Here is a 72,089-nt window from a genome sequence, read left to right as displayed (position 1 = left end):
AAAAATCCGAAAGAGAAATTAAGGAATCAATCCCATTCACCATTGCAACAAAAAGAATTAAATATCTAGGAATAACTTACCTAAGGAGACAAAAGAACTGTACACAGAAAATCATAAGACACTGATGAAAGAAATCAAAGATGGCATAAACAAACAAACAGATATTCCATGTTCCTGTGTAGGAAGAATCAATATTGTGAAAATGACTATATTACCAAATGCAATCTACAGATTCAATGCAATCCCTATCAAATTACCAATGGCATTTTTCACAGAACTAGAACAAAAATTTCACAATTCATATGGAAATACAAAAGACCCTGAATAGCCAAAGCAGTCTTGAGAAAGAAGAATGGAGCTGGAGGAATCAACCTCCTGGCTTCAGGTTATACTACAAAGCTACAGTCATCAAGACAGTACGGTACTGGCACAAAAACAGAAATATACACCAATGGAACAAGATAGAAAGCCCAGAAATAAACCCATGAACCTATGGGTACCTTAATTTTGACAAAGGATACAAGAATATACAATGGTGCATAGACAGCCTCTTCAATAAATGGTGCTGGGAAAACTGGACAACTACATATAAAAGAATGAAATTAGAACACTTCCTAATACCATACACAAAGATAAACTCAAAATGGATTAAAGATCTAAATGTGAGACCAGAAAGTATAAAACTCTTAGAGGAAAACATAGGCAGAACACTCGATGACATAAATCAAAGCAAGATCTTCTATGACCCACCTCCTGGAGTAATGGAAATAGAAACAAAAGTAAGTGAGTGGAACCTGATTAAACCTAAAATCTTTTGCACAGCAAAGGAAACTATAAGCAAGGTGAAAAGACAACTCTTGGAATGGGAGAAAATAATAGCAAATGAAACAACTGACTAAAGGTTAATTTCCAAAATATGCAAGCAGCTCATACAACTCAGTACCAGGAAAATAAACAACTCATTCAAAGAGTAGGAAAAAGACCTAAACAGACATTTCTCTGAAGAAGACATACAGATGGCTAACAAACACATGAAAAGATGCTCAGCATCACTCATTATTAGAGAAATGCAAATCAAAAACACAATGAGATATCACTTCACACTGGTCCGAATGGCCATCATCAAAAAGTCGACAAACAATAAATGCTGGAGAGGGTGTGGAGAAAAGGGAATGCTCTTGCTCTGTTGGTGGGAATGTAAATTGATACAGCCACTATAGGAGATGGTATGCTGCTGCTGCTGCTAAGTCGCTTCAGTCATGTCCGAAGATGGTATGGAGATTCCTTAAAAAACTAGGAATAAAACCACCATATGACCCAGCAATCCCACTCCTAGGCATGTACCCTGAGGAAACCAGGGTTGAAACAGACACATGTATCCCCATTGTTCATTGCAGCACTATTTACAATAGCTAGAACATGGAAACCTATTGACAGATGAATGGATAAAGAAGTTGTGGTACATATACAGAATGGAATATTCAGTTCAGTTCAGTTCAGTCGCTCAGTCATGTCCGACTCTTTGCGACCCCATGAATCACAGCACGCCAGGCCTCCCTGTCCATCACCAACTCCTGGAGTTTACCCAAACTCATGTCCATAGAGTCGGTGATGCCATCCAGCCATCTCATCCTCTGTCGTCCCCTTCTCCTCCTGCTCCCAATCCCTCCCAGCATCAAAGTCTTTTCCAATGAGTCATCTCTTCACATGAGGTGGCCAAAATACTGGAGTTTCAGCTTCAGCATCATTCCTTCCACTGAACACCCAGGACTGATCTCCTTTAGGATGGACTGATTGGATCTTGCAGTTCAAGGGACACTCGAGTCTTCTCCAACACCACAATTCAAAAGCATCAATTCTTCGGCACTCAGCTTTCTTCACAGTCCAACTCTCACATCCATACATGACCACTGGAAAAACCATAGCCTTGACTAGATGGACCTTTGTTGGCAAAGTAATGTCTCTGCTTTTCAATATGCTATCTAGGTTGGTCAAGGAGTAAGTATCTTTTAATTTCCTGACGGCAATCACCATCTGCAGTGATTTTGGAGCCCAGAAAAATAAAGTCTGATACTGTTTCCACTGTTTCCCCATCTATTTCCCATGAAGTGATGGGACTGGATGCCATGATCTTCGTTTTCTGAATGTTGAGCTTTAAGCCAACTTTTTCACTCTCCTCTTTCATTTTCCTCAAGAGGCTTTTTAATTCCTCTTCACTTTCTGCCTAAGGGTGGTGTCATCTGCATATCTGAGGTTATTGATATTTCTCCTGGTGAATATTACTCAGCCATAAAAGGAATGCATGTGAGTCAGTTTTGATGAGGTGGATGAACCTAGAATGTATTACACAGAGTGGAATGAGTCAGAAAGAGAAAGAAAAATATCATATTCTAATGCACATATACAGAATCTAGAAAAATGGTTCTGAAGAATTTATCTACAGGGCAATAATGGAGAAACAGACAGATTATAGACTTATGGACATGGGGTGAGGGGAGGAGAATGTGAGATGTATCAAAAGAATAACATGGAAACTTGTATTGCCATATGTAAAATAGATAGCCAACAGGAATTTGCTGTATGGCTCCGGAAACTCAAACAGGTGCCCTGTATCAACCTAGAAGGGTGGGATGGGGAGGGAGATGGGAGGGAGGTTCAAAAGGGAGGGAATATATGTATACTATGGTTGAGGTTTGACAGAAAACAACGTTCTGTAAAGCAATTATCCTTCATGTTGAGGTTTGACAGAAAACAACGAAATTCTGTAAAGCAATTATCCTTCATTAAAAAAATAAATTAAAAAAATAGACACACTGTATAAAGGGCAAGCAAGAAAAGCTTCTGCACTTTATGCAAACATTAGGAAGCTTTATTATACTAGAGTAGTAATTTTATTGTAATTACTGCTATCTTGTTTAATGGTTTTGTGTCTTCTTTTTTTGAGTATGCTTCTAAAATTATTTAGGGCTCTGTATGATTTGGTTAATTTTAACTTTAGTTAAATGGGGGAAAATTGCATGAATGGATAATATCTAGTGAAATATTTAGTAAACCTGACTGTCCTCACTGGAGACTTTATTAAAAGTTTGGTTCTTAGAGACTGGGAATTGGATAAGTTCCATAGCTGCAAATGAATTTTGCTTCATTTGTAGGTAATGCACAGTGGACATTATTAGGAAACAGGGATTTCCAGTAAAGATATGACAGAATAAGAAAAGAGTTTGTACTGAGGTAGCCCTTTGGGCCAGAGACATCATTAGTAAGGAGGGCTGAATCTATCTTTCAAGAATCACAATTTCATTACATGAAACAAAGAGCCCTAGAAAATCTCCGGCAGTCTGAGAATCAATCCTTCCATTAAAAAACAAAACAAAACAAGAATCTAGTCTCAGGCGACTCACTCTAGGGCTCTGTCCCCAGATAGTATACATCAGAGGTTTACTTCATAAGGGATCTCTACACTCTTCAGCTTTAAAATGGAAATAACTTCTCTAGTGAAGGACCTTGAATTCCTAAGGGCTTGAATGCCTCCTTTCATCATCAAACCACAGTAGCCAACAAATATTTCTTGCCGTTCTCTTCTAAAATGTTGTGAGGACTTCCAACTACAAAAGCACTCAGTAACAAAAACAATGGCTGTTCTTATTGAGAGCTTAAGCCTTTTATACATATGATTTAGTACCACCAACAAAACCTCAAGACAAAGTTTCACCTTCAGTGAAACATAAATGATTTTCAATGAATGTAATTTCTTTATCCAAGAGGATCTTCAGTATTTTCTAGTCTGGAGCTTAAAAAAAAATAGCATCTTTAAATTGTGTTGTTTTGGAACCCTATATCAGAATTTAATTTATATTGATATAAATATCAGTATTTGGATATATCTATATAATTGATGGAGAACGCAATGGCACCCCACTCCAACACTTTTGCTTGGAAAATCCCATGGACGGAGGAGCCTGGTAGGCTGCAGTCCATGGGGTCACTAAGAGTCGGGCACGACTGAGCGACTTCACTTTCACTTTTCACTTTCATGCATTGGAGAAGGAAATGGCAACCCACTCCAGTATTCTTGCCTGGAGAATCCCAAGGACAGAGGAGCCTAGTGGGCTGCCGTCTATGGGGTCGCACAGAGTTGGAGACGACTGAAGTGACTTAGCAGCAGCAGCATATAATTGATATATATAAACATCAATTATTACTTATGTAAATATAAATATCAATGGGGCTTCCCAGGTGGTGTTAGTGGTAAAGAACCTGCCTGCCTATGCAGGAGTCATAAAAGATGCTGGTATGGCAAAAACCATGGCAATATTGTAAAGTAATTAGTCTCCAATTAAAATAAATAAACTATTCAAAAGAAAAAAAAGATGCTGGTTATAAAGAAGGCTGAGTGCCAAAGAACTGATGCTTTTGAATTGTGGTGCTGGAGAAGACTTTTGAAAGTCCTTTGGACAGCAAGGAGATCAAGTCAATCAATCCTAAAGGAAATGAACCCTGAATAGTCATTGGAAGGACTGATGCTGAAACTGAAGCTCCAATACTTGGGTCACCTGATGCAAAGTGCTGACTCCTTGGAAAAGACTCTGATACTAGGAAAGATTGAAGGCCTGAGGAGAAGGGGACGACAGAGTAGGAAGTGGTTAGATGGCATCACCGACTCAAGGGACATGAGCTTGAGCAAATTCTGGGAGATAGTGAAAGACAGGGAAGCCTGACGTGCTGCAGTCCACGGGGTTACAAAGAGTCACACATGACTTAGTGACTCAACAACAACAAAATATCAGTGATTGATGCTATCACTTATATTGATATATGTTGAGTTGCTAAGTTGTGTCCAACTCTTGTGACCCCATGGACTGTAGCCTACCAGGTTCCTCTGTTCATAGAATTTCCCAGGCAAGAATACTGACGAGGGTTGCTATTTCCTTCTCCAGGGGATGTTCCCCACCCAGGGATCAAACCCGCCTTTACTCACTGCAGGCAGATTCTTTACGCTGAGCAAACCTACATTTATTGCATTGCAGGCAGATTCTTTATGCTGAGCCATCAGGGAAAACATAGTGGTATAAATATCAGGTAATTTATATTTATAATTTTGATGATTAATATATCAGTCAAGCTTAAGTTGAAAGAAAGAAAAAAAATTGCCATTTGGTACTTCTTTCTGGAAAACTATACTTTTTTTCTTCTGGTTTTTGATTTTACTTTGCTCCCTATTAGTACAAATGGATTCTCCTTGACTTCCTTCCCTCAATTAACAGGGACCTTTCAGCCCTCAGAATCTGAGCTCAGCATTGGAGCTTGATGTATTTTTAAGAATTAAAATACATGCTGTAGTCCACGGGGTTGAAAAAAGTCAGACATCACTGGGCAACTGAACAACAACAACAACAACAACAACATGTAATACAGTATAAAATCTTATGTGAATAGTCCAATGAAGTTTTACATATTTGTATACCCATGTAATGTAATTACCACTGAGATCAACCTTGGTGTTATTCCATTTCTCCTAACTGAGTGACATGAACGCTGGAATCCCTTCTCCAGCACTTTCCCTCATTTAGTGTCTTCTGTCACACTTTTCTGTTTCTCTTGTTTCCATCTCTGTATATATCTATTGCTGCCCACTTCCCCATCTTCTCCACACCTCTCTTAGAACAGCTCTCTCTAGGGTTCTGTACTCCCCTTGGTTCTCCCACCTAGTCTCACTCTCACTTGTGTAAGTGTTTGTGCATATTCCTGGGCTCTTTAACTTGGCTCTCAACCTCATCACTCATTATTCTAATTTCTGCTGGCAGCTCTGAAAGGGCCCAGAATCAAATCCTTCCGGGGAGGGTGAAGTGGGATGACTGTAACTGGCTCCTTCAGGGCCTCTGTATTTGGGAGAAAGAGAGTGATTCTTTTAGTGACTGAACTGCACGCTAACTCCATCACATTGACTAAATCTGGTTTTCAAACTGAAGGGCAAGTGTTGAATCAAGTTAACCAGATATGTCACTTTGACACTGGCATAAAAATAGTAAGAGAAGATATACAGATGACACCACCCTTATGGCAGAAAGTGAAGAGGAATTAAAAAGCCTCTTGATGAAAGTGAAAGAGGAGAGTGAAAAAGTTGACTTAAAGCTCAACATTCAGAAAATGAAGATCATGGTATCTGGTCCCATCACTTCATGGGAAATAGATGGGGAAACAGTGGAAACAGTGTCAGACTTTATTTTGCGGGGCTCCAAAATCACTGCAGGTGGTGACTACAGCCATGAAATTAAAAGACGCTTACTCCTTGGAAGGAAAGTTATGACCAACCTAGATAGCATATTGAAAAGCAGAGACATTACTTTGCCAACAAAGGTCCATCTAAGTCAAGGCTTTGGTTTTTCCAGTAGTCATGTATGGATGTGAGAGTTGGACTGTGAAGAATGCTGAGTGCTGAAGAATTGATTCTTTTGAACTGTGGTGTTGGAGAAGACTCTTGAGAGTCCCTTGGACTGCAAGGAGATCCAACCAGTCCATTCTGAAGGAGATCAGCCCTGGGATTTCTTTGGAGGGAATGATGCTGAAGCTGAAACTCCAGTACTTTGGCCACCTCATGCGAAGAGTTGATTCATTGGAAAAGACCCTGATGCTGGGAGGGATTGGGGGCAGGAGGAGAAGGGGACGACAGAGGATGAGATGGCTGGATGACATCACTGACTCGATGGACGTGAGTGTGAGTGAACTCCGGGAGTTTGTGATGGACAGGGAGGGCTGGCGTGCTGTGCTTCATGGGGTTGCAAAGAGTCAGACAGGACTGATCGACTAAACTGAACTGAACTGAAGGTAACTTTATAGACAGAAAATATGACAGAATCCACCAGTGTTTATGAATTTACATTTATCAAAATGAAATGCTTTTATTATAAATCATTATAAAATGATTACTTTTATACATCCTTATGTATAGAAAAATGAAACAGACATAAAAATCAAATATGTATAAAGAGAAACAGATTTAAAAAACTATACATGAATCTTTGGTGGCTACCTAAAAGAACCCACTATCACTTGAATGTATATTCTTCCGGAACTATTTACCATATTCCTTTATGAAAGTGGAATCATGTTGGAAAGAGCGTTTTTAAAAATAATTTTATTTATTTATTTTTAGCTGTGCTGGGTCTTTGTTGCTGTGCAGGCTTTTCTCTAGTTGCGGTGAACCGGGGCTACTTTCTACTTCCGTGTGAGAGCTTCTCATTGCAGTGGCTTCTCTTGCTGTGGAGCTTGGGCTCTAGGCATCCGCTTCAGTAATTAGAGAACAGGCTCAGTGGTTGTGGAACGTGGCCTGTGGGATCTTCCCAGGCCAGGGATTGAACCTATGCCTCCTGCATTGGCAGGCGGATTCTTTACCACTGAGCCACCAGGGACGCCCCAGAAAGAGTGTCTTAAGTTTAAAAATATTAAAAGGAAATAAGTCTATATCAATAAGCAAAAATATACCTCAAAATTAAATGTCTGGGGTGAAAAATATCCGGGTGGCCCCTCGGACTCGTCTGTAAGCGGTCTGGCACACACAACCTATTTTACTGCTACTGCTGCTACTGCTAAGTCGCTTCAGTCGTGTCCGACTCTGTGCGACCCCAGAGATGGCAGCCCAATTTTAAGCACATCCCAATCTTCCCTGCAGCCTCCTCTAGTGCTCAAGGCAGAGCCACAGTGCGGCGGCCCCTCGCCCCTGGAGCCCCGCCAGGAGTGGGGAACTAAAGACTGTGCTCAGACCAATGCCTGTGGCTGTGCGACGGCCCAGGCCAGCATGGGGCAGTGAACTGCGCATGCGCAAGGGAACGATCTTCCAGGTGGTGGAAGGCCCCTGGCGAGCCGTGTCCGCTTCTGTCTGAGCATTAGACACGGCTTTCAGGTAGGCCAGAGTCGTTGGTCACAGGAACGTGAACACAATGGTCCACTGCATACCTTCAGGGCCAGTTTCTTCTGACAACAGTGGCATATCTAGAATTTATCTCGGGAGGCGGTTGCTCCCTGTTCCTCCAGCTTTTCCCCTGAAGAACCATCTCAGGCGCATTCATAAAGGTAAGTACCTTTTCTTTTTTTTTGCTTGCTTCTTGAGATGTATTTGGTATACAGCACTGTATAAATGTAAGCAGTATAATGCGATGATTTTATACAGATATCTGTTGTGAAGTGATTGAGACATAAGGTTAGTTATCTCCATTACCTCACATAATTACCCTTTTTTGGTGTTGATGTGAACTTTTAATATTTACTCCTTCAGGAAAATTTCAAGTATGTAAAACAGTATTGTTAACTATCGCAGTATAGTTATATTGTCATCTCATAACTGGCAGTTTGTTCCCTTTGACAGCGTTGTGCCGTTGTGCCATTTCCCCCATCCTTAGCCCCTGACAACCAGCATTCTATTCTCTATTTCTCCGAGTTTGACTTTTTCAGATTTAGCATGATAGTGCCTTCAAGGTCCATCCATATTGTTTCAAATGGCAAGATTACCCTCTTTTTTTTATGACTTTAATACCATTCCATTGTGTGTGCGTGTCTGTGTCGCATTTACTTTATTCATCCCAGAACGGATGCTTAGGTTGTTTTGTGTCTTGGCTATTGTGGATAAATAATGCTGCAGTGAACTTGAGGGAGCGGATCTCTCTTCAAGATAGTCATTTCAGTTTCTTTGACATATAAACAGAAATCAAATTACTGGATTATATGGTATTCTATTTTTAACTTTTTGAAGACCTTCATACTGCTTTTCGTAGTGGCTGTACCAATTTACATTCCCACCGATTGTACACAAGTGCTCCCTTTTCTCTCTACGCCCTTGGCAACACTTGTTATCGCTTGTCTCCCCAATGGCAGCTATTTTAACAGGTATGAGGTGATATCTCATTATGGTTTTGACTGGCATTTCCTAGATGATTAGTAGTGCTGAGCATTTTTTGTAAACCTTGTATGTCTTTTTTTGAAATTGTCTAGTAAGTTTTTCTGCCCATTTTTAATAGAATTATTATTACTGTTGAGTTGTATGACTTTCTTATATAATTGAATGTTTACTGCTTATCAGAAATATGTATTTTGTCCCATTCCTTAGGTTGATTTTCATTTTTTCCTCTGCTGTGCAGATTTTTAGTTTGATGTGGTCCCATTTATTTATTTTTGCTTTTGTTGACTTGGCTTTGAGTGTTGAGTCCAAAAAAATCATTGCCAGTATCAGGGTCAAGCAGCTTTCCCCACATGTTTTCCTGTAAGAGTTTTATGAATTTATATTTAAGTCGTAAATTCATGTTATTTTTTGTGAGTAGTGTAAGATCAGTGTTCAGCTTCATTCTCTTGTGTATGAATATCCAGTTTTCCCAACACTGTTTATAGACTTATCTTTTCCCCATTGTGCATTCTTGCTGCTTGTGTCAAAAATTAGTTGACCATATATGTATAGGTTTATTTCCAAGCTCTCTATTCTGTTCCGTTGGTCTATGTGCCTGTTTTTATGCCAGTACATAGTGATTTTTTCCTGCAGTTTTATTGAGTTATAATTGACATACTGCACTGTATGAGCTTAAGTGTACAGCATAATGATTTGACTTACATATATCATGAAGTGATCATCACAATACGTTTAGTGAAATTTATTGTCTCATATGGATACCAAATTAAACAACCAGAAAAACATTTTTTTCTTGTGATGAGGGCTCTTGGAATTTTAACAACTTTCATATGTAACATACAACTGTGTTAATTCTATTTATCAAGTTGTACATTATATCACTAGTACTTATTTATATTATAACTGAAAGTTTGTATCTTTGGACTGACTGACTTTGTCCACTCCCCCCTCCCCACACCCCTAGCTTTTGGTAACCACAAATCTGATCACTCTTTCTATGAATTTCCTTGTTTATTTGCTTTTGAAGTATAATTGACGTACCACACTATGTGAGTTCTTGGTATACAACATAGTGATTTGGTATTTCTATGCATTTCAAAATGATTACCACCTCATTTCCTAAGGTATGTAAGTCTAGTTACAATATATCACCATACAAAAATATTGGTTATTGACTATATTCTTCACAGTGTACATTGAGTACCTGTGACTCAGTTATTTTGCAACTGAAAGTTTGTTCTGCTTAACGCTCTTCACCTATTTCTTTCCTCCCTGATTCCTTTTCCCCTATAGCAACCAGCTGTTTGTTCTCTGTATCTGTAACTGTTTTGTTATTGTTGGTTGTTTATTTTGGTTTTTACATTCCACAGTTAGTGAAATCATACAATATTTGTTTTTCTCTGACTTATTTCACCTAGCATAATACCCTCTAGGTCCTTCCATGTTGTCACAAATGGTAGAATTTTCATTTTTTTATAGTTGAGTATTATTCCATTGGCTTCCCTGGTGGCTCAGAGGTAGAGAACCTGCCTGCCAATGAAGGAGATGTGAGTTCAATCCCTGGGTCAGGAAGATAACCTGGAGAAGGAAATGGCAACCCACTCCAGTATTCTTGCCTGGGAAATCCCATGGACAGAGGGGCCTGGTGGGCTACACTCCATGGGTTGCAAAAGAGTCAGACATGACTTAGTGAATAAACAACATTATTCTATTATACATGTACACCACATCTTTACCTGTTTATCTGTTGGTGGGCACTTAAGTTGCTTCATTTATTGGCTATTGTAAATAATACTGCAATCAACACAGGAGTGCATTTTAATGTTTTTCAAATCAATATCCAGGAGTGGAATTGCTGGATCACCTGGTAGTTCTGTCTTTACTTTTTTCAGGAATCTCCATTGTTTTCCATACTGGTTTTGCCAACTTACGTTCCCATCAACAGTGTACAGATGTTACGTTTTCTCCACATCCTTGTCAACATTTATTATTTGTTGTCTTTTGGATAAGTACCATTTTGACAAGAGTGAGATGATATTGTGGTTTTGATGTGCTTTTCCCTGGTAATTAGTTGATATTGAGCATCTTTTCTGTGCCTGTTTGTAATTTCTGTGTCTTTTTTTGAAGAATGTCTATTCTTACATTCAGCCCATTTTTATGCCCAAACGTAATCAGGTTGTTTATTTTTTTGAGGTTGAGTTGTATGAGTTCTTGTATATTTTGGACCTTAACCCCCAATCAAATATATTGTTTGCAGGTATATTCTTCCATTCTGTAGGTGGCCTTTGCATTTTGTTGATAGTTTCCTTTGCTGTGCAAAAGCTTTTTAATGTGATATATTTTAGTATGTTTAGTTTTGATTTTGTTTACATTGTTTGAGAAGACATATGCAAATAAATATTACAAAGACCAGTGTCAGGAGTGTACTGCTTATGTTTTCTTCTAGAAGTTTTATGGTTTCAGGTTTTACACATAAGTCTTTAATCCATTAAAATTTTTTTAAATTGAAGTATATTTGATTTACAATGTTGTGTAGTTTCAAGCATAAAGAAAAGTGAATCAGTTATTCTAAGTTACTCTGTTAATCAGTTATACATATATAGCCACTCCTTTTTTTAAGATTCTTTTCCCATATAGGCCATTACAGAGTACTGAATAGAGTCCTTTGGTGCTATCTAGCCAGTCCTCACTAGTTATCTGTTTCATATATAGTGGTGTGTATGTGTCAGTCCCAGTCACTCAATTGAGCCCTCCCTGCTTATCCTCTGGTAATCATAAGGTTTTTTTCTACATCTGTGACTCTACTTCTGTTTTGTAAGTAAGTTCATTTGTACCTTTTTTCCCCCTAGATTCCACATATAAGCAATATCATATGCTACTTGTCTGTGTCTGACTTACTTCGTTCAGCGTGACAATCTCTAGGTCCATCCATGTTGCTACAAATGGCATTATTTCATTCTTTTTTATGGTTAAGTAATATTCCATTGTATATATGTACCACATCTTTATTCATTCTTCTGTTGATGGACATTTAGGTTGCTTCCGTGGCCTATCTATTGTAAATAGTAATGCAGTGAACATTGGGGTGCATGTATCTTTTTGAATTTTGGTTTTCTCTGGGTATATGACCATGCTGGCTCAAATAGTAGTTCTATTTTTAGTGTTTTAAGGAACATTCATACTGTTCTCCATAGTGGCTGTACCAATTTTTATTGCCACTGACACGTAGGAGGGTTCCCTTTTCTCCACACCCTCTCCAGCATTTATCTGTAGATTTTTTTGATAATGGCCATTCTAACTGGTGTGGGGGTGATTCTTCATTGTAGTTTTATTTTGCATTTATCTAGCAGTTATTTTGTTGAGCATTTTCTCATGTGCTTTTCAGCCATCTGTACGTCGTCTTTGGAGAAATGTCTGTTTAGGTCCTCCACCCATTTTTTGATTGTGTTTTTGTGTGTGTGTGTGACATAGAGCTGCCCAGGCTGTTTGTATATTTTTGAGGTTAATTCCTTGTTGGCTGCTTTATTTGCAAATATTTTCTCCCATTCTAGGGTTTTCTTTTTGATTTGTTTATGGTTTTCTTGCTGGGTAGAGTATCCTAGGTTGCAGATTGGATTATATCTTGATCACTCCCTTCTGGCCTACAGTTTCTTTCAAGAAATCAGCTGATAGCCACATGGGGGTTCCCTTGTAACTGACTCTATTTTTCTCTTGCTCCGTTTTGAATCCTCTCGTTATCTTTTGCTATTTTAATTATGATCACTCTTGGTGTGTGTTTGGGTTCATTTTGTTTGGGACCCTCTGTATTTCCTGTACCTGGATATCTGTTTCCTTCTTTAAGTTTGGGAAGTTTTCAGCCATAAATTTTTTTCAAATACATTTTGTATCCCTTTCTCTCTTTCTGGTCCTTCTGGGGCACCTGTTATGTGTAGGTTGGCAAGCTTTGTATTATCCCATAGATATCATACATTGCGTTCATTTTTTTCATTGGTCTTTCTGTCTACTGTTGTGATTGGGTGATTTCCATTTTTCTGTCTTATTGATCACTCATTCTTCTGTATTATTTAGTCTGCCATTCATTGCCTTTAACTCAGTTTTTATCTTGGCAATTGAGTTGTCTAATTTGACTGGTTCCTCTTTATAGTTCTGGTTTGTTGTTACAGTGATCTGTGTCTCTATTGATAGTATTTGCTAATCATTTTAGCTTTTTAATTATCTCCTTTCTGAAGTTGAAGTCTGGTAGACTGGGGAGTTCTTTCATTGTTCCTTCAGGTGATTTATTTTAATTGAGAGTATTTCCTCTGCTTTTTCTTTTTACTTAAATTTCTCTAACTCTATGAATTTAAGAGAAACATTTATTTGTTGTGGTCTCAATGGGCTCTTTTTGTGTGGGAGCATCCCTGTGTAGACTGTAAGAGTAATATTTTTGGTGTGAGGGTTTTTTGTATGGATGCCTGTCTCCTCTTTCCTCAGTGTGCACTGGCAATTGTCCCCTTGATAGGGAGTATGAGTGTTGTTTTGGTAATCAGAGCCTGCACTGTGTGTTGGGCAGGGCGTCCTCTTTGCTCCGTGGCGTTTATAGCCCTATCAAGGAGCAGAGTTTCTCTCTAGTTTTTGGAGTAGAAGACTCCAGATCTGATTGTAAGCTGTGGCGTGATGTTAGTGAGACTGTAGCGCTTTCACTATGAAAGAAGCTATTGAGGATTCCTCCCCAGGGCTTTCTGCCAGGAATGTGTGATTCTGCAATGCTGCCCATCACCCAGTATGTGTGCCAATGCAGTCTGCTGCTGCTTGCACCACCCCAAGACCCATCCTTGCTGTGTGAACAGTAATAGATGGCTGAGATGTTAGTACCACCTCTGGTATGTGCGTGCTCCCCAGCCCCCCTGCTGCTGGGCCTGTGCCCCACCATGAGCACACTGACAGTGGGCTTCTGTGGTGGACCCGTGCCAAACCCTTCATGTCCTGATAATGGGGCACCTGTGGTGGGCCTGGACATTGTCTTGTGCATGCCAAGCAAACTGTACCACACCACAGATCCTTCATGCCATCTCCATGAGGCCAAACTGAGTCCTTTCCCTGGGTCTGTCTGCTAAGATTCAATACCCAGCAGCTGTGTTCACTAGTAAGAGCAATCCTGGGCTGAGAAATGCAGTGACATGACAGCCATCAGCGCAGGTCCCTGTCTGCTCTGCCTGGCAGCAAGCCAGCACATGCATACTCCTCTACAGCAGAGTCCAGGCCACTCCAACTATCTGTCCTGGTGGACATCACAAATGGCAAAGGGGCTCCCAGGGTGAGGGAACCTGTCCTCTTTCACGGCTCCATCTCCAGAGGTACACGTCTCATCTTGATTCCTCTTTTGTTGTCTTTCATTCTACCCAGTTATGTATCTTTCTTGCAGCATTGGTTGTTAAGAGATCTTCTGCAAGATTTCAGTTGGTATTCTGTAAGAATTGTTCCACGTGTAGATGTATTTTTGATGTGTTTGTGAGGGAAGGTGAGCTCCAAGTCTTGTACTCCACTATCTGTTTCACTGCTAGATAGCTAGACCTCTCCTGTTGGCTTGAATTTCCACGAACACCTCCTCCTTTACAGGATAGTTCTTATTTATCTTATAACTGGAAATTTGTACTTTTTCAATTTTCTCGTACAATCCCCCATGCCCTCCTACAGACTCACTCACACACACACACATACACAAAAGCTCTGGTAATCACATATCTGATCTCTTTTTCTATGAGCGTTTGTTTTTGAAGTATAATTGACCTACAATGCTATTTCAGTTTCTGTTATGTAACATAGTAATTTGATATTTCTGTATAGAGTATATGTAAACTGAAGATCATGATAATTCTAGTTATAATATATCAGCATCCAATGATGTCACATATTTATTGACTATATTCACCACACTGTATATTTGACTGTGAGTCAATTATTTACAACTGAAAATTTGAATCTCTTAATTTTCCTTATGTGTTTTTCTCCTTACCTCAACACCTTCCCCTCTGGTCAGCACCTGTTTGTTTAATTTATAACTCTGTTTCTGTTTTGTTATGTATATTTGTTTTATTTTTTAAGTTCCATATTTATGTGAAGTCATACAGTATTTTCTTTCTCTCACTCATTTCATTTATCACAATGCCCTTGTGGCCCATCTGTGTTGTGACAAATGGCAAATTTTCGTTGTTTTTCTTTTTCTTTTCCTATTCTTATCTGTTTTATTCTTTTTAAAAATGGGGTATAGTTGGTATACAATATTGTCATTTTTTGCTGTTCAACAAAGTGAGTCAGCTGTATGTATGCACACGTCCCCTCCCTCTAGTACCTCCTTCCCACCTTCCCTTCATCCGATCCATCTGGGTCATCACAGAGCAATGAGCTGAGCTCCCTGCAATATCCCCCTAGTACGTTCCCCCTAGTTATCTGTTTTACACATGGCAGTGCACATGCATTGATGTCAATTTCCCAGTTCATCCCTCCCTCCCCCACCCCCGGTACACACATCCATTCCCTAGGTCTGAATCTTTGTTCCTGCCCTGCAAATAGGTTCATCTGTACCATTTTTCTAGATTCCACATACATGCATTAATATACAATATTTGTTTTTCTCTTTTTGATTTACTTCACTCTATATGACAGACTCTTGGTCTATCCATGTCTCTATTAATGACCCATTTCAGTTCCTTTTTATGGCTGAATAATATTCCATTGTATATATGTATCACATTTGTTTTATGTATTCATCTGTCATTGGACATTTAGGTTGCCTCCATGTCCTGGCTACTGTGAAGAGTGCTGCATTGTACATTGGGAGTACCCGTGTCTTTTTGAAATATGGCTTTCTCAGGGTATATGCCCAGTAGTAGATTTCTGGGTCATATAATAGTTTTAGGGTTTTTTTTTTTTTCTGAAAAATTTAGTTTATTGAAAGAATTTTTACAAAAAGAAGCCAACAGAACCGATCTAATTGTTTTGTGATATCTCAAATGTTCATCCTTTTTTCTTGGTCTTTGTATATAAAGATGCTACTTATTTAGCATGTTCTGTTCTTCATTTTCTCTCTTGTTCATGCCTTTGTTAATTTTTTAATTTGAGGGTAATTGCTTTTCAATTTGTACTGGTTTCTGCTGTACAGCAGTGTGAACGAATCATAATTATATATATATATCCCCTCCCTCTTGAGCCTCCCTCTTTGCCTCCATGATTTTTAGTTTTTAAAGGAAACTTCATACTGTTCTTCATAGTGGTTGTATCAATCTATATTTCCACCAACAGTGTAAGAGGTTTCCCTTTTCCCCATTATATATCTATTATCACACTTTCTTTTATCCATTCATCTATTGATGGGCAGTTAGATTGCTTTTGTATCTTATATAGGGGTGCACATATATTTCCTAATTTTTTTTGCATGCTTTGGATAAATCACACATGAATGAAATTACTGGATCAGTGGTAGATCTGTTTTTAATTTTTTGAGGAATCTTCATTCAGTTTTCTATAGTAGCAGCACCAATTTACTTTCTCTCCCTTCCTCCACATCTTCACCAATACTCATTCTTGTTATTTTTTGTATAATACTTATGACAGGTGTGGGCTTCCCTCATAGCTCACTTGGTAAAGAATCCACCTGCAATGCAGGAGACCCCAGTTCAATTGCTGGGTCAGGAAGATCCACTGGAGAAGGGATAAGCTACCACTCCAGTATTCTTGGGCTTCCCTTGTGGCTCAGATGTAAAGAATCTGCCTGCAGTGTAGGAGACCTGGGTTCCAACTCTGGGTTGGGAGATCCCCTGAAGGAAAAGGCTACCCACTCCAGTGTTCTGGCCTGGAGAATTCCATGGCCTGTATAGTCCATGGGGTCACAAAGAGTTGGACATGATTGAACAACTTTCACTTCACTATGACAGATATAAAGTGATATCTCATTGTGGATTTGATTTGCATTTCCCTGATTAGCCATGTTGAACACCTTGTCATGTACATGTTGGCCACATATACGATTTTTTTGGGAAAATGTCTGTTCAGATATTCTTCCCATTTTAAAAATTTGCTTGTTTTTTGATACTGATTATATGAATTCTTTGTATATTTAGGATATTAATCATTTATCAGGTATGTTGTTTGCAGATATATTCTCCCATTCTGTAGATGGATATTCCATTATATTAATAATTGCCTTCACTGTGCAAAAACTTTTTAGTTTGATATAATCCCCTTTGTTTATTTTTGCTTTTGATTGCCATTCCTGAGGAGACATATCCAATTAAATGCTATTAAGATCAATGTCAAAGAACATATCACCTATGTTTTCTTCCAGGAGTTTTATATTTTCAAGTCTTACATTTAATTCTTTAAAACATTTTGAATTTACTTTTGTGCCTACTGTGAGAAAGTCATCCAACTATAACTAGAAGTTCACATACTGTTGAAGCCTAGCTTGAAGGATTTTGAGCATTACCTTGCTAGCATGTGAAATGAATGCAATTATACAGTAGTTTGAACATTCTTTGGCATTGCCCTTCTTTGGGATTGGAATGAAAACTAACCTATTATAGTTCTGCGGCTATTGCTGAGTTTTCCAAATTTGCTGGCATAATGAGTGCAGCACTTTAACAACATCATCTTTTAGGATTTTAAATAGCTCAGCTGGAATTCCATCACTTCCACTAGTTTTGTTTGTAGTAATGCTTTCTAAGGCCCACTTGACTTCACACTCCAGGATGTCTGGCTCTAAGTGAGTGACCACAACATCATGGTTATCTGCATCATGAAGATCTTTTTTGTATAGTTCTTCTGTGTACTTTTGTCACCTCTTCTTAATATCTTCTGCTTCTGTTAGGTCCTTATTATTTCTGTCCTTTATTATGCCCATTTTTGCATGAAATGAAACTAAAACAACAATCCAAACCATAAGGGATGCACCGAAAGCAGTTTTAGGAGGAAAGTTTATAGCAATACAAGCTTACTCAAGAAACAGGAAAAATCTTAAACAAACTAACCCTATACCTAAAGGAACTAGAAAGAGAATATAACCTAAAGATAGTAGAAAAAAGAAATAAAAATACGTAAAATGGAGATTAAAGAAGCAATAGGAAACATCAGTGAATCAGTGAAACTAAGAGCTGGTTTACTAAAAAGATGAACAAAATAGATGGATTTTTGCCAGACTCTTCAGGAGGAAAATGGAGAGGGCCCAAGTCAATAAAATCATAAATAAAAAAGGAGAAGTTACAACTGATGCCATAGAAATACATGGCATCTTACGAGACTATGATGACTATGTCAATTAAAGGGACATTTTAGAGGAGGTGGACAAATTCTTAAAAAGATACAACCTCCCAAGATTGAACCAAGAAGAAATTTGAAAATATAAACAGACCAGTTACCAGTAATGAAGTACAGTCAGTAATTAAAAAATTCCCAACAAAAGAACATCCAGAACAAGATGGCTTTGTGGGGAAATTCTATAAAATATTTAGAGAAGAGTTAACAATTATGGTTTGAAACTATTTAAGAAAATTGCAAAGGAAAGAGCACTACAGAATTCATTCTGTGAAGCCAGCATCACCCTGATCACCAAATCAGACAGAGATACCAAGAAAAAAAGAAAATTGCAAGCCAGCATGAATGATGAACACAGATGAAAAAATAGAATATTTGCAAACTGAATCCAGTAACACATAAAAAGGATCATAGAGCATGATCAAAGGGAGGAATGCAAAAACAATACCCACAAATGAAGTGTATTATACAACACTGACAAATTGTTGAATAAAAATTATCTAATCAAAGCAAAGGAGAAAAGGAAATATATACCCATTTAAATGCAGAGTTCCAAAAAATAACAAGAAGAGATAAGAAAGCCTTCCTCAGTGATCAATGCAAAGAAATAAAGGAAAACAATAGAATAGGAAAGACTAGAGATCTCTTCCAGAAAATTAGAGATACCAAGGGGACATTTCATGCAAAGATGGGTTCAATAAAGGACAGAAATGGTAGGGACCTAACTGAAGCAGAAGATGTTTAGAAGAGGTGGCAACAATACACAGAAGAACTACACAAAAGAGATCTGAAGACCCAGATAACCAGGATGGCGTGATCACTCATCTAGAGCCAGACATCCTGGAATGTGAAGTCAAGTGGGCCTTAGGAAGCATCACTATAAGCAAAGCTAGTGGAGGTGATGGAATTCCAGTAGAGCTATTTCAAATCCTGAAAGATGATGCTGTGAAAGTGCTGCACTCAATATGCCAGCAAATTTGGAAAACTCAGCAGTGACCACAGGGCTGGAAAAGGTCAGTTTTCATTCCAATCCCAAAGAAAGGCAATGCCAAAGAATGCACAAACTACTGCACAAATGCACTCATCTTACAAGCTAGTAAAGTAATGCTTAAAGTTCTTCAAGCCAGGCTTCAGCAATACATGAACCGTGAACTTCCAGATGTTCAAGCTGGTTTACAAAAAGGCAGAGTTCAGTTCAGCTCAGTTCAGTGACTCAGTCATGTCCTACTCTTTGCGACCCTATGAATCGCAGCATGCCAGGCCTCCCTGTCCATCACCAACTCCCAGAGTCCACTCAGACTCACATCCATCGAGTCAGTGATGCCATCCAGCCATCTCATCCTCTGTCATCCCCTTCTCCTCCTGCCCCCAATACCTCCCAGCATCAGAGTCTTTTCCAATGAGTCAAATTGCCAACATCCCCTGGATCATGGAAAAAGCAAGAGTTCCAGAAAAACATCTATTTCTGCTTTATTGACTATGCCAAAGCCTTTGACTGTGTGGGTCACAATAAACTGTGGAAAATTCTGAAAGAGATGGGCATACCAGACCACCAGACCTGCCTCTTGAGAAACCTATATGCAGGTCAGGAAGCAACAGTTAGAACTGGACATGGAACAACAGACTGGTTCCAAATAGGAAAAGGAGTACGTCAAGGCTGTATATTGTCACCCTGCTTATTTAACTTCCATGCAGAGTACATCATGAGAAACGCTGGCCTGGAGGAAGCACAAGCTGGAATCAAGATTGACGGGAGAAATATCAATAACCTCAGATATGCAGATGACACCACCCTTATGGCAGAAAGTGAAGAGGAACTAAAGAGCCTCTTGATGAAAGTGAAAGGGGAGAGTGAAAAAGTTGACTTAAAGCTCAACATTCAGAAAACGAAGATCATGGCATCTGGTCCCATCACTCTATGGGAAATAGATGGGGAAACAGTGGAAACTGTGAGACTTTATTTTTCTGGGCTCCAGAATCACTTCAGATGGTGATTGCAGCCATGAAATTAAAAGACACTTACTCCTTGGAAGGAAATTATGACCAACTTAGACAGCATGTTAAGAAGCAGAGACATTACTTTGTCAACAAAGGTCTGTCTAGTCAAGGCTATGGTTTTTCTAGTGGTCATGTATGGATGTGAGGGTTGGACTATAAAGAAAGCTGAGCGCCGAAAAATTGATGCGTTTAAACTGTGGTGTTGGAGAAGACTCTTGAGAGTCCCTTGGACTGCCCGGAAATCCAACCAGTCCATCTTAAAGGAAATCAGTACTGAATATTCATTGGAAGGACTGATGCTGAAGCTGAAATGCCAATACTTGGCCAGCTGATGCGAAGAGCTGACTCATTGAAAAAGACCCTGATGCTGGGAAAGATTGAGGGCAGGAGAAGGGGACAACAGAGGATGAGATGGTTGGATGGCATCACCGACTCAATGGACATGGGTTTGGGTGGACTCTGGGAGTTGGTGAGGGACAGGGAGACCTGGCTTGCAGTGGTTCATGGGGTCGCAAAGAGTGGAACGCGACTGAGCGACTGAACTGAACTGAATCATCTCAATATATGTAGAAAAAATCTTTTGATGAAATTCAGTGTACACTTATAAAAATATTCTCCAGAAAGTGGGCCTATGGAGGGAACATTCTTCAACATAATAAAGGCTGTATATGAGAAACCCACAGCTAGAATCATACTCAATGGTGAAAAGCTGAAAGTATTTTCTCTAATATTCAGAAAGAGACAAGGATGCCCACTCTCACCACTTCTGTTCAACATATTTTTGAAAGTCCTAGCTACATCAGTCAGAGACAAAAAATAAATAAATTAAAAAAAAGCAAAATTTTCACTTTTGGCAGATGACATGATACCATACATAGAAAATCCTAAAGACACTACTGAAAAACTACTAGAAGTCATCAGTGAGTTAAGTAGAGTTGCAGGATGCAAAGTTAATATGCAGAAATTTGTTGCATGTTGCATATTAATATTAACAATGAGCTCTCAGAAAGAGAAATTAAGAGAGCAATTTCATTTACCACTACATCAAATAGAATAAAATACCTAGGAATAAATCTAATTAAGGAGCTAAAAACACCTGTACTCAGGTAACTTACAACTCATTGATGAAAGAAATTGACAGCAACACGACTTAAGTTTCCATGGACATATGAATGGATAAAGAGGAGATCACACTAGAATACTACTCAGCCATAAAAAGAATGAAATTTTGCTATTTGCTGCATTGTGGTTGGACTTGAAAGGCATTATGCTAAGAAAAATAAGTCAGGCAAAGACAAATACTGTATGATAGTTGAGCTCTAAAAAATACAAAAAACTAGTGAATATGACAGAAAGGAAGAAAACTCACAGATAAAGAGAACAAACTAGTTGTTACCAGTGGGGAGATGGAGGAGGAGTAGTGTAGGGGTGGGGGGATGGGAGGCACAAACTGCTGGGTGTAAGACAGGCTACTAGGGTATATTACATAACACAAGGAATATAGCCAATACATGTCATAAATGTAAGTGGAGTGAAACCTTAACAAATTGTATAGAAAGTAAAAATAAAAAAATTAGGTTATCTTTAATTGAATTATTGTTGAAAGAATAAATCACTATAGAGAACAATATTGGGAAAATGTGGAAAAGTTCAAATGTGAACTTCATACTTGATGTTGTTAAATTACTTGGGGACGAGAATAATATAATATGGAAATGTCTGTTATTTTCAGATGTATGTTGAAGTTCTTGTGGTAAACTCTCATAATGTCATCACACACACACACACACACACACACACGTACACACGTATTTAGAGATAGCTTACAAGTCAAATGTAAAATGTTAACAGTTGTTTAAACTTGATTTAAACATCTGTGGCCATTCTCTTGACTTTTATATGTTTGAGATTTTTCAAAATAAATTTGGAAGAATTTATTTTTATCCACATCAAGAATGATCCACATCATTCTTGAATCTCTGCTCTATTTCCCTGTCCACTTGACAGCATAGTTACTTGGAAGTTTTCCTTTCCTGATACTTTTACTTCTTTATGTTGCGTGTAGTATGACTTAGTGGCTAAGAACATGGGTATGGAGCTAGATAGCTTGGGTTTGATTCCTGAGCTCCACCTTAGTATTTCTCTGGATAAATTACGGGACCTCTGTATCCCTCATATATTTTAAGTGGAGTTATATGAAATAAGAATAATGCAGTGAAGGTAAAAAGACAATAGATGTGATGAGTAGCCAAATGGGTACTGGTGAAAAGTAGTTTGTAAGCTAAAGACAATTTGAGGATTGTTTTAAAATAGACTATAAAAATGCAAGGCAAGAGACATGAATGTGTCAATTCTCATTTATTCAGTTACAGATAATGTGTCTTGAACAAACAAGGTAAATTAATAAGATCTGTTGGATTATAAAACCAGCCGAATAGTTTAATTCTAGTGATACTGGGTTGATTTCACCGTGATTTCCTCAGCTATGTCTTCTCTTGTGTACTGACTTCATCTCTGGGCTGGTTTCCCTCTTGATGGCAAAATGGATGTAGATTACGCCAGCTATCATGTTCATACACCTTTCAAGAGGGAGAAATCCTATCTTTTATGAATGTCTTTTCAAATAAACAATACATATTTTCCAGAAACATCTAGAAAAGTGACTTCTTTTTTGGTCTCATTGACCCCAAATAAGTCACATATTCTTTCCTTAACAGACCTCTGGGATATAGTATTGCTAAGAGTTGAGGTGGGTGGGGCAGAAATACATAATAAAAATCATTGCACCTGTAGAAAAGGGAAGCTAAATCAGTACATTCAAATCTGAAAACTAAAAATATCCATTTAAATAGACAATGAATATAGGACATACAGTTCAGTTCAGTTGCTCAGTCATGTCTGACTCTTTGCGACTCCATGAACTGCAGCACGCCAGGCCTCCCTGTCCATCACCAACTCCCGGAGCCTACCCAAACTCATGTCCATTGAGTCAGTGATGCCATCCAGCCATCTCATCCTCTGTCGTCCCTTTCTCTTCCTGCCCTCAATCTTTCCCAGCATCAGGGTCTTTTCAAATGAGTCTATTCTTCACATCAAGTGGCCAAAGTACTGGAGTTTCAGCTTTGTCAGTCCTTCCAATGAAGACCCAGGACTGATCTCTTTTAGGATGGACTGGTTGGATCTCCTTGCAGTCCAAAGGACTCTCAAGAGTCTTTCCTGAAACCACAATTCAAAAGCATCATTTCTTCTGTGCTCAGCTTTCTTTATAGTCCAACTCTCACATGCATACATGACCACTAGAAAAACCATAGCCTTGACTAGACAGACCTTTGTTGGCAAAGTAATGTCTCTGCTTTTTAATATGCTGTCTAGGTTGCTCATAACTTTCCTTCCAAGGAGTAAGTGTCTTTTAATTTCATGGCTGCAATCACCATCTGCAGTGATTTTTGAGCCCCCCTAAATAAAGTAAGCCACTGTTTCCCCATCTATTTGCCATGAAGTGATGGGACTGGAGCAACCCCATGCCCAAGGAGTGGTGGCTGTGCGAGCGCAGGAGGGCCTAGAGGAGCCTTCCCTCGTTGAAGGTCAGGAAGGGCAGCAGAAGGAGATACCCCTCATCCAAGGTAAGGAGCAGCGGCTTTTCTTTGCTGGAGCAGCCTTGAAGAGATACCCCATGCCCAAGGTAAGAGAAACCCAAGTAAGATGGTAGGTGTTTCAAGAGGGCATCAGGGGCAGACACACTTAAACCATACTCACAGATATCTAGTCATTCTAATCACACTAGGACCACAGCCTTGTCTAACTCAATGAAACTAAGCCATGCCCGCGGGGCAACCCAAGACGAGCGGGTCATGGTGGAGAGGTCTGACAGAATGTGGTCCACGGGAGAAGGGAATGGCAAACCACTTCAGTATTCTTGCCTTGAGAACCCCATAAACAGTATGAAAAGACAAAATGGTAGGATCCTGAAAGAGGTACTCCCCAGGTCAGTAGGTGCCCAATATGCTACTGGAGGTCAGTGGAGAAATAACTCCAGAAAGAATGAAGGGATAGAGCCAAAGCAAAAACAATATCCAGCTGTGGATGTGACTGGTGATAGAAGCAAGATCCGATGCTGTAAAGAGCAATATTGCATAGGAACCTGGAATGTCAGGTCCATGAATCAAGGCAAATTAGCAGTGGTCGAACAGAAGATGGCAAGAGTGAATGTCGACATTCTAGGAATCAGCGAACTAAAATGGACTGGAATGGGTGAATTTAACTCAGATGACCATTATATCTACTACTGCAGGCAGGAATCCCTCAGAAGAAATGGAGTAGCCATCATGGTCAACAAAAGAGTCTGAAATGCAGTACTTGGATGCAATCTCAAAAACGAGAGAATGATCTCTGTTTGTTTCCAAGGCAAACCATTCAGTATCACAGTAATCCAAGTCTATGCCCCAACCAGTAACACTGAAGAAGCTGAAGTTGAACGGTTCTATGAAGCCCTACAAGACCTTTTAGAACTAACACCCAAAAACGATGTCCTTTTCATTATAGGGGACTGGAATGCAAAAGTAGGAAGTCAAGAAACACCTGGAGTAACAGGCAAATTTGGCCTTAGAATGCGGAATGAAGCAGGGAAAGACTAATAGAGTTTTGCCAAGGAAATGCACTGGGCATAGCAAACACCCTCTTCCAACAACACAAGAGAAGACTCTACACATGGACATCACCAGATGGTCAACACCAAAATCAGATTGATTATATTCTCTGCAGCAAAAGATGGAGAAGCTCTATACAGTCAACAAAAAAAAGACCAGGAGCTGACTGTGGCTCAGATCATGAACTCCTTATTACCAAATTCAGACTGAATTTGAAGAAAATAGGGAAAACCACTAGACCATTCAGGTATGACCTAAATCAAATCCCTTATGATTATACAGTGGAAATGAGAAATATATTTAAGGGCCTAGATCTGACAGATAGAGTGCCTGATGAACTACGGAATGAGGTTCGTGACATTGTACAGGAGACAGGGATCAAGACCATCTCCATGGAAAAGAAATGCAAAAAAGCAAAATGGCTGTCTGGGGAAGCCTTACAAATAGCTGTGAAAAGAAGAGAAGTGAAAAGCCAAGGAGACAAGGAAAGATATAAGCATCTGAATGCCCAGTTCCAAAGAATAGCAAGAAGAGATAAGAAAGCCTTCTTCAGCAATCAATGCAAAGAAATAGAGGGAAAGAACAGAATGGGAAAGACTAGAGATCTCTTCAAGAAAATTAGAGATACCAAGGGAACATTTCATGCAAAGATGGGCTTGATAAAGGACAGAAATGGTATGGACCTAACAGAAGCAGAAGATATTAAGAAGAGGTGGTAACAATACACAGAGGAATTGTACAAAAAAGATCTTCACGACCTGGATAATCACGATAGTGTGATCACTGACCTAGAGCCAGACATCGTGGAATGTGAAGTCAAGTGGGCCTTAGAGCATCACTACGAACAAAGCTAGTGGAGGTGATGGAATTCCAGTGGAGCTATTTCAAATCCTGAAAGATGATGCTGTGAAAGTGCTGCACTCAATATGCCAGCACATTTGGAAAACTCAGCAGTGGCCACAGGACTGGAAAAGGTCAGTTTTCATTCCAATCCCAAAGAAAGGCAATGCCAAAGAATGCTCAAACTACTGCATAATTGCACTCATCTCACATGCTAGTAAAGTAATGCTCAAAATTCTCCAAGCCAGGCTTCAACAATACGTGAACTGTGAACTTCCTGATGTTCAAGCTGGTTTTAGAAAAAGCAGAGGAACCAGAGATCAAATTGCCAATATCCGCTGGATCATGGAAAAAGCAAGAGTTCCAGAAAAACATCTATTTCTGCTTTATTGACTATGCAAAGCCTTTGACTGTGTGGATCACAATAAACTGTAGAAAATTCTGAAAGAGATGGGAATACCAGACCACCTAACCTGCCTCTTGAGAAATCTGTATGCAGGCCAGGAAGCAACAGTTAGAACTGGACATGGAACAACAGACTTGTTCTAAATAGGAAAAGGAGTGTGTCAAGGCTGTATATTGTCACCCTGCTTATTTAACTTATATGCAGAGTACATCATGAGAAACGCTGGACTGGAAGAAACACAAGCTGGAATCAAGATTGACGGGAGAAATATCAATAACCTCAGATATGCAGGTGACACCACCCTTATGGCAGAAAGTGAAGAGGATCTAAAAAGCCTCTTGATGAAAGTGAAGGAGGAGAGTGAAAAAGTTGGCTTAAAGCTCAACATTCAGAAAACGAAGATCATGGCATCGGGTCCCATTTCTTCATGGGAAATAGATGGGGAAACAGTGGAAACAGTGTCAGACTTTATTTTTTTGGGCTCCAAAATCACTGCAGATGGTGACTGCAGCCATGAAATTAAAAGACGCTTACTCCTTGGAAGGAAAGTTATGAGCAACCTAGATAGCATATTCAAAAGCAGAGACATTACTTTGCTGACTAAGGTTCGTCTAGTCAAGGCTATGGTTTTTCCAGTGGTCATGTATGGATGTGAGAGTTGGACTGTGAAGAAGGCTGAGCGCTGAAGAATGATGCTTTTAAACTGTGGTGTTGGAGAAGACTCTTGAGAGTCCCTTGGACTGCAAGGAGATTCAACTAGTCCATTCTGAAGATCAGCCCTGGGATTTCTTTGGAAGGAATGATGCTAAAGCTGAAACTCCATTACTTTGGCCACTCATGCGAAGAGTTGACTCATTGGAAAAGACTTTGATGCTGGGAGGGATTGGGGACAGGTGAAGAAGGGGACGACAGGATGAGATGGCAGGATGGCATCACTGACTCGATGGACGCAAGTCTGAGTGAACTCTGCGGGTTGGTGATGGACAGGGAGGCCTGGCGTGCTGCGATTCACAGGGTCGCAAAGAGTCAGACTGGACTGAGGACTGAACTGAACTGAGGAGACTGGAAGGACTTCCTTTGTGGCTCAGACAGTAAAGCGTCTGCCTACAATGCAGGAGACCTTGGTTTGATCCCTGGGTTTGGAAGATCCTCTGGAGAAGGAAATGGCAACCCACTCCAGTACTCTTGCCTGGAAAATCCCATAGATGGAGGAGTGTGGTAGGCTACAGTCCATGGGGTTGCAAAGAGTCGGACACGACTGAGCAACTTCACTTGGTCATTTGGCCACTTGGATGGGACCGGATGCCATGATCTTAGTTTTCTGAATGTTGAGCTCTAAGCCAACTTTTTCACTCTCCGCTTTCACTCTCATCAAGAGGCTCTTTAGTTCTTCTTCACTTTCTGCCTTAAGGGTGGTGTCATCTGCATATCTGAGGTTATTGATAATTTTCCCAGCAATCTTGATTCCAGCTTGTGCTTTATCCAGCCCAACATACAACATCCCTCTAATTCTGAGCTGTCAATGATTTTGTTATCTAGATACCTTTTTTCCTCATAAAGTATCTTATGACCATAAAGAACTGAACATTTATATTGTAATATGTCTATCTATATTTATAGTATTAGAAATAAAAACCATGAAATTAAAATTTATTAATCCAGTCAAAAGTAAAATGAGCCTAGTATATATTTGCTTATATAATTAAAATATATTGAAGGAAATGTTTAATGAATAACCAAATGTGTTAGATACCTTGTTAAGTATTGGTGATATGAAATGAGTTATATCATGTTTTGTATTCATGGAAAGAAAATAGGCCTTCATTTTATTATCCAATAGCTACAATTTACTATTCTTTTCTTTCAACTATTGCTCCTGTCTGTGCATTCCTCTACTTTCAGAGTATTCTCCAGTTTCTGTTTTCCTCATCTGATATAGACTTAGTCTTCTTGCTTTAGTCTCTTTCTAGTCAGTTGCACTATCAGGTTTTTGAAGTGTACAATTGTATTACTCTGCTCCAAGGACACTTAAGTGTCTCATGGCTCTAAAATAAATTCAGATTTCTTGGGGTGACATTTAGAATTCTCAAGTGACTTGATCTGCTTCTCCCCTTTCCCCCATATTCACCAATAGCTCTCTGCAACAATTTTGCCCACTTTCTGACTCTGTCCCCATCCTCCACTTCCAGTACCACACTCTTTTCCATAAACATTGAATCTGGTCATCATCATTCCTGTTTTCCTCCAGATATCATTTTTTCTTCATTTTTGAGGCACAGGTTACCTCTGATGCTACTAAGGAGTAAATACTTTAGGCTACAAGAATCTCCTTTTTTGGAACTCCCAAGCATGTGGGGAAAAAGTAATAATTGCTGGGAGCCAGTGTGAGGAACTCCGCCCGTGGCAAAGGTCATGAGGAAAGAGGCTTGGCATACGCAAAGGCGTGATCAAGCCTCAGGAAACCCCCTGTTCCCGAGCATCTAATCCCAAAACCAGAGTCTGTTTTATGCTCTCCTCCATAGCCGTTTCTCTCGGAGAAGGAGTAAACGTGCAGCTCCAAGGCAATAAAAATTCTTGGGCGTGACAAGAGTGTTTCAGCTTACGGACTCCTCTGAAGGTTATCTAGCCCACCTGTATAGGTTCGTCTGGCCACATGTGATTGTTTACAGCCTTCCAATCTGAGAGGCATGAGATGTTTTAGATTTACTAAAGGCAAATTCTTTTGGGGAGTTAGAAATTATTAGTATAATGGGTTGGTTAGGAATTATATTGGTGAAGGGTTTTTCATTTGTTGTGTCAATAATTGCTGCTAATTCCCTGCTCTGGGTGGGACAAGGATGTCTCAGGTCAAACCTCTCTGCTGACAGACTAGCTTGTGTGACAGGATTATCCATACTCCTGCCACTACACACATGATTGTTTACTACCTCTTAACCATAAACAGCACAGAGTTTTGGAGTATTTTGAGAGTCTTAATTAGCATAGGGCTTTTTCTTCTCGTTGAGTCAATGATTGCCGCCAGGCCTCCGTATCCTTAGGCACCTGGGAATATATTAATCAATGTATTTGGAATATAGAAAAGGAAATATAGTAGTTTTTGATGTTAGCAATACTAGACTTTTTGAGTTAATGGATTTTCTCTTTTGTAATAGATCACTGTACTTTGTTATAAATCACTGTGTCCTTGCTATGTGAAAATGTAGCTTTATCACTATCTTAAGACTAAATAGATCTTAAGGGGAGCATTGGTGAAAGGATTTTCATTTGTTGGGCTGATGTTTGCTGCTAAATCTCCATGTTCCTTACCCTTATAATGAATATAACTAACATATAGGAGAAATAAGTATTAACCTTTAAGACTAATTATGTTAACCTTGGGTTAAATAAATTCCTTTCTTGATTGTAACTCACTACACCCTCACCCTATAGGAATGTAACTTTATTTGGAGGGTGTTGCCTGGTTTAAGAAAAAACACCCTTGGAAAAAATAAGTTTTTTGGTTATCAGAAAGAAAGGATCATAAAATCCCTAAGACCTTTTTATGTGAAGCACCTGATTTTGATAAAGGTCAGGACTGCTTAACCCTCCCCCCCCCTCCACCCCGTGACTCTGTATTCATCCCTATGTGTAACAAAAGGTATATAAGCAAACCTAAAAATAAAGAAAATGGATCAGTTTCCTGAAAGACTGATTCCCCCATGTCACTTCTTTCTTGCTCCCATTTTTCTGGCGAATTCCCATCTGGAGCATGGATGCTATTCCACATAATCCAAGTTATTCAGCCTCTTTTTCTCCACTAATCTTCCTACTACACTATCCATTTCTAATCTCTATATCTGTGATTAAATATGTATTTTTCCAAAGATGCCAACTCCATCCCCACCTTCGAATCACCCTGGATCCACCGGGGCTGGACCCCGGCAAATAATTGATTCAAATTCTAGCTAAATCCGATGAACTTGGGCAAGCTCCTCAATACCGCAAAGTATGAGGTTTTTACTGATGAAAAGCATGAAAATATCACATCTGATAACTTGGCAGGTAATATATATGAAAGGTCTAGCTTAGCACCAACCAGAGAACAAGTTCTAAGTATAAATTACTTTTTTCTTCTATGTTTGCACATGTAAAGATAAAAATATTGTTTAGATATTTAAATTTTTACTATTTTATGCCTCATTTTTGCTTTATCAGGACCTGCAACTTTTTGTTAATGCTATGTATATACCAATACTTTACCTTGGAATCAGCCCAAGTTGGTGGTATTCCTAATAACAAACAAGACAGATAATAATATCAGAGAGAAAAAGCTTTATTTAAGAATATATTCAGGTGTTGAATTGTCATATATGATGGTCATTGAATCAAACTATATGAAATTATCAAATCCATAGTGATGTCAATATAATTAGTATCATCTTCAGGTAGAGAATTATTCAATACAAATTTATAGATACTGTTTTTCAGAGAATTTGACAGAAAATTGACTATAGTATACTAAAGAATATTCTTCACTGGTGAATATATATTCTGTGTGATTTCATATTCAAACAAAATCTGTTGAACAAATTGAGAATCAAATGAAATATATAGTTTACTTCTGTCACATGGTGATGCTTAAGAGGAGACTAATATTTGATAACTTGGGATATAAGGGAGCTTGTAATATTATGCCTTGGGATTCCTGAAATTTGCCAAAGATATTGAATGGAAGTGACTTTTATATGAATGGAGGTGACTGGCTTCAAACTGTTGGCTCAGACAGTAAAGAATCCACCCGCAATGTGGGAGAGCCAGGTTTGATCCCTGGGTCGGAAAGATCCCTGGAGAAGGGAATGGCTATCCACTCCAGTATTCTTGCCTAGAAAATTCCATGGGCAGAGGAACCTGGCAGGCTTCAGTCCATGGGGTTACAAAGAGTTGGACATGACTGAGAGACTAATACTTTCACTTTTGATGCTTAGCATTTGCTGAATTTGTTGAAGATTTTAAGTTATTATACTTTGAAATACAGTTACTAGTGTAATTGATTATACCGTGACACAGTTGTGACCTCAACTGTATTTAGTTATTCCTAATGAAACTAGTAGTTTAGATTTAGAAATATATTTACCATACTCTCTTCTTTTGAACATCTTTATTTGACTAATACATCATCATGTTTTAGTAATTCAGTGTTATATATGTCATGGCCTTTTTCCATTTTCTTGCTGTTCCTTGATTTTGGAAGTTTAGTGACATTATAATCAGTTGTCCATAAGGATGATATATGTTTCATAATGTTATAAATTCTTCATAATTTTTTTGATAGCATTTATGACTTCCTTATTTCTTAGGCTATAAATAAATGGGTTTAACAAGGGAATCACCAGAGTATAAAAAATAGCAACAGGTATATCTTTATCTTCGTCATTAACTGAATTTGGTCGAACATACATGAAAAGAAGGGAACCATAGAATATTGAGACAGAGACAAAGTGGGATGCACAGGTAGATAAGGCTTTGCCTTTTCCCTCTTTGGACTTCATCTTGAAAATTGTGAAAAGAATAAAAAGGTAAGAGATTATTACTGTGGCAATAGTGAAGACTAAAACTGACCCTGCAAAGATAAATATCATCAATTCATTGATATAAGGATCCACACAAGAGTGTCTGTATAATGGAAGGACATCACACAAAAAGTGATTGATTTGGTGAGACTTACAGAAAGTTAACCTAAACAGAAACCCTACATGAATTGTGGGATGAATGTTTCCAGCTATGTAGGCCCCTGTGGTCATCTGAATGCAGAGTTTCTTTGACATCATAGTGTGGTACTGCAGTGGTTTGCAGATGGCCACATAGCGATCATAGGCCATTGCTGCCAGGAGAAAGCAATCTGTAGTTTCAGCAAGGCAGAGACAATAAAATTGTGCCATGCATTCATAGAGGGAAATCATTCTGTCTTTAGAAAAAAGGTTCTCTAGTATCTTTGGGGTAATGGCACTGGAACAAAAGGAATCCATCAGTGCAAGGTTACCCAAGAAGATGTACATTGGTGTGTGAAGACGATGCTCTGTAACTATCAATGCCACCAGGCCAAGATTCCCCACCATGGTGATCAGATAGATGGTAAAGAACACCTGAAACAGAAGGGTCTTCAGCTCTGGATGATTTGTAAATCCTATCAGGATAAACTGTGTTGTCAAGGAGTGGTTATCCTCAGTCATATCCACCTTTTCTGTTGACATAGGAATTGTGGAGATAAGATTTGAAATTATAATGCCAATAATTTTCCCTTCAAAATTCTTTTTTTTTTTTTTTTTTAATATTGAATAGAGCTCTTTCTTATTTCCTCTGGGAAACCGGGACACATACCTGTATGAGACATTCATTTCTCTGTAATGTCAGCTTTTATGGTCTTGACTCTGAAACTCAGATTTCCCAAGAATATTTTGGTAATTCTAGGGAGGATGCTTACAATGGAAAAGGCTTGTCTTTAAGAATTTATGAAGAATACTATATGTATCAGTGTGTCTGTATGTGTGCTCAGTTGTGTCTGGCTCTTTGTGACCCCATTGACTGTAGACTGTAGCCCACCAGGCTCTTCTGTCCATGGAATCTTCCAGGCAAGAATACTGGAGTGGATTGCCATTTCCTTCTCCAATACATATCCAGGACACTCATATTTGATTCAACATTCCCAAATAACATATGTCAGTTTTTATATTAGAGGTCCTTAAAATAAATATCAATTCACTTTATATATATATGTGTGTGTGTGTATATATGTGTAGGTATGTATGTGTGTGTGTGTATATATATTAAATTGAGCAATATTTTTGATATACTCTCTCAGTAGAGGGTATGTTTAAATTGTGTACACAGATATATTAAATTTATATTTTAGGAATTGCGTGAAAATCACTAAGGGTTAAGGAGAGGCCTGTTCTTATTAAAGAAAACTACCTTGGAAAGCTAAGAAAAGAAATACCCATAGATTATCACCTCTTTTATCTGTTTTCCCAGTGTCATGCTAAATCCATTATTCTCTTTGAAGGTACCCAAATATCTATATCCTTTCCTCTTTTATATTAAGCATAATTTTATATATGATATTTAATGAAGTTTACTCAGTGTCCCAGACTGTATACCAGTCTCCATTTGTTGCACGATCAAAAGTGTCTTATATACCCAATGCAAACTAGAATTGCTTATGTAAAATCCAATATTGCTTTTGTTTCATGTGTGCATGCACGATTTCTTATGTTTAAGTTTATGTTTAATTGCAGGATAAGTGCTTTACAATATTGTGTTGGTTTCTGCCATACATCAACATGCATCAGTCATAGGTGCACATGTGTCCCCTCCCTCTTGAAACTCCCTCCCATCTCCCACCCTATCCCACCCTTCTAGGTTGTTACAGAGTACTTGATTGAGCTCCCTGTGTCATAGCTAGATACTTTGAGGTTTCCTGTGACTTATACTTCTATAACAGCTGTGGAGAGCTATGGGAAAAAAGCATGATTGATTCCAGTCCTATGTCCAGTTCAGTGACCTGGGATGGGTGAACTTGTTTTCAGTATCCTACCAAACATCCGTAATGGACTATTTGGTGTCTGAAAATTGAAATTTAATTATGAAGAATAGTTTACAAAGGATAGTATTGAAATTCATTGTTTTAAAGAATCTGTGTCTCTTTTTTTTACCTGAATTAGTGTATCTACTATTTTACTCCTTCCTGGGAAAATTATGTAAGATTTTCTGAAGTATGTCACAGTATGTAAGAGCTAATAAGTAAAAGCAAGCCATGCTTTTATACTTTAGTTTTTTAACACTTAGGAAGAGAGAAAATCTTTTAAATCTTAATGTGATTTATGAAAAAAAATCTTGTTTTTCTTTTAAAGGCTATGTTCTATTATTATTTAGTGATCTACAAGAATATTTTGACTGAGTTTCAGTTATATAAATTCTTCAGTCAAAGTGGTTTATTTGAATTCCAAATTCCAGGCACTGGCTAGAAGTTTTCTTTCTTTTTTTTTTTTTAATATTTAACAGCTAAGATAGAAAAAACTTTCTGTATGTAGTCCTGAATGATATAACAGAATTATATTCTGTTCTTACCTGTATTTTTTGAAGTTCTACCTTATAAACAGAGAGGTCAGCATAAATTACAATAAATTTTCTCATCCTAGTTTCCATAGTCTTCAGTTTTGAGACTAGCTAGAATGATAACTAACTAGTTGAAATCTAGCAACAACAAAAAATGCTCAATGACTCAGAAAAATAAATATTATTGATATTAATATTAAAAGTAAAAGTGAACTAGACTATTCCTCTTACCTTGATTTCACTGAGAAGTGGTTTGTAACACCTCATTGATTGCTTTATGGTTTAGGTGTACTAGAATTTCAGAATATAAACCTCTAATGCATTTGGGATTAAAAGAATAAACAACTGGAAGGCTACTAATAGGCCAGTGTCAATAATTATTTTCCATACAAATTTAAATTTTCTATCAGATGCTAAAGGGATTTCCTTGCAATGACCTCACTGTATTTCCATGGGGAGATTAGGTCATTATGACATACACTATCTAACTTTAAAGATGACCTGTGGTTGGGGAAGATCCCCTGGAGGAGGAAATGGCAACCCACTCCAGTATTCTTGAAATGGCAACCCACTCCCAGTATTCTTGTCTAGAAATTTCCATGGACAGAGGCGCCTGGTGGGCTGCAATCCATGGGGTCACAAAGAATCAGACACAATTTAGCCACTGAACATGAATGAAAAATTTAAAGTGAAAGAGCTTCATTAAAGTCAGTAAGGTAGTTTGAGATCATCTTGCTGAATCTTATTTAACTGACCTAATTTTTATGATTCTTTTCATTCTTTGCGTAAAATGTAGAATGGTCAGAAGAGTCAGGTTGGTTTCACCTCCTACTGGAGGAATTAATATGTTTATGGGATTAATATGGTTTATGAAAGATGATTGGATTTGGAGGTGTAGAAGATTCAGCCAGGATATCAACTTCTTCCCTCTGTGAGTTGACTTTGGCTCCATGTCCTCCAAAACCCATTTTGGAAACTTTGATGTTATTAATATTATATATTTCTACATATGAATTACTGAGACTATTCTCTTTTCTTTTAAATTTACAGCAGGTGCATTTGTCTTTATTATGCTGATTCCCCCTTAATTCTAATAATCACTCTTCAGCATGCTGTATATTTGTTAGTACATCTGTAATCAGTCACTTTCCCCCCAGCCTCTATGAGCTTAAGAGGGAAGAGATGTCTCTCTTACGTTCATTTCTTTATTTTTAACACTTGAATAATATGTGACACTTTCACGTGCTGAACAAATATTTGCCTGATGATGAAGAAAAGATAATACTCCCTTGCTCATGTATTTGAAATGGTCTTTGGTTTGTTTTTAAACAAATAATTTCCCCTTATTTTGGCAGCCCTGTTGCTGCACAGTTTCTCTGTATCTTGCTTCTCACTTTGCTTTCTTCCTCTCACCTCAGGGTACTTGGCCATGTACATTCCTTCACTCTTCCTCTGTGCACCTGCTTCATTAATTTGCTTATGTTTCCTCATCTAAAATATCTTTTCTCACTATCTATCACCCTAGTCCTACTCATTCTTGATCTCAAATGAGATTTTTCTAGTCCTCCCTCTAAATTAAAAGGTTTTCTTTTTCCTGGTCTTTGTGATAATTACCTGCCTTTATAATGCATTTGTGACTTTATCAAACATGAATTGTATGTATTATGTGTCTTGATTGTAAAGACACTGGCTAAATATTCACAAGTCATTGGTCATGTCTTACATTTTTTGGGCTCCTGACAACGAAATGAGTTAGATCCTCAGTACAAGCTGCACTGATTTTTCAAATTTCAGTTCTGTTTAACCTTAAATCAAGTATTTACAATATACAGGGTGTTGGAAACAACTGTGCATAGAATAAGCACAGGATAAGGAGTTCTTAGATTTTAGTAATGGCTCCTGAAAAGAAGTTCATAATCTAGTGGGGAGAAAAGAGTTGCGTTGGTAATGAGGAAACAACTCAAGCTGTGGTATAAAAACGTATGAACGCATAATATGAACATAAGGAGAATAAAATGAATAGAGACCTGAAAGAAAAAAAAAAGATTTTTTTCATTGAAAGTATCATTTCACATGAACCCTGGTGGATAAGTAGGATTGTAATACATGAAGCACACGTAGAAAAGAAACAGCAGATTGGAAGCATATGTTAAGTTTTGGAAGGTTGATATAGCAAGACCTAATTAGAAAGTGGATGGTTGGGCTGAAGTAAGTTGCTTCAGTCATGTCCGACTCTGTGCAACCCCATAGATGGCCTCCTACCAGGCTCCTCTGTCCCTGGGATTCTCCAGGCAAGAACACTGGAGTGGGTTGCCATTTTCTTCTCCAATGCATGAAAGTGAAAAGTGAAAGTGAAATCGCTCAGTCATGTCTGATTCTTAGCGACCCCATGGACTGCAGCCTACCATGCTCCTCCATCCATGGGATTTTCCAGGCAAGAGTACTGGAGTGGGATGACATTGCCTTCTCCATACATGATATAGGAGATATTCAAAGTATCTTACTTATACATACTTATAGGGCATGCGAAAATTGAAAATTATTGTGTTTGGGTCCTTCCCTGATAATTCCCTGAACCCTTTCTCTCAAAAGCTATATATGACAAACCCACAGCAAACATTATCCTCAACGGTGAAAAATTGAAAGCATTTCCCCTAAAGTCAGGAACAAGACAAGGGTGCCCACTTTCACTGCTACTATTCAACATAGTTCTGGAAGCTTTGGCCACAGCAATCAGAGCAGAAAAAGAAATAAAAGGAATCCAAATTGGAAAAGAAGAAGTAAAACTCTCACTGTTTGCAGATGACATGATCCTCTACATAGAAAATGCCAAAGACTCCACCAGAAAATTATTAGAGCTAATCAATGAATATAGTAAAGTTGCAGGATATAGAATCAACACACAGAAATCCCTTGCATTCCTATACACTAATAATGAGAAGATAGAAAGAGATATTAAGGAAACAATTCCATTCACCATTGCAATGAAATAAATAAAATACTTAGGAATATACCTACCTAAAGAAACTAAAGACCTATACATAGAAAATTATAAAACACTGATGAAAGAAATCAAAGAGGACACTAATAGATGGAGAAATATACCATGTTCATGGATTGGAAGAATCAATATAGTGAAAATGAGTATACTACCCAAAGCAATTTATAGATTCAGTGCAATCCCTATCAAGCTACCAATGGTATTTTTCACAGAGCTAGAACAAATAATTTCACAATTTGTATGGAATACAAAAAACCTTGAATAGCCAAAGCAATCTTGGGAAAGAAGAATGGAACTGGAAGAATCAACCTGCCTGACTTCAGGCTCTACTACAAAGCCACAGTCATCAAGACAGTATGGTACTGGCACAAAGACAGAAATATAGATCAGTGGAACAAAACAGAAATCCCAGAGATAAATCCACACACCTATGGACACCTTATCTTCGATAAAGGAGTCAAGAATATACAATGGATTAAAGACAATCTCTTTAACAAGTGGTGCTGGGAAAACTGGTCAACCACTTGTAAAAGAATGAAACTAGATCACTTTCTAACACCGCACACAAAAATAAACTCAAAATGGATTAAAGATCTAAATGTAAGAACAGAAACTATAAAACTCCTAGAGGAGAACATAGGCAAAACACTCTCTGACATAAATCACAGCAGGATCCTCTATGATCCACCTCCCAGAATACTGGAAATCAAAGCAAAAATAAACAAATGGGATCTAATTAAAATTAAAAGCTTCTGCACAACAAAGGAAACTATAAGCAAGGTGAAAAGACAGCCTTCAGAATGGGAGAAAATAATAGCAAATGAAGCAACTGACAAACAACTAATCTCAAAAATATACAAGCAACTTATGCAGCTCAATTCCAGATACATCAATGACCCATTCAAAAAATGGGCCAAAGAACTAAATAGACATTTCTCCAAAGAAGACATACGGATGGCTAACAAACACATGAAAAGATGCTCAACATCACTTATTATCAGAGAAATGCAAATCAAGACCACAATGAGGTACCATTTCACACCAGTCAGAATGGCTGCGATCCAAAAGTCTACAAGCAATAAATGCTGGAGAGGGTGTGGAGAAAAGGGAACCCTCCTACACTGTTGGTGGGAATGCAAACTAGTACAGCCACTATGGAGAACAGTGTGGAGATTCCTTAAAAAATTGCAAATAGAACTGCCTTATGACCCAGCAATCCCACTGCTGGGCATACGCACCGAGGAAACCAGAATTGAAAGAGACACGTGTACCTCAATGTTCATCGCAGCACTGTTTATAATAGCCGAGACATGGAAGCAACCTAGATGTCCATCAGCAGATGAAAGGATAAGAAAGCTGTGGTACATATACACAATGGAGTATTACTCAGCCATTGAAAAGAATATATTTGAATCAGTTCTAATGAGGTGGATGAAACTGGAGCTGATTATACAGAGTGAAGTAAGCCAGAAAGAAAAACACCAATACAGTATACTAACACATTTATATGGAATTTAGAAAGATGGTAATGATAACCCTGTATGCGAGACAGCAAAAGAGACACAGATGTATAGAACAGAGCTTTGGACTGTGAGGGAGAGGGAGAGGGTGGGATGATTTGGGAGAATGGCATTGAAACATGTATACTATCATGTAAGAAACGAATCGCCAGTCTATGTTCGACACAGGATACAGGATGCTTGGGGCTGGTGCAGGTGGATGATCCAGAGAGATGATATGGGGTGAGAGGTGGAAGGTGGGGTTCAAGATTGGGAACTTATGTACACCCGTGGTGGATTCATGTCAATGTATTGCAAAACCAATACTGTATTGTAAAGTAAAATAAAGTGAAAGTAAAAATAAAAGATTTAAATAAACAGTGTGAACAGAAAGGTCAACATGAGAAAAAAAAAAAAGGCAACTCCAAAGAGCATCTAATTATCTGCCCAACCAAGCTGTGGTGTTTGGTACTATTGAAAATATTCAACTTTGGTTCTGTGGTAAAACTCACTGCTTTTGTCTTGCTGAGTGTTCCATCTGAATTTTAATTCTGGGTTGTGTTTCTCTCTTTGCTTTTACAGTGTTTGTGTTCCCCTTGGTTCTGTACTTGACCAACTTCTCTTTCATTCTCTGAGTTTCCTCCAGATTATCACATGTACTTGTATATTTCAGTTATATTCCATCTTCTGATGATTTCACTATAGGAGAGTAACAAGACTAATTATTGGTTTTAATTTACAACCCCTTTTATTTTTATTATTTTTTATGTAATTGCTGTTTTACTTTTTAGTTTTATTTTATATTGGGGTATAGTTGATTTTTAATGTTGTGTTAGTTTCAGGTTACAGCAAAGTGATTCAGTTATATATATTTTCATCTTATCTTTTTCAAATTCTTTTCCTGTTTAGGTTGTTGTTGTTGTTCAGTCACTAAGTTGTGTCTGATTCTTTGTGACCCCATGGACTGCAGCACGCCAGGCCTCCCTGTACCTCACCATCTCCCAGAGTTTGCTCAAGTTCATGTCTATTGAATCACTAATGCCACCCAACCATCTCATCCTTTGTCACCCTCTTCTCCTTTGCCTTTAATGTTTCCCAGCATCAGGGTCTTTTCCAATGAATTGGCTGTTTGCATCAGGTGGCTAAAGTTCTGGAGCTTCAGCTTCAGCATCAGTCCTTAAGATGAGTGTTCAGGGTTCATTTCCCTTGGGATTGACTGGTTTGACTCCTTGCTGTCAAAGGGACTCTCAAAAGTCTTCTCCAGCACCTCAATTCAAAAGCATGGATTCTTCGGCATTCAGTCTTCTTTATGGTCCAACTCTTACATCCATATATGACTACTGGAAAGATCATAGCTTTGACTATATGGACCTATGTCAGCAAAGTTATGTCTTTGCTTTTTAATATGCTGTTTAGGTTTGTCATAGCCTTCCTTTCAAGAAGCAAGCATATTCTAATTTCACAGCTGCAGTTACCATCTGCAATGATTTTGGAGCCCAAGAAGTGAAAATCTGTTACTGTGTCCACTTTTTCCCCTTCTCTTTGCCATTAAGTGATGGCACCAGATCCATGATCTTAGTTTTTTTTTTTTAATGTTGAGTTTTAAGTGAGTTTTTTCACTCTCCTCCTTCATCTTCATCAAGAGGATCTTTAATTATTCGCTTTCTGCCATTAGAGTGGTATCATTTGCATACTAAGATTATTGATATTTCTCCTGGCAATCTTGATTTCAGCTTGTGATTTATCCTACCCAGCATTTTGCCTGATGCACTCTGGATATAAGTTAAATAAACAGGTGAGAATATACAGCCCTTTTGTACTCCTTTCCCAATTTTGAGCCAGTCATTTATTCCATGTAAGGTTCTAACTGGGCTTCCCTTGTGGCTCAGCTGGTAAAGAATCTGCCTACAATGCGGGAGACCTGGGTTCAATTCCTGAGTTGGGAAGATCCCTTGGAGAAGGGAAAGGCTACCCACTCCAGTATTTTGGCCTGGAGAATGCCATGGACTGTATAGTCTATGGGGTCACAAAGAGTTGGACACGACTGAGTGACTTTCACTTCACTTCACTTCAAGATCTAACTGTTGCTTTTTGACCCTTATACAGGTTTCTCAGGAGACAAGTAAGATGGTCTCTGGTATTCCCATCTTTTTAAAAAGTTTCCTCAGTGTGTTTTGATCCACACAGTCAAAGGCTTTTGCGTTATCATTGAAACAGAAGTCAATGCTTTTCTGGAATTCCTGGCTTTCCTTATGATCCAGTATGTTAGCAATTTGATGTCTGGTTCCTCTGCCTTTTCTAAACCCAGCTTGTACATTTGAGCGTTTTCAATTCAAGCACGGCTGAAGCCTGGCTTGAAGGATTTTGAGTACTAACTTACTAGCATGGGAAGTGATCGCCATTGTCTGGTAGTTTGAACATTCTTTCAGTTCAGTTCAGTTCGGTCGCTCAGTCGTGTCCAACTCTTTGTGACCCCATGAATGGCAGCATGCCATGATCTTCGTTTTCTGAATGTTGAGCTTTAAGCCAACTTTTTCACTCTCCTCTTTCACTTTCATCAAGAGGCTTTTTAGCTCCTCTTCACTTTCTGCCGTATGGGTGGTGTCATCTGCATACCTGAGGTTGACTGTGCCCAGGAGCTATTCATCAGATGACAAAGTATCTAGACTGAACAGGGCTAGAGAACACAATAAGACACAGAAGTAGGTGATTCAGTATTTCTTGTTGTCTACCATCATTGCACTGACATCTTTTACTCAACACACAGATTTGGCCTCAGAAGGCCAAGTTAGTTCTTGGATAGTTGGCTTTGTATATTGATGTCATAATGTATTGCTACTGAAATATAGCTTCACCTTGGGTGACCTTGAAGTCATCAACAGGGGGAAATCCTCTGTTAGATCACGGGACTAATCATCTATTCCACTATGTATAGGTGTTTTTAAAAAAGTTTTAAAATTGAAGTATAGTTGCTTTACAATGTAGTTTTAGTTTCTGCTGTATGGCAAAGTGAATCAGTTATATGTATACATATATTCCCTCTTTGTCACCACAGAGCACCCAATAGAGTTCACTGTGCTATACTGTAGGTTCTTATTGGTTATCTATTGTATGCGTAGTAGTATATGTATGTCAATCTCAATCTCCCAGTTCATCCCACCTCCCTGTTTCCCCCCACTCCTTGGTGTCCATACATTTGTTGTCTATCTCTGTGTCCCTGTTTATGCTTTGCATATGGGTACATCTCTACCATTTTTCTAGATTCCATGGATGGAGAAGCCTTGGAGGCTGCAGACCATGGGGTCACTAAGAGACGGAAACAGCTGAGCGACTTCATTTTTACTTTTCACTTTCACGCATTGGAGAAGGAAATGGCAACCCACTCCAGTGTTCTCGCCTGGAGAATCCCAAGAACAGCAGAGCCTGGTGGGCTGCCGTCTGTGGGGTCACACAGAGTCGGACATGACTGAAGTGAGTTAGCAGCAGCAGCGTTAATATATGATACTTGTTTTTTTTATGTTTCTGACTTACTTTACTTTGTATTACAGTTTCTTGGTCCATTCACATCTCAGCAGATGGCACAATTTCATTCATTTTATGGCTGAGTAATATTCCATTCTATACATGTGCCACATCCTCTTAATCTGTTCCACACTCCATGTTGATGAATGTGCTGGAACAAATTTATTTCCATGTGCAAGAAACTTAGACAGAGTCCCTACATATTTTGCAGAAATTAACTGAGTTAGATTGCAGATCTAAATGTAAAACTCAAGAGTATAGACCTTCTAGGAAAAAACATGGGAGAATGTTTTGGTTGGATAATTAGGAAAATCTTTCATATGAACTTCATATTAGGTGATGTTAAATTTCTCAATGATAATAGTGATGTTATGACTGTGAACTTGTGGATAAAGTGTCATAATGTCATCATACATATTTGTATTTGTATATATACATGAAATAAACACACATACACATTTGGACACAGGCAAATGTGGTAAAATGATAACACTTGTTTAATGCTGTTTAAAAAATCCATGCACATTAATTATGTGATTCTCTCAAGTTTTCGATAGATGTGAAAATTTTCAAAATAGAGTTAGAAGAAAATGTCATTGATCCACATACTTCTTGAATCTCTTCCCTGTTTCTCTGCCCCTTAACAAGTTAGCTACTTGAAAGTTATCTTCTCATGCTACTTTGACTTTTATGCTATGTATAGAATGACTTAGTTGTTAAGAACATGGATTCAGGAGCAAAATGGACTGAGTTTGATACCTCAGCTTCATCTTAATATTCCTCTGGACAAATTATGAAGCCTCTTAATTTCTCACATTTTTTAAGGTGGAATTATAGGAAATTAAAATAGTGTAATGAAAGTAAAAGACTTAATAGATCTGCTTAATAGTTAAGTATATACTACTGAAAAGTTATTTGTAAGCTAAAAGATGTATGAGGATTAATTTAAAATAGGGTACAAAAATGGGAGATAAGGCAAGAGGCATGAATATATCAGGTAGTATTTATTCTGTTGTAAATAAGGCATCTTTTCTAATCAAGCTTAATAAGTAAGGATATCTGTTTGATTATGCAACCAGAGGGAAGGTTTATTCCAGTGACTCTGAGTCTATTTCTGTGTGATTTTTTTGACTATGCCCCCTTTTCTATTTTGACTTCCTCTCTAGGCTGGTTTACCTCTTGATGGCAAATGGACGTTTACTATGCCAGATATTATATGCACGACTTATGACATTCAGAGGGAGAAACATCATATGTTTTGTGCATTAATTTTCAAATATAGTATACACAATTGCCTGAAAATTCCAGAAAATAATTTCTTTTGTCTCATTGATCCTAAGTAAGTTACATGTTCTTCCCTTAGAAACCTCTGGGATTCAGTGTTGCTAAGGATGGGCAAGGGTATTACAGAAATATGCAACAATATCATGGTGCCCTTAGAAATGGCAAACATAAATCAATGCATGCAAGTCTAGCAACTAAAAATACCCACTGAAATAGAAGGTAATATTGGATGTACAACATCCATCTAATTCAGAGTTTCCCAAAATTTTTGATATCTGTATTCCTTTTAGCTTGTAAAATATGTTAGGAACCTAAAGAACTTTGTTTATGTGAATTATTTCTGTCAGTATTTACAATGTAAGAAAGTGAAATCAAGAATTTAAAAGGTATTCATTAATTCATTCAAAAATAAAAATAATGAGAATATTACACTTTTACTTACATAATTACATTAAAAACACAATCCCACTGCTGGGCATACACACCGAGGAAACCAGAATTGAAAGAGACACGTGTACCTCAATGTTCATTGCAGCACTGTTTATAATAGCCAGGACATGGAAACAACCTAGATGTCCATCAGCAGATGAACGGATAAGAAAGCTGTGGTACATATACACAATGGAGTATTACTCAGCCATTAAAAAGAATACATTTGAATCAGTTCTGATGAGATGGATGAAACTGGAGCCGATTATACAGAGTGAAGTAAGCCAGAAAGAAAAACACCAATACAGTATAATAACACATATATATGGAATTTAGAAAGATGGCAATGATGACCCTGTATGCAAGACAGCAAAAAAGACACAGATGTGTATAGCTGACTTTTGGACTCTGAGGGAGAGGGAGAGGGTGGGATGATTTGGGAGAATGGCATTGAAACATGTATACTATCATGTAAGAATCGAATCGCCAGTCTATGTCCGATGCAGGATACAGCATGCTTGGGGCTGGTGCACGGGGATGACCCAGAGGGATGTTATGGGGAGGGAGGTGGGAGGGGGGTTCATGTTTGGGATCGCATGTACACCCGTGGTGGATTCATGTCAATATATGGCAAAACCAATACAGTATTGTAAAGTAAAATAAAGTAAAAATAAAAATTTAATTAAAAAAAAGAAAAATGTTTATTGAATGGCCAAATGTGTCAGACTTCTTATTAAGAATTGGTGGTATGAAATAATTAATGACATGTTTGCTACAGGAAAAAAATAGGCTTTCATTTTGTTGTCTAACAAGTACAATTTACTATATAGAGTATTCTCTACCTTTAGAGCATTTTCCAGATTCAGTTCTCCTCATCTAATACATGAATTATTGAAGTTAATCTTCTTGCTTCACGTCCCTTTCCAGTCAGTTACATGATCAGGTTTATTAATATATTGCTCTGCTCCAGGAAGCCTTTAGTGTCTGATGCCTCTAAAATAGATTCAGATTCCTCAGGGTGACATTTAAGCTTCTCAGTAACCTTATCCACTTCCACCTTTCTTCTCATATTTATCAACAGCTCTAACCAATAGTTTTGTAGGCTTTCTGACTCTGTTACATTGTTCAACTCCCTGATCCCATTCCCTGTGCCACACTCATTTCCATAAGCATTGACTGATCATACCCATTCCTGTTTTTTTCCAAATATTAAAATTCCCCTGCTTTATTTTAAAATGCAATTATTCTTGATGCTACTTAAGAACTAAATGTCTCAACTACAAGGATCTCCACTTTCTGAACTCTCAAGTGTGTAGCAAAATGTTTTGTTGGCTCAAATTCTAGTTTATTCCAATGATTTGGATGAACTTGGGTAAACTCCACAATATTTCAAAGTATGAGATTTTTACTGGGGAAAACATGAAAAATCATATCTGTATATATGAAATGTCTAGCTTAGTGTCCGGCAGACAATACGTTCTCAGTGAATTATTTTTTCTATCACATTTGCACTGTGCTGCTGCCATGGTGCTGCTAAGTCGCTTCAGTCGTGTCTGACTCTGTGCAGCCCCATAGATGGCAGCCCAGCAGGCTCCCCCATCCCTGGGATTCTCCAAGCAAGAATACTGGAGTGGGTTGTCATTTCCTTCTCCAATGCATGAAAGTGAAAAGTGAAAGTGAAGTTGCTCAGTCGTGTCTGACTCTTAGCGACCCCATGGACTGCAGCCTACCAGGCTCCTCCATCCATGGGATTTTCCAGGCAAGAGTACTGGAGTGGGATGCCATTGCCTTCTCCCATTTGCACTGTAAGGATCAATAAATATTTTTGTTTATTTAAATTTTTGCTATTTTCTCTCTCATTTATGCTTCAATATCACCTTCACCTTTTGTTAATGCTGTGTATATATCAGTACTTTACATTGGAATCAGTCCAGGTTAGTGTTATTCCTAATAACAAGCAAGGGGAGTAAGAAAGAGAAAATAAAACCTCTTTTTAAAAATAACTGTGTTCATAAATTACACAGTCATATATGTAATGAACAATCAAACTACATGAAAATGTAAAATTCATACATTTATCAGTATAAATAGCATAATTTTTACTACAGATTGATAAACCACTAATGTATTCAGATACTCTATTTTGGAGAAGTTGAGAGAAGATTTACTAACACTAAAGAGAAAACTGTTCCTGATTAGAGAATACATGCTCTGCTTGAATTCATGGTGAAGCATAATCTCTTGAACAAATTCAAAACTGAGATTCAAATTCAAACATATCATTTACTTCTGTCATACAGTGTTGCTTAACATGGGTTTGATATTTAAAAACTTGGAATATGGGGGCTTTTATAAGATTATGCCTTAGGATTCCAGCAGCATGCCAACAGTATTAAATTGAGGGGACCTTCCTATATAGTTACTTCTATTCCTAACCTTTGTTGGATTTGTTGAAAATTGTAACTCATTATACTCTGAAGCAATAGTTACTATTGTGACTAAATTCATCCTGACACAATTTGTGGTCTCAAGAATAATTATGTACTTTAGCCTTGATAGAACCTGGTAGCTTAGATTTTAGAATACATTTTAGCAGAATCTCTCTCCTCACTGAACTTGTTTATTTGATTCATATACCATAATGTTTTAGTAATTCAGTATTTTATATAAAGGCTATTTTCCACTTTCTCAATATTGCTTGATTTTGAAAATAAAGTTTTATCAAATTAAAATCAATTGTCCATATGGAATGATATTTTAGAATGTTATGTTTTCTTCATAATTTTTTTCATAACATTTATTACTTCCTTATTTCTTAGACTATAAATGAAAGGATTTAACAAAGGAATAACTAGTGTATAAAAAATAGCAAGAGGTATATCTTTATCTTTGTCATTAACTGAATTTGGTCTAATATACATGAAGAGAAGAGAACCATAGAATATTGAGACAGAGACAAAGTGGGATGCACAAGTAGATAAGGCTTTGCCTTTTCCTTTTCTGGATTTCATTTTAAAAATCGTGAAAAGGATGAAAAGATAAGAGATTATTACAATGATAATAGAGAATACTTGAACTGACCCTGAAAAGATAAATATCATCAATTCATTGATATAAGGGTCAGCACAGGAGAGTCTATATAATGGAAGAACATCACAAAAAAAGTGATTGATTTGATGAGATCTACAGAAAGTTAACCTAAACAAAAATCCAATGTGAATCATGGAATGCAGGTTTCCAGCTATGTAGGCCCCTGTGGTCATCTGAATGCAGAGTTTCTTTGACATCATAGTGTGGTACTGCAGTGGTTTGCAGATGGCCACATAGCGATCATAGGCCATTGCTGCCAAGAGAAAGCAGTCTGCAGTTTCAGCAAAGCAGAGAAAATAAAATTGTGCCATACATTCATAGAGGGAAATCATTCTGTCTTTTGAAAAGAAGTTCTGTAGCATCTTGGGGGTAATGGCACAAGAACAACAGGAATCCATCAGAGCGAGATTCCCCAAGAAGATGTACATTGGTGTGTGAAGACGATGCTCTGTAACTATCAATGCCACCAGGCCAAGATTTCCCACCATGGTGATCAGATAGATGGTAAAGAACACCAGAAACAGAAGGGTCTTCAGCTCTGGATGAACTGTAAATCCTATGAGGATAAATTCAGTTGTCAAGGAGAGGTTATCCTCTGTCATCTCTGAATTGTCTGTTGAGATAGGAATTATGGAGAGATAAGATTCCAATTTAGAATGTGTATAACTTTCCTTTATATATATATATATATATGTATGTATTTATAAGGAGAAAGCTTCTCTTGCTGTCTTGTGATACAAGGACACAAACTTCTAGGGAATGTTCATCTCCATAACATGTCAGTGTCTATGACCTCAACTCTGAAACTCAAAATTCACATGACTATTTGTTAATCACAGGGGAGATGCTAATAGTGGGAAAGGTTTGTCTTTACGAATTTATGGAAATATGGTGTACAGACTGGGTACTCATCTTTGCTTCATTTTGCCCATAAAATTTGTTTCAGTTTTTATATTAAAGTTTTTAAAAATGAATTTAAAATTACTTTTTGTATATATAGAAACTTTTAAAAATTAAATTTTCATAAACTCACCCAGTGGAATAAACATTTGAAAATAGCATGGAATAGATATGTTAATTTATGTCTTAAGAATTTGTTTGAAGATTACTAAGGATTATTGAGAGTACTGTTCAGTTTTAAAGAAAGTAAACTCAGAAAGCTAAGGATTAAAATAAGAATTGATTATCACCTCTTTATCTCTTTCCCCAGTGTCATGTCCATTTTCATAAACACTGACTGTCCATGTCATTATTCCTATTTCTAAGATACCTGCATCCTTTTCTACTTCATCTAAAGCATGGTTTGTATATACTATTATTTAATAAAGTTAACCAGATACCCCTGATCACACTAATTGTCACTTTCTGGACTCTCCATCATGTCTTGTATACCCAACACAATCTTTGATAACATATCTAATTGACATTGTGTTTTTCATAAGTGTGTACAATTTACTTATTGTATAGTAGACATTTTGAGGTTAGCTGTAACTTATACTTCTTATAGCAGCTGTACAGTGCAAAAGGAGAAAGAACAATATTGATTCTAGTCCTACTTCCCTCCCAATGACCTGGGATGGGTGAACTTGTTTCCAGGATCCTACCACTGATACTTAATAACTTCTTTGGTGGTCCTTACAGTGATCCTTAGTAAACTCTGCTGCAGGTTGAGAAGATTCTACGAGGAGAATTCTTTAAAACTCATCATTTAAAAATTAAGATTAATATCTAAAATATGTGAAAACTCATACAGCTCAATAATTAAAGTATAGACATTCAGATTAAAAAATGTGCTGAGCACTACCAAGATAATTTTACAAAAGACATCCAAATGATCAACAAACACATGAAAAGATGGTCGACATCACTAATCATTAGAGAAATGCAAATCAAAAGCCATGAGATATGCCTATCATCAAGAAGATGAGAGATAACAACTGTTGCCTTGACTGTGGAGAACAGAGAATGTGGCAAGAAGTCTGTTGGTGGAAATGTAAATTGGTTCAGCTACTGTGGATGCCAGCATGGAGTTTCCTCAAATAATTTAAAATAGAACTGCTATGTAATCCCACAATTGCGCTTCTGTATATATACGCGAAGAAAATGAAAGCAAATTATGAAAGGGATATATGCAGTCTTGTATTTATAGCAGCATTAGTTACAGTAGCTAAAATACAGAAACATCTGTGTATCTATCTTAAGGATGAATGGATAGAAGTGAAAGGACATTCAGACATGAGAAAGAAGGATATCCTTCCATTTTACAGCATCGTGGATTGACCTTGGGGACATTATGCCAAGTTATATAAGTCAGAGAAAGACAAAAACTGTAAGATATAGCTTAAATGTGCATTGAAAAAAAAACAAACATGAAAACAGAGTAAAATAGTGGTTACCAGGGATTCTGGGAGATGAGGAAACAGGAAAGGTATTCTTTATTGGTACAAACTTGAAATTAACAGATAAATAAGATCTTATCTGAAATTAACAGATAAGATCTAGTACACATTACAGTGAATGTAAACAATATTTTACTATAGTCATCTAAACTGCTGAGACTAGATCTCAATTATTTCTGCCACAAAAATGAAAATTATATGACGATACAGAGCGCTAACATTCTGCAAGTGCAATCAATTACTAGTTTTTCAAATCAACGTGTTATAAGCACTAAACTTACACAATGTATGTCAAATATATTTCAATTATATATATATAAAATAAGAACTTTTAGGTATCTTTTATCTGAGTTGACTCATCTACTATTTTTTTTTTTGCTTCTAAAAATTCATGTAAGATTTTCTGAAGCGTATCACAATAGATTCAAAGTTAATAAAATAAACTCTATGCTTTAGTTTTCTAACATTTAGAAAAATTTCTTTAAGCCTTAATATAGTTTTTGAGAACAAATTTTTATTTCCTTTAGATGGCTATATTCTACCACTATTTAGTGATCCACTAGAAATATTGACTGATATCTAATCATATGAATTCTATATTTTTTGAAAATGAGTTTATTTTTTCCATAATCAAGTATTAAAATAAAGAACTCAGCTGAAAAATGTTTGTTGTAAAATATTAAATATTAGCTGTTGGATTATTGGGCTAAGCTAGGAAAGCATTCAGAGCAAATGTCTAAATTATTTAATGATTACTTTCTGTCTTTACCTGTGTATTTTTTAAAATTCTAACTGACAAGAAAGGTCAGGGTACTTTACAGTTTGAATATCATTCTAGTTTTTCCATAGCCTTCAGTTTGGGGAAGAGGTAAAAAGATAACTGAGTAATTGAAATCTAAACAACAAAATACTTTAGATAAATAAATATTAAGGGATACTAATATTAAAAATAAATTAGAGTACTTCTCTTACCTAGATTTCACAGCAGAAAGTTTTGCAGCGTTTCATGTTTGCTTTGTGATGTTGGATGTCATAGAATTTCAGAATATAAACGTTAGTCTCTTAAAACTTTTGGGATTAAAAGAATGAAATATGGGCAAATACAAATAGGCCAGAGTCAATAATTATGTTCCTTACATTACAAAGTAAAATTTTCCATCAAATCCTAAGGGATTTCCCCACAGTGACACCAGTATATTTCCATATGGAGATTCAGTCACCAACACACATCAGGATGACCTGTGAAATAATGAGGTTAAAACAGTTTACTTTCATTAAGGTCACTAAGGTTATTTGATCATTACCCATTGATTAATATATAACTGACCTCATTTTAAGATTCTGTTTATTATTCTGCTTAAATGCAATATGAACAAGAAAGAGTCTCGTGTTGGCTTGACCTTTTTTTATTGGAGGAATTAATATGGTTTATGAAAGGTGATTAGAATTTTGAGAAGAGACTAGAAGATGTGGTAGTTTTATCATGGGTCATCTGTGAGTTGATGTGTCCTGATGTTTTGTAAAATATCATTGGAGACTCTGATATTATTATTAGGTTTCACATATGAATTACCTAGGGCTTCCCTCGTGGCTCAGCAGTAAAGAATCCACCTGCAATGGAAGAAAGAGATGCAAGTTCAATCCCTAGGTCAGAAAGATCCCGTGGAAAAGGAAATGGCAACTCACTCCAGTATTTTTGCCTGGGAAATTGCATGGACAGAGGGATTATAGTCCATGGGGTCGCCAAAGAGTCGGACACAACTTATCAACTAAAGCAGTGACTAAAGAACAACAACAGCAACAACATGAATTACCTACATGGTTCTCCTTACTTTTCAGTTTTCCCCAGCTGCCTTTATCCTTCTTACCCTGTTTTTTCCCACTACATTCCACTAATCACTCTTCAGTATACTACATATTTGTTTGTTGGTGCATTATCAATATCTCCCTCACCATTAGCATGTGGAGCTAAATGGAAAAGGTTTTTTTCCTCTGTTATGTTCATTTCCGTATTTATAATGCCTTGATAGTATGTGGCAGATTGTAATGGTCAACAAATACCTGTTAGATGAAAGAAATATTTTCCTGCTCAAGAATTTGACATGATCTTTCATTAGTTTCAAACAATCCATTTTTAAAAATAACTTAGTATTCTAAATGGTCCACAGTCTTTCAGTATCTTACTTATGATCCTGATTTCTTCTTCTGACCTCAGGACATGACACTTGGTTGTGTTTATCCCTTCACTGGGCTTGTGCGCGCCTGCTTGATTAATTTACACTTAAAGTTTACTTCAGCTAAAACACCTTGTTCAGCCTCTCTTTTCAGCTCAATATACTCATTCTTGATCTTAAGTCAGATCTCCATGAGGACATTCCTTTCAATTATATTGATGTTCCTTTTCCTGTTCTGCTTAGGAACTGCCTGCTATCTCACTGCATTTGCCACTTGGTTACATGTGACTTCTTATATGTTGATTATAAAAGTATTGGCTTAATATCCATAAAGTACCTATCATGTCTTACCTATTCTGTGCTTCTGACAACACACTGAGTTAGATTCTCAATATAGGCTTCACTGATATTTAAAATTTCAGTTCTGTTTAACTTCAATCAAGTACTTCTAATATACAGGGTGCTGGAAAAGATGGTAGGTAGAATGAGCACAGAATGAGAAATATTTAGGTTTTAGAAATGGCTCCACAAGAAGCTCATAATCTAGTGAGAGAAAGATACTTGCATTGCTAACTAGAAGGCAATTCAGGCTCTGATATTAAAAAGTGTAAATAGGTCACATATAAACATGGTGAATGAAGTGGATGGAGACTCAGAGGAAAAAACAAAGATTCCTCATTGGAAGTGCCATTTCAGATTAACTTTGCAGGATAAGTAGAGTTATAATAAATGATGCACGTGAGGAAAATACGAAGACTAATGGGAGCATATGTAAAAATCCTGGGAGCTTGAAAGAGCAAGACCTAATTAAAATATATATAAATAGTATATATATTATAATGATATAAATAATATATATAATATATATAAATAGTAAACTAGGGTGGCTGAGGCTTACTCATACATGATATTGGAGATTCAGTTCAGTTCAATCGCTCAGTCATGTCTGACTCTGTGACCCCATGGACTGCAGCACGCCAGGCTTCCCTATCCATTACCAACTCCCAGAGCCTACTCAAACTTACGTCCATCGCGTAGGTAGTGCCATCCAACCATCTCATCCTCTGTCATCCCCTTCTCCTCTTGCCTTCATCTTTCCCAGCAACAGGGCCTTTTCCAATGAGTTGGTTTTTCACATCAGTATTGGAGTTTCAGCCTCAGCATCAGTCCTTCCAGTGAGTATTCAAGACTGATTTCCTTTAGGATGGACTGGTTGGACCTCCTTATAGTCCAAGGGATATAGGAGATACAGGTGGTATAAATGGAATGGGAAAATAGATTATAAATTGTTCTGATTGGTTCCTTCCCATTCTTTTCTGTCCCTGCCAATTCACCAAACTCTCTCTCTCAATAAGGTCACAACCAACTCTAAATGTCAGCTCCAAAGAACATGTAATTATCTTTCTAACCAAACTGTGATGTTTGGTATTTTTTAAAATCTTCACCTCTGGTTCTGTGATGGTACTCACTGTTTCTATCTTCCTGACTGTTTCATTTCTGTCTTTTTGTTTTTCTCTGTTTGTGTTTAATGATGCTTGTGTTTCCCTTAGTTTTATACTTGACCTTCCTCTTTAATACTAGATTTTGCTCTAGATTGTCACGTCTAATTATGTAACTACACTTTGTTCCATCTTATGGTGCCTTCACTAGTGGAGAGTTCCAAGCCATTTTTGGTGTATATTCATATTACTAAAATCTTGGGGAGTATATTCTGAATATGTACATTTTATCTATGACTTAGTAGAAGTACCACTATGCTAAAATATTATGTGTAGTATAAAATATGAAAATGGAGTAAGAATTGCTATTAAAATTTGCTATTAAAAGTATTGCTATTAAGTATTGCTAAAAGTATTGCTATTAAAAGTAAGAAATGCTATTAAAAGTTTTATTTTGTGTGTTGATTTACAAACAATGTTACTCCCACTAACACTATTATCAATTAAAAAATTAATAATCTTATATTCAGAAAAAGGTGTAATGATGTATGGTATATAATTAAAATCTTAGGGCTGTGATATGGAAATTCACATACTTGTTTGAATCTATTTCCAAACATTTAAAAATGGCTGACATAGAGGAAAAGATCCTGTACAAAGACACATCTGCCCAAATAGAGAAGGCAGCAAGTTTTGGTGGGTCCCAACACAGGAATGGGCTCTTCAGCAGGCTCAAGCTGGGGGTGAAGAGCCCTGATGTTTGAGTCCAGTGACTCATCAGACCAGTGGTGCTGGAGATATCTGAGGTGGGAAGAGTATATAGAGTTAGTGGAAAGTTAATGGAAAATTCCAGTAGGAGAGTTGCTTATGATGTTGGGGCAAGGCCTTATTTTCTGCAGCAGAGAATAATAAACTATTTAAAAAAATAACTCCCTGGTGTGCTGTGAACCCTTCTAGAGAAAGAGCTCCTGACTTTGGAACATCAGGTGACCAAAAAGCCAGAGCTAACTCATGAACTGGAATTTATCAGACTAATAAGTATGAGGCTGAGTGAGCCCAGGAACAATTCATTAGAAAACAAAGATGGACCATTTAAGGATTTATTATGAGCAGGGTCAGAGAATAACATAAGCCACACAAGTAGGTGACCCAGACTGCCTTGTTATCTACTACCATTGCAATGACCTCTTTCCCTGAACTCACACATCTTGCTTCAAACAGCCAAGTTAGTTTTTGGACAGTAAGCTTGGTCTGTTGATACAAGCCATTTGCCACTGAGCTATAGCCCCAGCCAGAGTGATCTTGAAAGGCATTGATAAGGGGAACTCCTCCTTTAGAGTACTGGAATGATTATCCATTTCTACTGTATAGAAAGAGAAGTGGCCCAAGTTAAAACTATATAGATTCAGGGTAGAGTTGAATGATTTGAATATTGGTCAGTGTCCTGGGGGGAGAGAGATGAGAAGGTCAGAGACCAGGAAGAAGAGGCATATGAATGGATCTCACAGAATGGATACGGTGTACAGAGCACCTCATACTGTATGTAAATGTCCTCCACACAACATCTACTATGCAAGAGCTACTAAAGAACCAAATTAGAATGACTCAGCCAGTTGAGGTCATAAAGCTTTGTTCATCCACCACCCCAGTGCTGGATTATGGACACATGAACAATGGCTATATGGCTGGGATGGAGGCATATATAGTTGCCTAATAGCAGAGGTTCCAGTTTTTGTAGGCTAATTTAGCAACTGTTACTTCCAGAAGTTCAACTTGCCCAGAAAAAGACCACTCTGGCCCCCAGTGTGGCAACATCACTCAAGATCAGTCAGCCACTTGGTGGTAAGAATGCTACTCTGAACCTTTTTTACTCTAAAGTGGGAAGAAATTCATTTTGGGAGGGAATTCATTTTGAGTAGAATCAGCATAATCTAGTTATGGAGATAATTCATATACATCTGTTGGTATTCTCTCGCTCAGATTTGACAGTAAATAGACAAATAACCTTGTACTCAAACCTTGTATAAAATAAAGTTTATATAAATTTCCAAAATTGGTTATCTTCACCTTAAGAACATTTTTGGAATGGGATTTAGATGACTTGTTTATTTAAAATGTTTATTTTGTATTGGAATATAGTTGATTTAAAATATTTTATTTTTAGGTGTATAGCAAAGTGATTCAGTTATACAAATATATATAGGTATATATATATATTCTTTTTCAAATTCTTTTCCCATTTAGGCTATTATATAATATTGAGCAGAGTTCCCTGTGCAGTACAGTAGATCTGTGTTGGGTTAACTATTATAAATATAGTAGTTTGTATAAATCAGTCCCAAACTCTCAGTTTATCCCACTCCCTCACCCTTTGGTAACCAGAAGTTTGCTTTCTTAGTCTGTGGGTCTATTTCTGTTTTGTAAATATGTTCATTTTAGATTCCACATATAATCTATATCATATGATATTTGTCTTTCTCTATCAGGCTTACTTCACTTAGTATGATAATCTCCAGGTCCATACGTGTTGCTGCAAATGGCATTACTTCATTCTTTTTTAAATTAATTTTTATTGGAGTATAGTTGCTTCACAATGTTGTGTTAGTTTCTGCTGTATAGCAAAGTGAGTCAGCTATGTTTTAGCATGTATCTCCTCTTTTTTGAATTTCCTTCCCATTTAGGTCACCACAGAGCATTGAGTAGAGTTCCCTGTGCTGCTATACAGTAGGTTCTCATTAGTTATCTGTTTTATACATAGTGCCAGTAGAGTATATATGTCAGTCCCAGTCTCCCAATTCACCCCTCCCCCGTCCCCCTTGGCATCTATTTATTTGTTCTCTACATCTCTGTCTCTCCTTTTGGAAGCTATTTGATTTATAAACCACTTGTGTTTTAGTAATTTTGTATATTAAATAGTGGCCATTTTCACTTTTCCATTCAATAATCCTCGATTTTGAAAAATATATATATACTCAAAATCAATTGGCTATAGGGCATGATATTTGTTTCAGAATGTTATGAAATCTTCATAATTTTTTTCATGACTTTTATTACTTCCTTATTTCTTAGACTATAAATAAAAGGTTTTAATAAAGGAATAAGTAGAATATAAAAAATAGCAACAGGTATGTCTTTTTCTTCTTCATTAACTGAACTTGGTCTAGTGTACATGAAGAGAAGAGAACCATAGAATATTGAGACAGAGAGAAAGTAGGATGCACACGTAGATAAGGCTTTGCCTTTTCCCTCTTTGGACTTCATCTTGAAAACTGTGAAAAGAATAAAAAGGTAAGAGATTATTACTGTGGTAATAGTAAAGACTAAAACTACCCTGCAAAGATGAATATCATCAATTCATTGATATAAGGATCCACAGAAGAGTGTCTGTATAATGGAAGGACATCACACAAAAAGTGATTGATTTGATGAGACCTGCAGAAAGTTAATCTAAACAGAAACCCTACATGAATTGTGGGATGAATGTTTCCAGCTATGTAGGCCCCTGTGGTCATCTGAATGCAGAGTTTCTTTGACATCATAGTATGGTACTGCAGTGGTTTGCAGATGGCCACATGGTGATCATAGGCCATTGCTGCCAAGAGAAAGCAATCTGCAGTTTCAGCAAAGCAGAAAAAAATAAAATTGTACTATGCATTCATAGAGGGAAATCATTCTGTCTTTGGAAAAGAAGTTCTCTAGCATATTTGGGGGTAATAGCACAGGAACAACAGGGGTCCATCAGAGCGAGATTCCCCAGGAAGATGTACACTGGTGTGTGAAGATGATGCTCTGTAACTATCAATGCCACCAGGCCAAGATTTCCCACCATGATGATCATATAGATGGTAAAGAACACCAGAAAAAGAGGGGTCTTCAGCTGTGGGTGATCTGTAAATCCTGTGAGGATAAATTCAATTGTCAAAGAGAGGTTATCCTCAGTCATCTCTACGTTGTCTGTTGAGATAGAAATGATGGAAATATAAGATTCTAATTTAGAGTGTGTATAATTTTCCCAACATATATATATATATTTTTTACAATGATGAGAGGAGCTTTTTATTCAAGCTTCTCACACTGTCTCTGTGATACAGGCGCATAGACTTCTGGGGGACATTTGTTTCACTAATATATCATCTTTTATGACCTCAGCTCTTAAACTCAAGATTCATGAGACTATTTTTATAATTTTAGGGAGGATTGTTACTGTGGAAAAGATTTTTCTTTATTAATTTTTGCTATTGTACAAATCTAGGGTACCCATATTTGGCACAGTGTTCCCAAATAAGTGCATTGTCACTTTTTAAATTAAAGATTAAAAATAAATCAAAACTCATTTTCCTATATATAGATCTTTTTCTTTTGTTTTAGCTTTGTAATTTTTTTAATTGGAGGAAAATTGCTTTACAATGTTGCATTTGTTTGTGCCCTGCTGCTAAGTCACTTAGTCATGTCCAACTCTGTGCGACCCCATAGACGGCAGCCCACCAGGCTCCCCCATCCCTGGGATTCCCCAGGCAAGAACACTGAAGTGGGTTGCCATTTTCTTCTCCAGTGCATGAAAGTGAAAAGTGAAAGTGAAGTCGCTCAGCCATGTCCGACTCTTAGCGACCCCTTGGACCACAGCCTACCAGACTCCTCTATCCATGGGATTCTCCAGGCGAGAGTACTGGAGTGGGGTGTCATTGCCTTCTCTGTGTTTCTGCCCTACAACAGTGCAAATCAGCCGTAATTATAACTATATCACCTCCCACTTGAGCCTCCCTCCTCTCCCTGCAGTGCACCCTTTTAGGTCATCACAGAGTGCCAGGCTAGGCTCCCTGTATTATATAGCAACTTTTTACCAGCTATCTGTTTTACACATGGTACTAGAGCCTGTTATACAGACTGAAGTAGGTCAGAAAGATATTTTTTCTTGCGCAAAGGTTTTCATATGTTTTCTCAGAGGAGTGAATATTTAAAAATAGCATACAATAAATATGTTAAATTTATATGTTAGAAATTACATGAAGATCACTAAGGATTAAAGAGGGGACTATTCAGTTTTAAAGAAAGTAATTTTGAAAAGCTAAGGGATTAATTATCCATTGATTATCATTCATTTTTTTCATTCCTTTCCCCAGTGTCATACGTTTCCATTAACACTGACTCTGTCCGTGCCATATTCCTGTTGATTTTTACCCATATATCTGAATCTTTGTTTCCTCTCTGTAAAGCAAATTTATATAAAATGTTACCTCATAAAGATTTAACTAAATGTCCCAGGCCAAAATACTCTCCGTTATCTCTACTCTTATGTATGTCTTATATACACAACATGTTTTAGAATGCCTTATGTGTAATTTACATTGCTTTTTGAAAATATGTGTATAGAGAATTCCCTTATTAAATTATAGGCATTTTGAGTTTTACTGTGACATACTTCTAAAGACAGCTGTATGTTGTTACATGGAAAACCACTGTTGATTCCAGTCCTACCTCCACTCCAGAGACCTGAGATGAGTGAAATTGTTTTCAGTGTCCTGTCAATGGCCCTTAATGACTTCTTCGATGATCCTAGCAATTATCCTTAGCAACCTCTTCTGCAAACTGAGCTTTTTAATTTTAAGAAGAATATACAGAAAAAAGTTATTCAAACTTATCAGTAAAAAAGTAAGGGCTTACATTTAAAGTGTATTAAGAAATTAATACAACCCAATAATAAAATTATAAACAATTGGATTTTTTCTTAAATGTGCATAGTAACTCAAAATAAAATTTTCCAGAAACATTTAAACGTTCAACAGGAACATGAAAAGTTGATCAACATTACTAATCATTGCTGCTGCTACTGCTGCTAAGTTGCTTCAGTCATGTCTGACTCTGAATGACGCCATGGACTGCAGCAGTCCAGGCTTCCCTGTTGAACCTTGTTGAATCCTAACATGTTGACTTCAGGTAAGCGTAAAAAGTCTTCCCCAATCATAACACTGTTTACTATAATCATTTAAAAAATATCTGTCCAACCTATCAGAATATAAACCATAAGCTATCATTTGTTTTTTCTTTTATTGAAATACAGTTGATTTATGATATTACATTCAGGTCATGTGTACAACATAGTGATTCACTATTTTTATAGGTTCAGTTCAGTTCAGTCACTCAGTCGTTTCCGACTCTTTGCAACCCCATGAATCACAGCACGCCACCAACTCCCGGAGTTCATTCAGACTCACGTCCATTGAGTCAGTGATGCCATCCAGCCATCTCATCCTCTGTCGTCCCCTTCTTCTCCTGCCCCCAATCTGCCCCAGCATCAGAGTCTTTTCCAATGAGTCAACACTTCGCATGAGGTGGCCAAAGTACTGGAGTTTCAGCTTTAGCATCATTCACTACATTTAAAGTTATTATAAAATAATGGCTACTTCTCGTGTTGTACAATACATCCTTCTGCATTTTTATTTTATACATACTAGTTCATCTGAATGCAGAGTTCCAAAGAATAGCGCTAAAGGAGATAAGAAAGCCTTCCCCAGCAATCAATGAAAGGAAATAGAGGAAAACAATAGAATGGGAAAGATAAGAGACCTCTTCAAGAAAATTAGAGATACCAAGGGAACATTTCATGCAAAGATGGGCACAAAAAAGGACAGAAATGGCATCGACCTAAAAGAAGCAGAAGATATTAAGAAGAGATGGCAAGAATACACAGAAGAAATATACAAAAAAGACCTTAATGACCCAAATAACCACGATGGTGTCATCACTTGCCTAGAGCCAGACACCCTGGAATGTGAAGTCACGTGGGCCTTAGGAAGCATCACTGCGAACAAAGCTAGTGGAGGTGATGGAATTCCAGTGGAGCTATTTCAAATCCTGAAAGATGACACTGTGAAAGAGCTGCACTCAATATTCCAGCAAACTTGGAAAACTCAACAGTGGCCATAGGACTGGAAAAGATAAGTTTCAATTCCAATCCCAAAGAAAGGCAATGCCAAAGAATGTTCAGACTACCACACAATTGCGCTCATCTCATGGCTAGCAAAGTAAGCTGGGATTCAACAATGAGTGAGCTGAGAACTTCAGATGTTCAAGCTGGATTTAGAAAAGGCAGAGGAACCAGATATCAAATTGAAAACATCTGTTGGATCATAGAAAAAGCAAGAGAATTCCAGAAAAACATCTACTTCTGCTTCATTGACTATGCTAAAGCCTTTGGCTGTATCAGTTCAGTTCAGTCGCTCAGTCGTGTCAAACTCTTTGCAACTCCATGAATCACAGCATGCCAGGCCTTCTTGTCCATTACCAACTCCTGGAGTTCATTTAAACTCATGTCCATCGAGTCGGTGATGCCATCCAGCCATCTCATCCTCTGTCGTCCTCTTCTCCTCCTGCCCCCAATCCCTCCCAGCATCAGGATCTTTTCCAATGAGTCAACTCTTTGCATGGGGTGGCCAAAGTGTTGGAGTTTCAGCTTTAGCATCAGTCCTTCCAATGAATACCCAGGACTGATCTGCTTTAGATCTCCTTGCAGTCCAAGGGACTCTCAAGAGTCTTCTCCAACACCACAGTTCAAGAGCATCAATTCTTTGGTGCTAAGCTTTCTTCACAGGCCAACTCTCACATCCAAACATGACCACTGGAAAAACCATGGCCTTGACTAGACGGACCTTTGTTGGCAAAGTAACGTCTCTGCGTTTTAATATGCTGTCTAGCTTGGTCATAACTTTCCTCCCAAGGAGAAAGCGTCTTTTAATTTCATGGCTGCAGTCACCATCTGCAGTGATTTTGGAGCCCAAAAAAATAAAGTGTGACATAGTTTCCACTGTTTCCCCATCTATTTCCCATGAAGTGATGGGACCAGATGGCATGATCTTCGTTTTCTGAATGTTGAGCTTTAAGCCAACTTTTTCACTCTCCTCTTTCATTTTCATCAAGAGGCTTTTGAGTTCCTCCTCACTTTCTGCCATAAGGGTGGTGTCACCTGCATATCTGAGGTTATTGATATTTCTCCCGGCAATCTTGATTCCAGCTTGTGTTTCTTCCAGTCCAGCGTTTCTCATGATGTACTCTGCTGCCGGGAGCCAGCGTGAGGAATCCCACCCGTGACAAGGTCATGTGGCAGAGATCTGATGTGCAAGGTCAAGTCAGATCTCAGGTTTTCCCCCTGGTATTTCCTGAGCATGTACCCCCCAAAATAAGAATATGCCAGCCTGGAAAAAGTCATCTCAAGGCTGTAGTCTTCTGCATTTGAAAGGGTGTTTCAATCCAAAAACCCCTCTGATGGCTTTTTAGCCTGCCTACAGCTGCGCATGTGATTGTTTGAGGCCTCCTGACTGCAGGAGGCACAGGAAGCTTAAAACATCCTAGAAATGTAGGGGCTTCTGAGGAGTCAAAATCATTAGAATAGGACTGATTAAAGGTTTCATTTGTTGAGCCAATACTTGCTGCCAAATTTTCATATCTTTTACTTGTTGATATAGTTGGTATATAGAAAAAACAAGTAGCAACATTAGATCTTTGAGTTAAGTACCTTTTTTGTTATAACCTACTGCATGTTTGTTCTATAGAGATGTAACTTTAATGCTTTAAGGAGATGCAGATAAAGAAAAACACTTTAGGGGAAACAAAATTAACATTCATTAAGGAAGAAAGCCAAAAAGTGTTAGCAAGCCTCTTGGCCAGAAGATAATGTAAATCACCTGAGACCTTTTGTATACAAAATATATACAGAAAGAGTCTGGGCTGCTAACGCTACATAATTTTGTATTACCCATTGATCTCTAGGTACAATCAACAAGGTATAAAAGGCCTTTCTAGACAATAGAGGCGGGGCAAGTCATTGGAAGGACTGGTTTCTCCCATATCTCCTCTTTACTCCTTTTCAGGCTGATCCCTTGGAACATGGAGGCTCACTATGTCTACTTACTTGTCCCGGCTTTTAAGATCCATAAGAGAGAGAGCCCAAGGCGGGGCACTCTCCGATATTCAAACGGGCGCCGGCGGCCTAACGTAGATGGTGCAAATTCCTTGTCTGGGATTTTATTGGTTTTCCCCATAAGCCAAGTTATTCAGCCTTCTTTTCTCCACTAAATTTTCCTACTACACTATTTCTCCCTAATCTAATCTTATATTAATAAATAAATAAGTCTTTCCTCGCCAACACTGTCCCTGCTTCGAATTCCCTGGATCCACCGGGGCTGGACCCCAGCACTCTGCATATAATTTAAATAAGCAGGGTGACAATATACAGACTTGACACACTCCTTTTCCTGTTTGGAACCAGTCTGTTGTTCCATGTCCAGTTCTAACTGTTGGTTCCTGACCTGCATATAGGTTTCTCAAGAGGCAGGTCAGGTGGTCTGGTATTCCCATCTCTTTCAGAATTTTCCACAGTTTATTGTGATCCACACAGTCAAAGGCTTTGCATAGTCAATAAAGCAGAAATAGATGTTTTTCTGATAGTCTCTTGCTTTTCTGATGATCCAGTGGATGTCGGCAACTTGATCTCTGGTTCCTCTGCCTTTTCTGAAACCAAGTTGAACATCTGGAAGTTCATAGTTCACGTATTGCTGAAGCCTGGCTGGGAGAATTTTGAGCATTACTCTACTAGCGTGTGAGATGAGTGTAATTGTGCGGTAGTTTGAGCATTCTTTGTCATTGCCTTTCTTTGGGACTGGAATGAAAACTGCCCTTTTCCAGTCCTGTGGCCACTGCTGAGTTTTCCAAATTTGCTGGCATATTGAGTGCCTCACTTTCACAACGTCATCTTTCAGGATTTGAAAGAGCTCAACTGGAATTCCTTCACCTCCACTAGCTTTTTTGGTAGTGATGCTTTCTAAGGCCCACTTGACTTCACATTCCAGGATGTCTGGCTCTAGGTGAGTGATCACATCATCATGGTTATTTGGATCATTAAGATACTTTTTGTATATTTCTTCTGTGTATTTTTACCACCTCTTCTTAATATTTTCTGCTTCTATTAGATCGATATCATTTCTGTCCTTTTTTGTGCCCATCTTTGCGTGAAATGTTCCCTTGGTATCTCTAATTTTCTTGAAGAGATCTCTAGTCTTTCCCATTCTGTTCTTTTCCTCTATTTCTTTGCATTGATCACTCAGGAAGGCTTTCTTATCTCTGCTTGCTATTCTTTGGAACTCTGCATTCAGATGCTTATATCTTTCCTTTTCTCCTTTGCTTTTCACTTCTCTTCTTTTCACAGCTATCTGTAAGGCCTCCCCAGACAGCCATTTTTCTTTTTTGTATTTCTTTTCCATGGGATGGTCTTGATCACTGTCTCCTGTACAGTGTCACAAACCTCCATCCATAGTTCATCAGGCACTCTATCTATCAGATCTAGTCCCTTAAATCTACTTCTCACTTCCACTGTATAATCATAAGGGATTTGATTTAGATCATACCTGAATGTTCTAGTGGTTTTCCCTACTTTCTTCAATTTAAGTCTGAATTTGGCAATAAGGAGTTCATGATCTAAGCCACAGTCAGCTCCCCATCTTGTTTTTGCTGACTCTATACAGCTTCTCCATCTTTGGCTGCAAAAAATATAATCAATATGATTTCAGTGTTGACCATCTGGTGATGTCTATGTGTAGAGTCTTCTCTTGTGTTGTATGAATCACAACAAACTGAAACATTCTTAAAGACGTGGTGCTATCAGGCCACCCTACCTGCCTCCTGTGAAACCTCTATCCAGGTTAAGAAGGAACAGTTAGAAATGGACATAGAACAAACAGACTGGTTCCAGATTGGGAAAAGAGTATGTCAAGCTATATATTGTCACCCGGCTTAGTTAACTTATATGCAGAGTACATCATGTGAAATGTTGGACTGGATTAAAGCCCAAGCTGAAATCAAGATTGCCAGGAGAAATATCAGAAACCTCAGATACGCAGATGACACCACTCTTATGGCAGAAAGTGAAGAAGAACTAAAGAGCCTCTTGATGCAAGTGAAAGAGGAGAATGAAAAAGCTGGCTTAAAATTCATCATTCAAAAAACAAAGATCATGACATTTGATCTCATCTCTTCATTGCAAATAGATGAGGAAACAATGGAAATGGTGACAGAGTTTATTATTTTTGGCTCCAAAATCACTGCAGGTGGTGACTGCAGCCATGAAACTCCAAATGATTGTTCCTTGAAGCAAAGCTATGACACACTTACTGACAAAGTTCCATATAGTCAAACCTATGGTTTTTCCAGTAGTATTTATATATATGAGAGTTAGACCATAAAGAAAGATGAGCACTGAAGAATTGATGCTTTTGAACTGTGGTGTTGGAGAAGACTCTTGAGAGTCCCTTGGACTGCAAGGAGATCAAACCAGTCAATCCTGAAGTAAATAAGAACCTAGTTCATTTCTGAAATTAGGTAGTTATTTCTTTTATAATATTTCTATACACTCAACATAAATGCATATATTTAAGATGTACAACATGATTTGATATATACATAGAACAGTTATTACTCCAGTCAAGCTAATTTACATATCATCCCCTCACATAGTTATCATTTGTGTATATGGTGAATGCACTTAGTCTACTGTTAGTAGTTCTGACTGATTCTTTTTTATATTTTGTAATTCCTTCTTAAAATTCTCACTGTATTCATATATTCTTTTCCCTAATTCAGTTAGCATTATCATCACTAATGCTTTGAACCCCTTATCTGGTAAATCATTTATTTCTGTTTAATTAGTTATTATTTCATGGATTTTGTCCTAGTATTTTAATTGGGACAAATTTGCCTGTCTCCTCATTTTTGTTTAACTTTCTCTCTTTCTGTGAAATTAGGTGAACCATTTACTTACTTTAGTCTTAAAGTGGTGTCCTTTTGTGGGAGCATGCTTGTACAGTCTGCCTATGCCTAGCAGCTTTGGTGGGAAATCTGCATCTGACTTAGCATTTTCTCTGGATGTCTTGACAGTTATCACCTTGGTAGCAGGCAGGGCTGGAGGTGAGAAAGTTGGAGCCAGAGGTGTCAAGTCTGAGGTAGCTCTGTTCCTTCTAAGTGTGGGTTCTCCTCCTCCCAGCACCAGTGCCCTCATCCCAGAGGGAAGCAGTGCTGGAGCTAGAGGAGCTGGAGTGGATACTCTGCATGGGTTGGGTAAGAGCTATGGTGGTTCTGGGGTTATTCAGAGTTGCAGAATGCTTATGATGCACTGCCTTCTTAAACACCATTAATTGATGTCCCACCTCTTTCAGGGGGTTCTCTGATAGCTCAGTTGGTAAAGAATGTGCCTGCAATGCAGGAGACTCTGGTTCTGTTCCTGGGTTGAGAAGATCCTTTGGAGAAGGGATAGGCTACCCACTCCAGTATTGTGGCCTGGAGAATTCCATGGACTGTATATTCCATGGTTTCACAAAGAGTCTGACATGACTGAGCAACTTTCACTTCACTCACTTCTTTCAGATGTGTTCAAGATCCAAGGCTACTCCATCTCTCACAACTGAGTTTTCCTGTCAGCCACAGCAGCCTTTGCTCTAGCACAGAGCTATGCAGTAGAACAAGCAGGGATGAAACAAATGCTCAACTCAGGGCAGTCATGGGAAATCTGCTTCCTCTATCTTGCTTTGGGAGCAAGCAAGTATATGCATGCTCTTCACAAGCAGTCTAGCTTTCTTACAGCCTTCCTGGTAGTTCTACTGCATTTCAAACCAGGTAAGGGGACTCCACTTCTCAGTGTTACAACCCTGGACTAGAGTATCCCATATGTTGCTGCAACCACTCACTCCCCAGAAAGTATCGCCACTTGTGTAATCCCTCTTTTCTTCTGTGTCCCCCCTAAAATGTGCAAGTCCTGATCTGTTCACTTCTCTTACCTTCCTGTCTAATTCCATGTGGTTCTCTCTTACAGCCTTGGTTGTACAAGAATCTGTCAGTCTCCAGTTTGTTTTCAGTGAGAATTACTCTACATATAGATATATTTTGATGTGTCCATGGTGGGAAATGAGGTCCACACCCTCCTAGTTTGCCACATTGATCCCCTAGAACTGTCTTGTTTTTATTGTGCAGACTAGATAAGCTAGAAATAGACCTCTTTGTGTATGCATGTGTATGTGAGTATATAAACAGAAAGGAGGCATAAAAATTTAGTAAGAGAAGAGTTAGTTAATAAATGCCATTTAGCCATAAAATCAAATTTTAATTTTTACTTCACATTATAGAATGAATTCCAGTTGAGTAAAAGTGCTATGTATAAAAACTTCATGTGGAAAAAATATGAAGTAGATTTATAGGATATCTCTGAATGAGAGGAAATTTATAAAGATTAACACAAATGGAAGAAACAGATGGAAGACTATTCATTAAACAACCCTTTTTTTTCTGATTGGTTTGTTTTGCTCTTCCTGTTTCATTTGGGAATTTACTTTTGGGTAATCTCATTTTTTCATTTATCTATATACTCATTCTTAATTTGCAACCAAATTATTTAAGTTACTGGTACTTCATTATATATTTTAATATATATTGCTTTAAGTCTGTTTGCTTATTGATTATTATTTTTCTACAAAACTTTTAGAATTAATTTTGCCACTTTCCCAAAGAAGTCCTCCTTTGATGTTTATTTGAGTTGAATTAAGTTGTGGGTTAATTTTGGATAAAAAAGCCAAGTAAAGTTACATGTTCAATTCATGCCATATACTGTATAGTTTCCAGGAAGAATCAAAGGTCAAATACAAACTATCACACACAAAAAAAGGAGGAAAATGGGGAGGAAGAGGAGAAAAAAAGTAGAAAAGAAGGAGAAACAGAAATATTGGCTAATAGTAGAATTTGGATTAAGAAAAGAAATTCTAAACAAAAGTGCATAAAGAGATTGTGAAAAATTAATAAATATATCAATTTTATAATTTTATTAATTATAAATAACACAAACAAGTATGAAAATACTATCAGCACACAGAGAAATTATTTGCCACTAATAGTCACAACATTTTAATATTTTTTCTCTATAAACATTGGTACAAATAAATGAGGAAAAATATAGTAAGACAAAAGAAAGTGAACAGAAAATTCATAGAAGTAAAAATGGCCAGAAAATAAACAAAATATTAATATATTTTGACATTACTCAAAAATTAGAAAAATAAAAACTGCCTTCATTAATATTTTTTTAGAATGCTTATTGAGTATATATTATGTAAGTTGCTATTCTATGTTCCATAATATATAATATGATTGATGCCTTCAAAAAGGCAATGGATCTTAATCGCACTTCAGGTTAAAGTAGATCTGAATCTACTGTAGCCAACTTGTTATAATTTGTTATTAATTATTCTACAGAACGTATATGTGACTGTGTGAGTGTGTGTTTATTCCTCCTCACTCCTTTTTTCCCCATTCTTGGAATTGCATCTAGATCAAACTTCATTACTTTGAATATAGATTATTGCAAAGTTAGGGGCTTTCCAGGTTGTACAGTGGTAAAAAATCTGCCTGCCAGTGCGGGAGGTGCAAGAGACTCAGATTTGATCCTTGGATCAAGAAGATTCCCTGGAGTAGGATATGGCAATCCACTCCAATATTCTCACCTGGAAAATTCCATGGACAGAGGATCCTGACCGTCTACAGTCCAAGGGGTTGCAGAGAGTTGGATACGACTTGAGTGAAACAGTTAACTTAGGCAGGTTGATGAGTCCAAGCCTAAGGCCCCTTTAAAGGGGCCTTTAAAAGAGGAGGTAAATGTTCTTTCTTTTTCACTTTCTTTTGTCTGAAACAAGTAGGCCTCTTAGGCAACAGTATCACTTGTTCAAGGACATCCCTTTTTTTGAGCTTCAGATGCTTGTTATGGGAGAAGGTCTGGGTAAAAACTTCCACAGTCTTGAGCTCTGAGTTAACCTGTTCTTTCTGGCTAATCTTGTGCTGATGTCAGCCCACGATGTAAGTTACAGGCAAGAGTCTGGGCAAAATTCTCATAGCCTTGACATATTTTTTATCTATCCTCAGCAGCTGGTTGAGAAGTATATAAGGCCCCACTTGAACTAGTGAGGCAGGTACTTTCCTGCCGCCTTCCTGTGCCTCTTGCTGGATGCTTTATCCCTTTTACTTTAATAAATTTTGCATAAAGCTCTGAGTGACTGAGACTATCTTTAGTCCCAGAGTCAACTCTTCTCATTTGGAGACCAAATCCAGCGGCACCGTTCACCATAAGCTATCATGAGCGACTGAGCACATGCTTACACATGCAATTAGTTAGCTTGCTTCTAGTCTCTCTCTCCCTCAAACTCATCTACTTGTGTCTACCAGGTCAGTTTTCTGAATAAAATTATCATTTCAGTCTGCCAGAAAATTTTAAGTGTTTCAAACAGTCTACGAAGAATCAGATATAATGTTTTCCATTAGCTAAACAAGGTAAATCAAGGCAAATTCTTCTAAGCATTTAATTTTGATTCTTTGTTGAGTTATTAAGTTGAAAACACTGACCTGAGACAATTCTCAAAGAATAATCTGAGTTGGTAATAAAAGTTATTACTGAATTTCCTCCTCATTTAGTCTGGTATTTGTGGAATTTGGATTAAGATCTGCCAGACAGTTTTGAATTTCATTCATATATCTTTAAACCAACATAGTCTAATGATTTATAGATTAATACTTTACATAAGAATATAGTTTTCATTTTCTGTGTCCCTTAAGCTATAATCATTTAAGTTTTCCATAGAAGATTAAGTTTCTTTAAGAATATTATAGGTCCTCATAATTTTTTTCAGAACATTTATCACTTCCTTATTTCTCAGGCTATAAATAAAAGGGTTTAATAAAGGAATTACTATTGTGTAAAAAATTGCAACTGGTATATCTTTATCCCCTTCTTCAAATGGTCGAATATACATGAGAAGACAAATGTAGAATATTGAGACAGATAGAAAGTGGGATGCACAAGTAGATAAGGCTTTACCTCTCCCTTCTCTGGATTTCATTTTGAAAACAGTGAAAAGAATGTAAACATAAGAAATCAAGACAGTGGCAATGGTAATGATTTGAATGGGCATTGAAAAAATATATATCATTAGTTCATTAATATAAGGGTCAGTACAGGAAAGTCTATATAGTGGAAGAATGTCACAAAAAAAGTGGTCAATTTGACTAGATCTACAGAAAGTTAACCTCAATAGAAGTCCTACATGAATCATAGAATGCAGGTTGCTAGCTATGTAGGCCCCTGTGGTCATCTGAATGCAGAGTTTCTTTGACATCATAGTGTGGTACTGCAGTGGTTTGCAGATGGCCACATAGCGGTCATAGGCCATTGCTGCCAGGAGAAAGCAATCTGCAGTTTCAGCAAGGCAGAGAAAATAAAATTGTACCATGCATTCATAAAGGGAGATCATTCTGTCTTTAGAAGATAAATTCTGTAGCATCTTGGGGGTTATGGCACTGGAGCAACAGAAATCCATCAGAGCGAGGTTACCCAGGAAGATGTACATTGAAGTGTGAAGATGACGTTCCATAAAAATCAATGCCACCAGACCAAGATTGCCCACCATAGTGATCAGATAGATGGTAAGAAACACCAGAAACAGAAGGGTCTTCAGCACTAGATGATCTGTAAGTCCTTTGAGAATGAACTCAGTTGTCAAAGATTCGTTTTCCTTAGCCATTTCTGGCTTTTCAGCTGGAATAGAAATGGCACAGAAATGAGATTCTAAATTAGAATGTATCTCATTCTTTCCTCTAATTTCCCCACATACAAAAAGAAAGAAGTTCATCTTTAATCATCCTGTGCTGTGTCCTGACTACTAGTACATGCATGGTAGATTAAGTCTGTGAGAATGAAAGTATCACAGACTGTGTACTGAGGGGTAGTCTAGAAATCCTGTGTAAATTCTCAGGGCAGAAAACATTTTTATGCATGAATTATCTAATGCTGATGTACTAATTCCTGGTTAATATATATAATTTGACATTTCCAAAATTAGAAGACATAGGAAAATTTTATGGTGTTTTTTCTCCAGGAAAAGAAAAGTTTTAAATACAGTCCTATGGGATTGATGTGGTGTTTGAAAATAAGTTAATTTAGACATTTAAAATGTCTAATTTTTAAAACTGCCCAGAATCATAGTTGCCTTTAAAAATTGTTTCTCTTGCTTAGTATCCCTTTATCAAGGGATAATTTAAAGGAAGACATTTTAAGCCTTTAAGACAGTAAGAATATAGAAATTTCAGAAGTTTTACTAATAGGTTAATTTTGTTATCATTTTTATATTTATTTCATCACATTCTGGATCCTACTGCTATGGTGATATGGCATACTCCCTCAAGAAGTTATTCTTAATTATTCATTTATCCTAATACTTCTTGTCTTTAGGTTTAACTCCTAAATTCATGTTTAATTCATGAGAATGAGGTTACCAAGTCTCCATTCAAAGTATTTATATAAATACCCATCTTGTACTCTATTATGGGCTTCCCAGGTGGCTCAGTGGGTAAAGAATTCACCTGCAATGCAGGGGACAGGGATTCAATCCCTGGATCTGGAAGATTCCCTGGAGGAGGGCATGGCAACCCACTCCAGCATTCCTGCCTGGAGAATCCCATGGATAGAGGAGTCTGGCGGGCTACAGTCCATAGAGTTGCAGAGTCAGACACAACTGAAGCGATTGAGCACAGCACACACACTCTGTTATACCTCTTCTAAGCAACTAATGTCATTTTGGTGAATCCCATGGAGGTTCTACGTTTATTATATGATTATCTTTACAAACTCATTTCCTTCTAATGCACTATATATTTATTGGAATTCACTGATCACCCAGATTTACTATAAATTTACTGTAGTTATGTTTAGTTAATATTACAAGAAGGATAAGTTTTAAGGAATGGTAAAATCATATTTCTTCTTTTCCAAAAATTGATAAAATCTTTGGTTTCTGAATTTTTCAAATAAATAATATTAGAGAAGAACCTGAAAGTTCTTCAAAGTATATTACTTTAAAAACATTTCATTTAACTTTTTCCCTTTCTTATCCTTGTCTATTCTGAACTTAATACTTTCTTTTGGTTCACATAGCATCATGAGGTTTTCTGGAGCTTTATCACTAGAAGGCTGTAAAATGAGTAAAATATGTTTGCCCTTTATAATGTAGGTCTATAATAGTTTTTGAAAACTCTTTCAGAATTAAAGTATTTTATGAAAACTTAGTAAAAATATTCAAAGACAGCATTTTATTATTATTTTAGCAATACCTGATGGTGAGTCAACTAAAGTTACTTGTCATGTGGACTATGGATTAGTTTTCAATAGTCATATTTTATAGAGAAGATATTGGATCAGAGTAGTCCTGAGTGAAAACTCATTTTCTCTTCCCCAACTTGAAACATACATTATTATATAAATTAAACTGAATTAGAAATCAGTTTACTTTATCTCCTAGAATTATTTTATGGAATTCTTTATAGCCTTACCTGTGTATCTGCTGATAATACTGGTACTTTTGCAGTCAAAATAGGTACTGTGTCTTGTTATGGCCTTTCATAGTGTCTTCAATTTAGAGAGAAACCAAGAAAATTATTAATTAGATAAAATGAGTAACCAATTAAAATGCTGACATTTTAGGAAAATGGGTGTTTCTGCATTTTAACATTTTAAATAAATTAGAAATTTGTCCTCATATTTTGAGTTCACTGATAGATATTTTATAGTATCTAATTGGCCACCTGATGTTATTTGTTTTTAGCAAAATTAATATTAAAACCTTAGTCTTGAAAACATTTGGGAATCAATTATGAAAATTTAGAACACTCCATCCACCAATATGTCAGTGACAATAATTATGTTAGCCTCGGAGCAAAGTAAAAGTTTTCCATTGATTCTAAAGGGATTTCCTTGGCATCTGCATCAGTGTTTCTGCAGAAACTCTTAACCTGAGAGACATAGTTCCCAAAACAAAGGTAAACCAAAGAGCATCAGTTTAAGATGGATATCTTTTGAAAGTCTGAGGTTAAATCAAATGGCCATCTCTAAAGCTAGCTTAAGGATCATGCTGATTTTTCAAACACTTGATCAAAATAAACTTGATTCTTGATCTAGGTATATGGGGACACAAAGAAGGGCATAACTTAGAGCTAAGAGAGGCATCACAAAGAATTCCAA

The 72,089-nt window shown here is 37.5% G+C and overlaps 3 protein-coding genes and 1 pseudogene across 3 annotated transcripts; all 4 read right to left on the bottom strand.

Annotated features, from left to right (window-relative positions):
• Positions 1-31,353: 31,353 nt before the first annotated feature.
• Positions 31,354-32,280, bottom strand: LOC138084526 (olfactory receptor 5K3-like). The gene has a single exon (XM_068978850.1). It carries the CDS (start codon positions 32,278-32,280, stop codon positions 31,354-31,356), a length of 927 nt encoding a protein of 308 aa, XP_068834951.1.
• A 14,382-nt stretch (positions 32,281-46,662) lies between these two features.
• On the bottom strand, positions 46,663-47,589 carry LOC138084564 (olfactory receptor 5K3-like). The gene has a single exon (XM_068978906.1). It carries the CDS (start codon positions 47,587-47,589, stop codon positions 46,663-46,665), a length of 927 nt encoding a protein of 308 aa, XP_068835007.1.
• Positions 47,590-56,014: 8,425 nt separating this feature from the next.
• LOC138084170 (olfactory receptor 5K3-like) lies at positions 56,015-56,942 on the bottom strand (annotated as a pseudogene).
• An 11,719-nt stretch (positions 56,943-68,661) lies between these two features.
• On the bottom strand, positions 68,662-69,597 carry LOC138084220 (olfactory receptor 5K4-like). Its single transcript, XM_068978398.1, has one exon. The coding sequence runs from the start codon at positions 69,595-69,597 to the stop codon at positions 68,662-68,664; it is 936 nt and encodes a 311-aa protein (XP_068834499.1).
• Positions 69,598-72,089: the final 2,492 nt, after the last annotated feature.

Source organism: Capricornis sumatraensis, chromosome 1, assembly GCF_032405125.1.
Source record: "Capricornis sumatraensis isolate serow.1 chromosome 1, serow.2, whole genome shotgun sequence".
Taxonomy (NCBI): Eukaryota; Metazoa; Chordata; class Mammalia; order Artiodactyla; family Bovidae; genus Capricornis; species Capricornis sumatraensis.
This window is presented reverse-complemented; position numbering and strand designations above follow the sequence as displayed.

Excerpts from the sequence above, each read along its gene's own strand:
- LOC138084526 (XM_068978850.1), bottom strand. The coding sequence starts at position 32,280 with ATGACTGAGGATAACCACTCCTTGACAACACAGTTTATCCTGATAGGA.
- LOC138084220 (XM_068978398.1), bottom strand. The coding sequence starts at position 69,597 with ATGGCTAAGGAAAACGAATCTTTGACAACTGAGTTCATTCTCAAAGGA.
- LOC138084564 (XM_068978906.1), bottom strand. The coding sequence starts at position 47,589 with ATGACAGAGGATAACCTCTCCTTGACAACTGAATTTATCCTCATAGGA.